The sequence below is a fragment of the Notolepis coatsorum genome, assembly GCF_963971535.1.
Source record: "Notolepis coatsorum genome assembly, chromosome: 3".
NCBI lineage: Eukaryota > Metazoa > Chordata > Actinopteri > Aulopiformes > Paralepididae > Notolepis > Notolepis coatsorum.
In genome coordinates this window covers 207,421,210-207,493,298 of record NC_140167.1, presented here as the reverse complement: position 1 = coordinate 207,493,298, position 72,089 = coordinate 207,421,210, and the positions used below count along the sequence as shown (strand labels likewise).

At 46.8% G+C, this 72,089-nt stretch overlaps 1 protein-coding gene across 3 annotated transcripts; it reads left to right on the top strand.

Annotated features, from left to right (window-relative positions):
- Positions 1-29,827: 29,827 nt before the first annotated feature.
- Positions 29,828-55,662, top strand: arrdc2 (arrestin domain containing 2). Of its 3 annotated transcripts, none has more exons than XM_084310488.1 (8): positions 29,828-29,918; positions 30,816-31,080; positions 53,182-53,399; positions 53,520-53,622; positions 53,722-53,978; positions 54,193-54,355; positions 55,229-55,380; positions 55,525-55,662. In XM_084310488.1, exons 2-8 carry the CDS (start codon positions 30,822-30,824, stop codon positions 55,579-55,581), a joined length of 1,209 nt encoding a protein of 402 aa, XP_084166614.1. In that variant the 5' UTR covers positions 29,828-29,918; positions 30,816-30,821; the 3' UTR covers positions 55,582-55,662. The 3 variants fall into 3 exon arrangements, with proteins under 3 accessions (XP_084166614.1, XP_084166615.1, XP_084166613.1); XM_084310489.1 differs by having other exon boundaries at positions 29,877-29,918; positions 30,820-31,080; XM_084310487.1 differs by lacking the exons at positions 29,828-29,918; positions 30,816-31,080 and adding an exon at positions 51,626-52,437.
- The last annotated feature ends 16,427 nt before the right edge of the window (positions 55,663-72,089 follow it).

The following is a 72,089-nucleotide window of genomic DNA, read 5'->3' as shown; positions in this document are numbered from 1 at the left end:
TCTGTGGCGTCTGCCGCCCAATCTGCATCACTATAGGCTTGAAGCCCTAAGCCCTCGCTGCTCTTTCTGAAACAAAGCTGTTTATCTGCTGTGCCTTTGAGATAACGAAAAACATGTTTTGCTGAAATTCTGTGGGATCAGCAAAATGCTGAGATAATTTACTCACTACAAAACATAGGTCAGAGCGAGTACATGTTGTCAAATAAATTAGGCTACCTACAGCTTCTCTGTAAATTTTTACATCTGTCAATTTCTGAGCATCCTCTTGGTAGTCTAGCTTTTGATCACATGGTGTTTCCCTGGTTCTACATTCTTGCATGTCAAAACGATTCAGGATCTTTTCCACATATCTCTTCTGGGATATTTTTACACAACTGGCAGACTGTTCGAAGTCCATGCCTAGAAAATGTTTTTACCTACCCAGGTCTTTCATTTTGAATCTGGTGGAGAGCATACCTTTCACCTGCTCTAGGTTTCTAGTGTTGTCTGCTGCGATGATTAAATCATCCACCCAAATCACAATTATCACTTTTCCTGACTCTTTTGACTCCTTTGTGTAAACACAGGGTCAGGGGCGGACCTAGCACATTTGGCGCCCTAGGCGAGGTTCACCACTGCGCCCCCCCCCCCCAAAATAATCAAAACATTGCCGCGCTACCAACCGGTTAACCCTTTTCACTGCGACAATACACAAAAGGTTAACCCTTTCACGACCGTCGGTTGTGTGATAGTAAAGGGTTAACCCTCCGTCGTGTGGCAGTGAAAGGGTTAACAGTTATACAGTAAAGTACTGCACCTTTATTTTTTACAAGCAAGAACAAGAGCTAAGAATAAATGTAAAGTGCACACTAAAGAATTAAAACAAACAACTTAGCTAACAATCAATAATAATAATAACAATAACAAACAATAAAATAAAGTGCAAATTTGCTTTAAAAGAAAATTATGTATTGTAAAATATGTTACACATATATAATCAAAATATAATATGCTAAATAAACAAACAAATAAATAAAAATTACCAATTCACTTTGTCTAAAGAACTATTTACATTCCACTCCCTATCATCACACTTCAAGGTTAGCCTGTAGCTCCTACTGGTTTCCATTTACAGTGCAATCCTTCTGGCCTTCCTCGCTGCAAAGTCATCAATCACATAAAATTGTCCAACTCCTGAGCCAGCTCCTTCCCATCCAAATCAGATTGCCCTCCATGGTTTAAGGTGTGTACAAGTGCCTCTGCTTGCTTCATCAGCTCTTGGTGTGGCAGGTCTTGGAAGTTGTACAAAATTGCATACTTTTCAGTTTTCACCTTGGCACGTTTCTCGTCTTCTTCTTTTCTTCTCTTTTTATACTGGATGGCCGGATGGCTTTTGCCTCTTCATAGTTCTCTAACGTTAGTCTTTCTTTCCTCAACGCTCAATTCTATAAACACTTGACCGATACCCATCAATGCACAGCGCTCTAGCATGTTCTGACTGTGAACACCTAAAGCTGAGGCTCAGACCGACCGACCGTTTTAGATTTTTGGCTCATTTTCCCTTATGTTAGAATTTTTTTAATGTAAAAATAATGGTTGCAGGGGAGCTCCAGTAGCTCACCGCGTACCTCGAACGCTATTTCGGCGTCGGGGACAACCGTGCGCGTCACGGATCTGGGGTAGCGAGTTCGACTCCCGGACAAGCCGTACTTTCTCAGAGTGTCTTTCCCCCCATCTATATCCCCATTTCAACCTGTTTCTGTCGGTCATACTTGACCAGAAAAAGCGATAAACGCGAAAAGAACCAGCTGACTGGTCAAAGTTTAAAAAAAATAATAATAATGGTTGCAGATATAGAGGAGGGCGCCAAAACTGCGCCGAGCAAAAAATTCAAAAAAATTAAATAAAAAAACGTTTTTATTTTTTTATTATTTTGGCGCCCCCCTCTGGGTGGCGCCCTAGGCAATCGCCTATATCGCCTGTAGGAAGCTCCGCCCCTGCACAGGGGTCTACTGGGTTCTAGCATAGCCAGCAGAGCTAACAGTGAAATCAACTGGAACGAGTCCTTTGTTGTACCAGCACGGCGCAGGACCCGACCCCCCCCCCCCCCCCCCCTTAAGCCCCCCCGCCCCACACAGAGGAACAGATCACAAATGAACAATACTTCGAACCGGACAACATCAATGAAATAACCAACTCTAATGGACTGAACATTTTCCACCTCAACATAAACAGTCTAAAAAACAAATGGGATGAAATCAAACAATTATTTATTTATTTTTTTTTATTATTGCAAAACAAAAATTATTAAAAGTCAGTACTCAACACACAATGCATAATGAAACTAACAATTAAGGTGGCTAAAATGACATGCAAGTACAGAAACAGAAAACAAAAAAAAGTCTATAATAATATTTTACCGTATACAGTGTATATCCAACGAAATTACCAATTATACCAATGCCTTATACAGGATATACCCCTAATACCTATTATCTAAAACCCTACACACATATGCTCCAGCTCGAACCCCCCCCTCCCGGACCCCTCCTTGGATAGTACCTCCATTATCCCTCACTCCTAACCAGACACTACCTTTATAAGCTAGCTTTTATTCTCTCCACCACTTTTTTTTTTTTTTTAACTTTATTTTTTAGCGTTTATCGCTTTCCTGGTCAAGCATGACCGACAGTTGCAGGGTGAAACGGGAGAGAGAGCAGGGGGAGACATTCGGCAAATGACGGCGGGTCCGGGAATCGAACTCGGAGTCAACCAGATCCGTGACGCAGCACGGAGTCCCGCGCGAGCGCGGTAACATGGTGTGCTACTGGAGCACCCCCTCTCCACCACTTCTAACCACATTGACATTTTGGATTCGTTGAGACCCATAATTCTTGCTGTAGATATTTCTTGATAAATCACATCGAGATATGTAAGAAACCAAACCTTCCGGCACATTTTTTCCGGTTGAAACCAGCGTGATGCGATCAGTTTTTTAGCTACTGTGATACCCGATAAAACCAATCTCTTTAGCTGTGGATTTACTGCAAACTCAAAAACATCATTCAATAGTAATACAGCGGGGTGTACTGGTATATTCCAAGATACGAGTTTTGATAATTGATGGGTCACATCTTTCCAGAATGCCTTAACTGGTGGGCAGTCCCAATACATGTGCATAAATGTCCCTTCGTCTCCATTTGTACATTGGGAGCATTTTGAGTCTTGTTTAAGACCCATTCTGTTCAGTCTTATAGGAGTCAAGTATGTCCTGTGAATATAGTTAAGATTGATTTGTTGATGGTCCGGGTTCCTTGATGTAAGACGGACATTTGCCCATGCTCCTTGCCAATCAAAGTCACTTTCCAGGTCTGGTATATCCCTCCTCCAGACAGAGTCTAGTTGGAGGGTTTCATACGAGGACGTTAGTAATTGATAATAAAAACCTGATACAAAACCTCTCGATGTCTCTCTTTCATAGAAGAATTTGTGGTATCTGTGGTGTTCAACTGGTATGTCTAATGGAACACCGTGAGACTTCAAACATAGCTGTAACTGTATGTAAAAAAGCCATGTGGACCCGGTGAGGTTAAACTTTGCGCATATTTCTCCATAACTACAAAAACCCTGGTTGTTAAAAATATCCCCTAATGAGTGTATGCCTTGCTCTTCCCATATAGGGAATCTTATAGGACGTTTTTCAATTAAGAGTGCATTGTTATTGAATAAGGGAGTGTGATTATGTCATTTTTGTGGGTTAGGATATTTCTTTTGTGTTTCACGCCATATCCGGATTGCATGGGTAATTATTATCAAACAATTATTCATAAATGGTAAGGCAAACATACTGTGCTTCTCAGAAACTAAGCTTGACGATTCTGTAAAAGATCCAGAGATAGAGATTGAGAACTACTCAATAATCAGGAATGATAGGAACAAACATGGAGGTGGTGTCTGTATGTACATACACAAAGACACCAAGTTCATCAACAGAACTGACCTGAATCATGAATCAATTTAAACTGTATGGGTGGAAATCCTATTCGAAAGGGCAAAATCCCTACTGGTTGGCTCAATCTACAGACCGCCAGATCATAGTGGCTTTTATGATACACTTGACGGGTGTTTAGCTGGAGTTGAGGATGTAGACAAAATTCTTATTGGAGACTGGAACACGGATATGCAACGAAAAGATGCACCCGTCTTCAAGTCATTCAGTAGGTTTTGTGATCTGCACGGCCTCAGCCAGCTAATCACCCAACCCACACGTGTATGTGAATCAACTCAGACTACCATTGACCTCATTCTGACCTCCGACAAGTCCAAGATCTCCAATAAAGGGGTTATAGCATGCGGGTTAAATGATCATTATATGATATTCTGTACCCGTAAAAAGCTAAAAACAAAAGGCTGGCTGTCACAAAACAGTCACATCTAGAGACCTCAAAACCTAGTTCAAGTTTCAAGTTTCTTTAATAGTTGTCATACAGAAGTACAGAATACTTTTGTACAAAATGCTTCTTACTGTTGCGCTCCAGAGACTGTGCATGACAAGATAAGTATGAAATAAAAACATAGTAAAAATTAGAAGTAAAAAAAGAGGTCACAGTGTTCAGTTTAGACATATGTACAATGTTCGTAGACGTAGTTACCATACAATATACAATACTGTGCAGTGTACTACTATACAATACTATATAGTGCAAGGCATAAATGGACGAGGTGCAGTTTAGGTACAATTCACAGTAGGTGTACGAGTTGTAGTGCAAATCCTTTATCAATAAATATAAAGTGTAAGTGTGTTTGTGTGATCTAAAGTGTGGAGAGTGGGTGCTGCAGTGTGTTGTTTGTTTGAGTGAGTGTGTGCGTGTGGGTGTGTGTGCTGTGTGCATTTGATGGTTGTTGCATAGTGATTATTGTTCGTTTAGCGATTATTGTTCGTTTAGCAGCCTGATGGCCTGGGGATAGAAGCTCCTTCTGAGTCTTTCTGTGCTCGCCATAAGACTCCGGTATCGCTTGCCTGACGGCAGCAGTTCAAAGAGGCAGTTGTTCGGGTGGCTCGAGTCCTTAATAATTCTCTTAGCCTTCCCCTTGCACCGCTTGTTGTAAATGTTCTGGAGGGTGGGAAGCCCCCCTCTAATTGTGCGTTCGGCTGAACGTGTCACTCTTTGTAGTCTGCTACGGTCTTGTGCAGTGCTATTCCCAAACCAGGAGGTGATGTTGCCGGTCAGGATGCTCTCTATTGTACATGAGTAGAAGTTCCTAAGGATCTTCTGACTGACTTGGAACTTCCTTAGGCGCCTGAGGAAGTAGAGGCGTTGTCGTGCCTTCTTCACAACACTGTCAATGTGTGTGGTCCATGTCAAGTCCTCGGATATGTGGGCTCCGAGGTACTTGAAACTGTTCACTCTCTCAACTGGTGCCCCGTCGATGCTGAGGGGGCTGTAGTCCTTGACCCCCGACCTCCTGAAGTCCACAATCATCTCTTTTGTTTTGCTGACGTTCAGGGAGAGGCAGTTCTCCTGACACCACTGTGACAGGTTCTCTACCTCTTCCAGGTAGGCCCTTTCGTCGTTGGCAGAGATCAGGCCCACCACTACTGTGTCATCAGCAAATTTGATGATGGTGTTGTTGTTCCGCTGTGCTACGCAGTCATGTGTGTACAGGGAGTAGAGGAGGGGGCTCAGAACACAGCCCTGGGGGGCCCCTATGTTGAGCGTGATGGATGAGGAGGTGCAGTTGCCGGCTCTTACCACCTGGGGTCTGCCCGTCAGGAAGTCCAGGACCCACTGGCACAGGTCATAGTTCAAGCCCAGGTCCCTGAGCTTGGCTATGAGTTTGGAGGGGACTATGGTATTGAATGCTGAGCTGTAGTCGATGAACAGCATTCTCACATAGTTCCCCTGCCTCTTGTCCAGATGTGATGCTGCTGTGTGCAGCACATGGGCTATGGCGTCCTCCGTGGACCTGTTGGGGCGATATGCAAATTGCAGAGGGTCCAGGTTGATGGGGAGGGAGGAACAGATGTAGCCCTTCACTAGCTTCTCAAAGCACTTCATGGCTATGGAGGTGAGGGCTACAGGGCGGTAGTCGTTGAGGCAAGCGGGCGTAGATTTTTTGGGTACAGGGATGATGGTGGACTTCTTCAGACAGGTGGGGATGACGGCCTGTTCCAAGGACAGGTTGAAGATGTCAGTGAATACCGGGGCCAGTTGGTCGGCACAGACTTTTAGGACGCGGCCGGGGATGCCGTCCGGTCCTGCTGCCTTCCTGATATCCACTTTTTTAAAGATCCGTCTCACCTCATGCTCTGTTACCCTGAACACTGAGTCTCCATCAGCAGACCCCCCCCCCCCCATTGCCGTGGTTTGTAGGCTGGTGTTGTTATTCACAGCCTCAAACCTCGCATAGAAGGAGTTGAGATCATTTGCTAAGGAGATGTCACTGTTCAGTTTGAGGGGGGTTCCTTTGTAGTCTGTCATTGTTCTGAGGCCCTGCCACATGCCTCTAGAGTCAGCCTGTTCAAACTGAAGTTCAACTTTATCCCTGTAACGCCGTTTTGCCTCTATTACTGCTCTCCTGACGTTGTATCTTGCCATCTTGTGTTCTTCCATGTTGCCTGTCACCAGCCCGGTGTTGTATGCTGATGTGCGCACTTTCAGAGCCTCACGGACGGATTTGTCTACCCAGGGCTTTTGATTTGGGTAGATATTAATTTTGGTGGAGGGGATTATTACTTCTACCTGAGTACAGACATAGTCAATCACCGTTTCGGTGTATTCGTTAATATTGGCTGTGTTATCACGGAATACACTCCATTCTGTGCTTCCCAGCACTGCTTGGAGTGACTCCACTGACGTCACGGCCCAACGCTTAACCTCTCGCGAGACCACCGGCGTTCGCTTGAGACTCTGTCTGTACTTTGGCAAAAGAAAGATGGCGGCGTGATCGCTTTTACCGAATGGACTAAGAGCCTGTGACTTGTACCCATTCTTAAATTGCGAGTATACATGGTCTAATATGTTCTCGCCTCTGGTGGGACAGGTCACATGCTGATAGAAATTCGGCAGCACCTTTTTAAGACGCGCGCTGTTGAAATCCCCCAAGACCAAAATGGCAGCGTCAACATTAGCTGCCTGGAGTTTGTTTACCTCGTCGTGAAGTTTTGAAAGTGCGACCCCAGTGTTCGCGTGTGGTGGAATGTACACTCCGATGAGGATGATGGACGTTAACTCTCTTGGGAGGAAGAAGGGTCGACATTTTATCGTGATAAACTCCAGGTCTGGGGAGCAGTGGTTAGACAGTTCCTTTGTGTTGCCTAAATCGCACCACTCCTTGTTTATCATGAAGGCAATGCCGCCTCCTCTCGTCTTTAGTGACTCTTCTGCCGTCCGGTCTTTGCGGAGAACGAAGAAGTGGTCTGCCGGTTCTATTGCGTGATTCGGGACATCTGGACTCAGCCAAGTTTCTGTGAAACAGAGGACGTTACAATCCCGAATGTCCCTCTGGAATTGGATCCTTGCTCTGATGTCGTCCAATTTGTTTCCTATCGATTGCACATTGGCCAACAATATGCTGGGCAATGTGGTTCTGTGTCGTTTGGACCTCAGTCTGTTCCGGACCCCGGCTCTCTTTCCTCGTCTTCGCGGCGGCTTCTTGGCGTCTTGGCCATGGCCGGCATAACAAAGGATCTCGGCGGGCCATTTCTGCTGTTCAGCGATCCGATCCAGAGAGCAATCCAAACGGTAAGTTTTTCTTAATCCAATGTCAATGATTGACTGACGGTCATACACATATAATGCACCAACAGTTGGTGCAAATAAAACTCCTAATACTATAAAAATTAACAAAATAAAGCACAGTCTCGTCGGAGCGATCAGAAAGGCAGCCATCAGAGCAGCGCCAGTGTAGCGAGGCCTCTAACCTTGAACTGGAGAGTCTGGACTGGTCAGATGAACTCAATGGTACACTGGTTGAAGAAACATGGCTTGGTTTCAAAACCAAATTTTTGAAAAAAATCGCGCTGAGCCGTGGATGCACTCCGAAATACTGGCCGCTATGAAAACCAGAGACAAAAAATGCTCTGAGTTTCGTAAAAGTCAGTCAAAGCTTACCAAAAGCACGAGCAGTGAACTCCAAGCCCAGGTGACTGAACTCAAACTGGAAAGAAACAGACTAAGAAATGACGTAAACTCCATGATCAAAACTGCAAAAAAGAATTTCGTCAATGACAAAACTGAGGATAACAAAAACAAACCACGTGAACTTTGGAAATTACTCAATAATCAACTAGGCTGCAGTACAAAACTTAAAACCAGATTCTCAAACATAAACATAAAGACGAACAACACGCTCATCACAGACAAGCTGGATGTAGCCAATTACTTAAACATTTTCTTCACAAACATAGCCACAACACTGGTAAATAAACTACCCTCTCACTCAGGGCATTATGGGGTAGAACACATAGTAGCTTACTACAAAAACCTAGGGGTCCGCAAGGACGACTTCAAGCTGGAAATGGTAACAACAGATGAGGTACTCAAAAAACTGAGCGCCCTCCAACCTAACAAGGCCACTGGCCATGACAACATCCCCTCCAAATTCCTCAGAGACTCAGCAGCCGCCATCACCCCAGTCATCACACACATAATAAACCTCTCCATAAAACAGGGACACATCCCCAAGGACTTCAAAATTGCGAGGGTGACCCCTCTGCACAAAAAGGGCAGCAAATTAGACCCAGGCAACTACCGCCCTGTTTCTATTCTTACCTCCATCTCGAAAGTCATGGAAAAAATAGTCTACGGTCTAAAACAGGTCAAAAAGTACCTAGTGGAAAAAAATCGAATCTACAAATTCCAATCTGGCTTCAGAACATCCCACTCCACTGACACATGCCTCCTCTATTTGAACGACCACATCAAACAAGAGGTGGACGCAGGCAAATACTGCGGCATGGTCATGCTGGACCTACAAAAGGCCTTCAACACTGTCAATCACTCCATTCTGATTGACAAGCTAAAAGCAATTGGTTTTGATAGTCTATCAGTGAGCTGGATGCAATCCTACCTTGAGGGGAGGGAACAGATGGTGGAGGTAAACGGTACCCTATCCCCCCCCCCCCCAGTGAGCTGTGGTGTTCCACAAGGAAGCATACTAGGACCGCTACTGTTCCTAATTTATGCAAATGACATGTCGTCAGCTTGTGACTGCAACTTGTTCCTGTTTGCGGACGACTCAGCCCTGCTGGTCTCTGACAAGAACAAGTTACAGGTTGAAAAAACCCTCAGCTCGGAACTAGGCAAAATCTGCATATGGCTTGCTGATAACAAACTATCATTACACATGGGCAAAACAGAGTCCATTCTCTTCGGTTCAAATAACAAACTCAGCAAGACCGACGGCTTCTCATTTACAGTGGGTGACAATATTGTCACAAGGAAAGATGAAATTACTTACCTGGGTTCCATCCTAGAGGCTAATCTTTCCTGTGACAAAATGGCATCCAATGTAATAAAAAAAGTCAACCAACGAACTCGATTCTTGTACCGGATCTCCTCTCTGGTAAACAAGAATACCCTGAAGACTCTGGCAGGAGCACTCATTCAAGGGTACTACGACTATGCTTGCACCTCATGGTACCAAAGCACCTCAAAGGCGCTAAAACAAAATTACAAACATCTCAAAACAAACTGGTCAGACTACTGCTTGACCTTACTCCTAGAACCCACCTCACCCCTGCCCACTTTGACAACCTAGGATGGCTTAGAGTAGACGACAGAGTACAGCAACTTGCAATGGGCCTGGTCTACAAGATACACTACACGACCAAGGTACCCATGTACATGTCAAAATACTTCCCAAAGGTCAGTGAATACCACAATCACAACACCAGAGGGAGCTCCACAAATCATGTTAAACCCAGATTCGGCTCAAACAAGGGACTAAACACGTTTAGCAATTATGCCACATCAATGTGGAACGCCCTACCAAAAGCTGTAAAGGAATGTGAATCACTACCCACTTTCAAAACCACTCTCAAAGAACACCTACGGGAGACTGCAATTCGAAACTGGACCCTGTAAATGTCCTAACCCAACCCCCTCCAATGTACAGTAAATTACCTAGTATAGTTTTGTCAATATTCCAATGCACAGTTTTGCTTGTACAGTTGTACAGTGTCCCCCCCCCCCAACCCCTCCTACCCAACCCACCCACCCAACCCCACCCAACCCCACCCAACCTCCTCCAATGTACAGTTTTTATGTCAAATGTATATACTCTCTTTTCTGGACTCTTTTTGTATCACAAACAGTACTGTATTTGCAAATCTGGTATGTCATAAATGTATAGATGTAGCAGTACTGTCTATCTGTATGTCATGTATGTCATATATGTCCTGATGAATTGAAAATGGGGGACCCTGATGAAAACAAGACAAAAGTCTTTCTCTGGTCTGCATCCCCTTAACAATTGTGTGTATTGAGATGTACTGTATTGTACCCATTCTGCAATCTGTTAATAAGGTTTTCAATCAATCAATAAATCTGTATGAAGTGATCTTCAATTAGACATGTATGAAGCATCTCGTTTTTTTATTAACCTTTATTTACCCAGGGTAGGTTCTCTGAGCACGGATGCTCTTTTTCAGGAACGCCCTGCTTCACATACACACAGTTCCATTCACACCTGGGAGCTGCCCAGTACAGCCACAGTCTGCCACCATTGGCCACTGGGCAACTCCACTGGAGCAGTTGGGGGTTAAGTGCCTTGCTCAAGGGCACTTCAGCGGTTGGTGTTAAGGGTATGGGAGAGAGTTATTAATTCACTTCCCCAGCCCAGATTTATTCCTGCCGGTCCAGGGGATCGAACCAGCGACCTTCCGGTCACAAACCCGCTTCTCTAACCATTAGGCCACCCGCTAGCTACTCTCCTTTCTTCTCGTAACCTTCAGGTTGTTCCATATATATCTCTCGATCAATGGGTGCGTGCAGGTAGGCTGTCTTCACATCCATCTGGTGTAAAATAAAACTGTCCTCAGCTGCCTTCTGCATCACTACCCGTACACTGGTCAGATTGGCTGTAGGGGAGAATGTCTCACCGTAGTCTATTCCCTCCCTCTGACTGTAGCCTTTAGCTACAAACCTGGCCTTGTACTTGTCGTGGCCTTCAATACCCTCCTTGATTGAGTACACCCATTTGCCTCCCACTGTCTGTCTACCCTCTGGTAACTTGGTTAGAGTAAAAGTATGATTGTCCTCTAGGGACCTCATCTCCTCATCCATTGCTCTCTCCCATTTTCTTGACTCAGGGGACACCATGGCCTCTTTAAAGGTCTGAGGTACCCCACTCACTACTCTGTAGCAGTAATCTATGCTGGTAAGTGTACTGTCATCCTCGTCACTTTCTCTCTGGGCATAGTCTTTTTGGGATACTTTGGGGGTTTGTGTTCCCGAGAGGGATATCTCCCACTGCTTGCGGCATGTGACGTCACCCTAGGGTGCTTCCCGTCATCATCCTCTGGGGGTTGTTGACTGTCTGTCTGCATGTCTGTGCTCAGTACACTAGGCTGTGGTGTCTCTTTTTCCTCACACCCTACTCTGGAGTCCAGTTCTGGCTCCTGTGTCTGTGTCTCGTTCTCACATGTTGTCTTTGTGACAAATTTTACTAGCCTGTGTTTTACCGGGATAGTAGACTAGAAAAGCGGGGCTGCCTTTGTCATGCCCTACAAAGAGTCCTTTTTCACACCTGGACTCGAGCTTTCCTCTGTCTTGCTGGTAAGCATAACACACTGACCCAAACTTGTGCATTCTGGCTAGATCACACCTTTTTCCTGTCAGTGCTGTATACGGGGTGGCGCCTGTGTGCTTGTTAAAACACCGATTTCTGGTGTAAGCGGCTTCTTGTACCGCATAATGCCATAGACTCTTAGGTAAGTTACCATCTATTAGCTTACACCTAGCCATTTAAAAAAAAAGAGTGCGTCCTTCCCTCTCTGCTATCCCGTTCTGGTGCGGGGAGTAAGGACAGGACGTCTCGTGTCTGATCTTGTTTGTTTGTTTGTTTGTTTGTTTGTTTGTTTGGAACTCTCTATTCGTGAACTCTGTTCCGTTATCGGACCGTAAGCATTTTATGCTACCGTAAGGTGCTACATCTGCAAGGAATTTTTCTGTGGCCTGGAATGTATCACTCTTTGCTTTGAGAAAGTAAACAAACACTGCCCCTGTACACACATCTGTGAAAGACTGTACATATTTAAAACCTCCTATGGACTCATTATTTACTGGACCGGCTAGATCTGTGTTAACTAGCTCAAGTGGTGTCTTTACTTTTTTCCATGGGACTTCTGTTCCTTGTTTGAGTCAACTTTCCCTTTATACACACATCACATTCTTTGTTAGGTCTATGCTTTTCACCGTTAATGTGCATGCCTACTGTCACCGCTTGCAGCTTCAGTATATCCTCGTAATTACAATGACCCATGATCTCATGCCATGTCTGAATATCATGACTGACATTACACATATCATTTTTGTTACATTCTGTTTGTAGATAATACATTCTCTTGTACACCTCAATGTTAAATCTCGTACCGTCAGGCTCTACAAGAACATCTTTACCTTCATTGAAGAGCACTGTCTGCAGTAGCAGATTTTACAGAGAATAGTTCTTGTGGGAACGAGGGTATGTAGAGGGCGTTCTTTAACATTACTGTACACCGGCGTCCCTCACTGTCTATGAGGCATACCTGTGCATCTCCTCTCCCTTGCGCCAACCCGAATGTGCGCTTCCCGTCTGCTCCATGCTGTGTCTCTCTGGCTCGAAGGTGCTGTCAAAGTTCTTGAATCGGTTCCTGTCGTTGATGATGTGGGACGACGCACCTGTGTCCACGATCAGTCCTTTCCTCAGCTTCTTCCCAGAGGCCATCAGAGCCTTGAACACTGAACTCTCCACACACAAGCACACATGAGCACACACACGACACACACACTGTACACGCTCACACACTAGCAGCCACTTTAACATGAGCAAGCACACACTCATGCTGCACACGCTCACACTTATGGCCACTTTACAAAAGAAAAGGTCACTTTAAGAATAGTATAGTATAACTTGAGATTGTATAATATAGCATGTACATAAAGACCCAGTGCCTCATCCGTAGCTAACAGTGTATTGCACTACCACAGGACCTAGCATGTCCTACCATGCTCTGTAAATAACTCATGTACATATACCGATATGCCCTACTCTGTTTACTTGTTTTATTGCACAATGTCGTTCTATTGGATTATATTATATATTACTATTGTATTATGCACAGCGTTGCAGGCAAGACCACCCGCATTTCATTGTATACTCGTATGCCGTGACAAATAAAACTCTTGACTTGACTTGACTTGACTTTCCTTTGGACCTGCTGCTGCTGCGTTGACTGGGTGACGTGTGCTGTCTGCGCCCCGAAGGTGAAGTCCTCTCTTCCCGCTGCTCTCCGGGCGTCGTCTCGGCTCGCCTCACGCCCACCGTTGCCGCCGTCTTGTCCACAGCCGCCATCTTGCACTCGCGCGTACCGAGCGCTCTGGTCGCGCTTCTTTCTGCACACTTTGTCCGCGTGTCCTGAAGTTCCACAGAAACTGCACCAGACTGTTTTTGTGCATTTGTCTTTTCGGTGGCCCTTTTCTCCACATCGCAAACACGCCATCTCCGTCAGGGGTCTGGTCTTTATCCTTGGCGCTGCTCGGGCCTTCATCACCCTTTCTCCCTCCTCTTCGGCGACCGGGTGTGTGTCTTCTGAGGCCTCGAAGTTCCGCAGCTTGGCCTTAAACTCCCCCAGCGCCATGTCCGCTGAACCGTGTGTCACCAACAGTGTGAATGGTTTATACATCTCCGGTAGTCCTCTCATAACCATCGCCATCATTAGTCCATCGCTCTGTGCTTCTCCTGCATTCTTGAGCACCGTGATGATCTGTTCAGCCCTGATGACGTATTCGGTCACAGTCTCTGTGTTTGCTTTCTTCAGAGCGGTCAGTGTTATATATAGGGATACAATCCGGGGCCTACCCCTGCCGATGTAGTGCTCTCTTAACACTTTTAGACTCTCTCGGCCTTTGTCCTTTGTGTCCCGGAATATCAGCCCCAAGCTCGTGTTGTCTAGGAGTGGTGCTAGTTCGCAGTATGCATTCATCCTGGCATCCAGGGCCTGCGCAGCCGCCGTTACCTCTCCCGTGGGGGCCGTCAAGATGGTTTCCTTCAGCCCCACTCCGTGCATACAGCACAACATTCGCTCTTCCCAGAGCTCGTATTCTTCTGCCCTTCCGTTAAACAAGGGCCACTTGCTCCTTCCTCTTGTTTCCATCTTTGATGGTAGCGTAGCTTAGCTGCCCGTTAGCTTAGCCTTTAGCCACGCGGTGCTCCCGCTGCTAATCTAGCCTATACTTCAGCTAACTAGCTACCCTTATTATTTTGCTCTTCCGTGATCTGGGCCTATAACCTGTTGACAGAGTCACCTGGGGAGCAACAATATTGTTCATGACGACAAGGTCCTCCTTTAGCCTTTAACCGGCGTGGTTTATTTTACATTGCACACATAAGTACACCGAGACCTTCTCTCTGTGAGAGGTAGATGAGGAAGAGACAGAGGGGGAGGGAACAATCCCTTTTATACCCTCTACCTGACGTCAACTACAATAGCTGCGTCTCCTTACGCCTATAGCGCCCTCTTGTGGAACAGTTAAGCAGTTACATACTATCATATGAACACATAACTTAACAACAGAAATAAGCTAATTCTGCAACAGAGGGGACAATCTCAAGCTTTAAGGACTATTGGAGTTCATTCCATGAGCTAGAGGGGCATCACAGCAAAATGTAGATTCACCCTGTTCAGAGTAAACTCAGGGGGACCAGCCAGTTATATATCAACTGGCTTCGCGTCTCACTCTGCCTTCTGAGATAACCCATTGTCTCCAGCACCTAGTGTGCTCCGGGGAACAAAACAAATGCACCCACTTGCACATGACCACGCCACTCCCATGCGTCCCCTATATTACACCGGAAGTGGTCACGCCTCACCCTTCCTCATTCGTTTCCAACACGGAAGCAGCTCAGATGCACTTTTGAACTGGAACAACTTTGTATCAGGGGATACGACAGAGTATGTAGGGGAAAATTACGCAATGTTGGGCTTCGCCAGAAGTACGCCAGCCCCCGGATCCTTCTTGGCACGTCCATAGCACGGCGGTCCTATCCTGTGTTTTTTCCTCGTCGCTTGACAGCGGACCGATGGACTTCAGTCGCAGTCGAGGACGCAGTCGAGCTACGTCACGCTCAGGTAGGGCCTGCGCTAGCAGGCATTGGTACTGGCATAGGTAATACTGCTTGTTGTCTCGTGAGACGACAGAGTGATGTATTGGCGCAGGGGGCGGGATATTTGGATAAACGTGGTCATCATGACTCACTTTTGAGATGTTTTTCCAAGTATCCTAGCGCGCAGCTAATGCTAATGCTACAATGTTGGGGCGCCGTTCCCATGTACCCCGCCGGGGCTGTCTTTACTCTTCCCTCCTCTTAACCATTCATGCTGACGGTCAATCGGTGTCTAATGTTGGGGGTTTAGCGGAGGCTTATTTAGCATTTACATGGGTGGATACATTATACATTACATTATACATTACATTATACACTTAGAAACCACGGCCGAGAGTGAGCTCTCCAGGAACAACCCCACATTGCCGGTATCGCTGGTGGGGAAGCATCAGAGTGGGCTCTGTGAGGGGTGTGAGGAGGAGGAGGAATCAGTGGGGCATGCACCGATGGAGCGCAGGGCCCACGCCGCGCAGAGGAGGGAGATGGAGGGAAGATCGAGGGAGATGGGGGTCAGGGGGCTGGGGATGACGGAAACACAGAGGTTTCTGAAAAGTGTGGGGGTGTATGATAGGGTGTGAGGGACAGGGTCAGAGCTGCAATTTAGATAGAAAGTTGAAATACACGTGATTCAGAGAGTGTGGGGTATATAGCATAGTGTAGGTGGAGGTAGGGAGCCTGGAGACTGGCCCGATCCCCGGGTCGGTAGTTGGCGGTAATGCCCCAATCAGATGGTGGCCGACCGCCGTAAAACCCCAATAAGAAGAAGAAGAAGAAGCTTCTCTGCCTTTTATAGGTAGGTAGTTGTAGAATGTAATACTCCTTTATCCGGTATTGCAGCCATTTTGTAAACATTTTAAAAATGTAAAAAAAAACGGAAAATACAGGAAAATATTTTAACGGGATGACGGCGGGAAGGAAGGTTGAAATACAGTACAATCCCGGGAAAAACGGGATGGTTGACAGGTATGCCTCTAGGCTTGGCTGCTGAAAGGGTGAATCTGGTGGGGATGCGTCTTAACTCTTCTGTGGTTAACGCCATCTGGAACGCGCACGCAGGGAAGTGGCGTATGGTTCGAGAGTGGAGGGCAGAACACTGTTCAGCCACCCTCTCGTGGGTCGTTCTTGCTTGGCGCACAGCGTCTCAAGCCTGTGGAACGTTCTCTGTCTCCGAGTCGGGACCTCCAACTGTTCTGGAAAGGCTGTTGGGGGCCCCGTTTGAGCCTCTTGAGCAGGCGCCATTGGATCGTCTGTCTACAACGCCTTCCTTTTTGGGCCATCACCTCCGCTAAGTGTGTGGGTGAGCCATGTGCTCTCTCGGTGTGGTCGGAGTGCCTGTATTCGGGCCGATAGCAGGCGACTCTGTGGCCTGATCCGGCCTTCGTGCCAAGGAATATCCGGAGCTCTTGTCGCTCCTAGTATATGGTGCTTCAGGCGTTTCGCCCTCCTCCTCACGCTAGTGGGTTGGAGGTGAGCCTTCACCTGTCGTGTCGTGTCCGTGCACTGAAGGTTTACCTTAGTCACACGCAGGATCTCAGGGCTTCCGATCAACTGTTTGTTTGTTACGGTGGTCCTCGCGCGGGTGAGGCTCTGTCCGAGCAGCGCCTGTCACATTGGTTGTGCGAGGGCATTGGCCTTTGCTACACGTTGGCTGGACAGGTTCCCCCCAGGGGTGTCAGGGCGCACTCCACTCGTGGTGTGGCGGCCTCTGCTGCCCTGTTAGGGGGGGCCTCGGTCGAGGACATCTGTGCTTCGGCCTCCCGGTCCTCCCTGAGTCCTTTCGTTAGGTTTTACCTAACGGACATGACTGGGGGTTCTGTCTCCCAGGCGGTCCTGAGGTCCAGGACCTCTCCTGCATCCCGCCATCAGGTGGGCTAGCAGGGGTGTGTGGGTGTGGACCGTGGGGTGCTGTGTCACACGTGGTCCCGCTTGCGCTGTGCGTTCGGGGGTGCCTGGTTCCCCTTTCTTCGCACTTTGGTGGAGTTGACTGCCTCCCCCCCTTCGTTAGGACGGGCGGGTGGACGGGACTCCCCTCCTCCCTGGCTGGGGCTTACGGGCCCTCAGGGGGTGCATCGCTCTGCCCTTTATCCCAGAAGGCAGAGCGAGACGCGAAGCCAGTTGATATATAACGTAAGGTTATCCTATAACCCTAGTTATATGATACTGGCTGAGCGTCTCGCTCTTTAGCGCCCTGAGGTCCCTTGGATGTTTTCCGATTATGGAAATCGAATTGGGAAGGGTGAGGCGTGAACACTTCCGGCGTAATATAGGGGACGCATGGGAGTGGCGTGGTCACGTGCAAGTGGGTGCATATGTTTTGTTCCCCGGTGCACACTAGGTGCTGGAGATAATGGGTTATCTCAGAAGGCAGAGCGAGACGGTCAGCCAGTATCATATAACTGGGGTTATAGGATAACCTTACGTTACTAGAACAGGTTCCATAGGTACCACATTTGCATTCCAATAATTATGTAGTATAAGGAGGTAGCTTACCAATAATGATGTAGTATAAGGAGGTATCTTACCAGTAATGATGTAGTATAAGGAGGTAGCTTACCAATAATGATGTAGTATAAGGAGGTATCTTACCAATAATGATGTAGTATAAGGAGGTAGCTTCCCAATAATGATGTAGTATAAGGAGGTATCTTACCAATAATTATGTAGTATAAGGAGGTAGCTTACCAATAATGATGTAGTATAAGGAGGTATCTTACCAGTAATGATGTAGTATAAGGAGGTAGCTTACCAATAATGATGTAGTATAAGGAGGTATCTTACCAATAATGATGTAGTATAAGGAGGTAGCTTACCAATAATGGTGTAGTATAAGGAGGTAACTTACCAATAATGATGTAGTATAAGGAGGTAGCTTACCAATAATGATGTAGTATAAGGAGGTAACTTACCAATAATGGTGTAGTATAAGGAGGTAACTTACCAATACTGGTGTAGTATAAGGAGGTAGCTTACCAATAATGATGTAGTATAAGGAAGTAACTTACCAATAATGGTGTAGTATAAGGAGGTAGCTTACCAATAATGATGTAGTATAAGGAGGTAGCTTACCAATAATGATGTAGTATAAGGAGGTAACTTGCCAATAATGGTGTAGTATAAGGAGGTAGCTTACCAATAATGATGTAGTATAAGGAGGTAGCTTACCAATAATGATGTAGTATAAGGAGGTAGCTTACCAATAATGATGTAGTATAAGGATGTAACTTACCAATAATGGTGTAGTATAAGGAGGTAGCTTACCAGTAATGATGTTGTATAAGGAGGTAGCTTACCAATAATGGTGTAGTATAAGGAGGTAGCTTACCAATAATGATGTAGTATAAGGAGGTAGCTTACCAGTAATGATGTTGTATAAGGAGGTAGCTTACCAATAATGGTGTAGTATAAGGAGGTAACTTACCAATAATGGTGTAGTATAAGGAGGTAGCTTACCAATAATTATGTAGTATAAGGAGGTAGCTTACCAATAATGATGTAGTATAAGGAGGTAGCTTACCAATAATGATGTAGTATAAGGAGGTAACTTACCAATAATTATGTAGTATAAGGAGGTAGCTTACCAATAATGATGTAGTATAAGGAGGTAACTTACCAATAATGATGTAGTATAAGGAGGTAGCTTACCAGTAATGATGTAGTATAAGGAGGTAGCTTACCAATAATGATGTAGTATAAGGAGGTAGCTTACCAATAATGATGTAGTATAAGGAGGTAACTTACCAATAATGGTGTAGTATAAGGAGGTAGCTTACCAATAATGATGTAGTATAAGGAGGTAACTTACCAATAATGGTGTAGTATAAGGAGGTAGCTTACCAATAATGATGTAGTATAAGGAGGTAACTTACCAATAATGATGTAGTATAAGGAGGTAGCTTACCAGTAATGATGTAGTATAAGGAGGTAGCTTACCAATAATGATGTAGTATAAGGAGGTAGCTTACCAATAATGATGTAGTATAAGGAGGTAGCTTACCAATAATGATGTAGTATAAGGAGGTAACTTACCAATAATGGTGTAGTATAAGGAGGTAGCTTACCAATAATGATGTAGTATAAGGAGGTAACTTACCAATAATGGTGTAGTATAAGGAGGTAGCTTACCAATAATGGTGTAGTATAAGGAGGTAACTTACCAATAATGATGTAGTATAAGGAGGTAGCTTACCAATAATGATGTAGTATAAGGAGGTAGCTTACCAATAATGATGTAGTATAAGGAGGTAGCTTACCAATAATGATGTAGTATAAGGAGGTAGCTTACCAGTAATGATGTTGTATAAGGAGGTAGCTTAACAATAATGATGTTGTATAAGGAGGTAGCTTAACAATAAGGGCCGTATTAAATAAGAATATATTCTCCACACTGGCCCCCTTTTCTGTCACGTCAGCCCGGGTCTTTTTCTTGCACGTTTTTTCAATGAACTGTAAGAAATGCTGATAATCTCACCGGGATGATAAGATAAAAAGAACTTGACCCAGATGTCAGCAGGAGCCGGGTCTTGAGTGTGAAATGTTGAAGCAGCATGTCACCTTAACAGTTAGGTGGCTTCAACACAAACCCAGGCCTCAGGGCAGAATGTAGGTCGAGGAAGTTATACCCACTGCCTGACCTGGTTACTGTGGGCACAATAACACTGAAGTTATACCCACCGCCTGACCTGGGTACTGTGGGCACAATAACACTGAAGTTATACCCACCTCCTGACCTGGGTACTGCGGGCACAATAACACTGAAGTTATACCCACCTCCTGACCTGGTTACTGCGGGCACAATAACACTGAAGTTATACCCACCGCCTGACCTGGGTACTGCGGGCACAATAACACTGAAGTTATACCCACCGCCTGACCTGGTTACTGCGGGCACAATAACACTGAAGTTATACCCACCGCCTGACCTGGGTACTGCGGGCACAATAACACTGAAGTTATACCCACCTCCTGACCTGGTTACTGCGGGCACAATAACACTGAAGTTATACCCACCTCCTGACCTGGGTACTGCGGGCACAATAACACTGAAGTTATACCCACCTCCTGACCTGGGTACTGCGGGCACAATAACACTGAAGTTATACCCACCTCCTGACCTGGTTACTGCGGGCACAATAACACTGAAGTTATACCCACCGCCTGACCTGGGTACTGCGGGCACAATAACACTGAAGTTATACCCACCTCCTGACCTGGGTACTGCGGGCACAATAACACTGAAGTTATACCCACCTCCTGACCTGGTTACTGCGGGCACAATAACACTGAAGTTATACCCACCGCCTGACCTGGGTACTGCGGGCACAATAACACTGAAGTTATACCCACCTCCTGACCTGGGTACTGCGGGTACAATAACACTGAAGTTATACCCACCTCCTGACCTGGGTACTGCGGGCACAATAACACTGAAGTTATACCCACCGCCTGACCTGGGTACTGCGGGCACAATAACACTGAAGTTATACCCACCGCCTGACCTGGTTACTGCGGGCACAATAACACTGAAGTTATACCCACCGCCTGACCTGGGTACTGCAGGCACAATAACACTGAAGTTATACCCACCGCCTGACCTGGGTACTGCGGGCACAATAACACTGTTTTCCTGTTTACATTGCAAATGATAACTACGGAAAATGAGGTTAGTCTCCGTTCAGTGAATGGACTGGGACTCTCGTCCCCTTCAGGCCTGATTAACTGTGTACTGTGTAAAAACAAACAGAATAATGTTGAAAATAAAAACATAGCCTTGACCCTGAGAAGCGGGCCGTGTTTTTGTCTGTGAAAAGGCGAAAGGGTCTGGCAGACGGCCAGGTGTAAATAGACCAAGTTCATCAACCTGAAGAAAAGTGAATAGTCCAGTTCTGAAATGAGATGTTACTCTCTCTGCCTAGTCAGGTTGATTGATTGATTAAAGTTTATTAACAGATTGCAGAATGGGTACAATACAGTACAGCTCAATACACACAATTGTTAAGGGGATGCAGACCAGAGAGAGACTTTCGTCTTGTTTACATCAGGGTCCCCCATTTTCAATTCATCATAACATACACGACATACAGATAGACAGTACTGCTACATCTATACATTTATGACATACCAGATTTACAAATACAGTACTGTTTGTGATACAAAAAGAGTCTAAAAAAGAGAGTATACACATTTGAGGGGGAAGAAACTGTACATTGGAGGAGGTTGGTAGGTGGGGTGGGGGACTGGGTAGGTGGGGTGGGGGGGGGGTACTGTACATTGGAGGTGGTTGGGTGGGTGGGTAAGGAGGGGTAAGGTTGAGACAAAACAACATTATCAATGTACGTTTGTTCAACAAATCTGCCTAATATCTGTGTATCTTGCACACTGATGTAGCATAATATTGTCTGCAACTAGATAAGATTAGATTCAAATGTATTGTCATTATACAGCACAAGTACAGTACAACAAAAACAAGTTTGGCATCCAACCAGTGTGCAAATGTAACAGTAAGATAGGTAGATAGATAGATAGATAGATAGATAGATAGACAGACAGACAACCAGACAGACAGACAGACAGACAGACAGACAGACAGACAGACAGACAGACAGACAGACAGACAGACAGACAGAGAGAGAGAGAGACAGACAGACAGACAGACAGACAGACAGACAGACAGACAGACAGACAGACAGACAGACAGACAGACAGACAGACAGACAGACAGACAGACAGACAGACAGACAGACAGGCAGGCAGACAGACAGACAGACAGACAGACAGACAGACAGACAGACAGACAGACAGACAGACAGACAGACAGACAGACAGACAGACAGACAGACAGATAGATAGATAGATAGATAGATAGATAGATAGATAGATAGATACATAGATAGATAGATAGATAGATAGATAGATAGATAGATAGATAGATAGATAGATAGATAGATAGATAGATAGATAGATAGATAGATAGATAGATAGATAGATAGACCATTCAATATCTTAGTCCCTTATTGTAGGTCGAACAGGAGTAATAAAATACAATGTGCTCAACTTGCACAGTTGCACTGCTGAATCCTCAACAGTAAATCCTGAAGGAGAGACCAGGACAGCACTCTGACTGAGACCAGGACAGCACTGTGACTGAGACCAGGACAGCACTGTGACTGAGACCAGGACAGCACTCTGACTGAGACCAGGACAGCACTCTGACTGAGACCAGGACAGCACTGTGACTGAGACCAGGACAGCACTCTGACTGAGACCAGGACAGCACTCTGACTGAGACCAGGACAGCACTGTGACTGAGACCAGGACAGCACTCTGACTGAGACCAGGACAGCACTCTGACTGAGACCAGGACAGCACTGTGACTGAGACCAGGACAGCACTGTGACTGAGACCAGGACAGCACTCTGACTGAGACCAGGACAGCACTGTGACTGAGACCAGGACAGCACTCTGACTGAGACCAGGACAGCACTGTGACTGAGACCAGGACAGCACTCTGACTGAGACCAGGACAGCACTGTGACTGAGACCAGGACAGCACTGTGACTGAGACCAGGACAGCACTGTGACTGAGACCAGGACAGCACTCTGACTGAGACCAGGACAGCACTGTGACTGAGACCAGGACAGCACTCTGACTGAGACCAGGACAGCACTGTGACTGAGACCAGGACAGCACTCTGACTGAGACCAGGACAGCACTCTGACTGAGACCAGGACAGCACTGTGACTGAGACCAGGACAGCACTCTGACTGAGACCAGGACAGCACTGTGACTGAGACCAGGACAGCACTCTGACTGAGACCAGGACAGCACTGTGACTGAGACCAGGACAGCACTCTGACTGAGACCAGGACAGCACTCTGACTGAGACCAGGACAGCACTGTGACTGAGACCAGGACAGCACTCTGACTGAGACCAGGACAGCACTGTGACTGAGACCAGGACAGCACTGTGACTGAGACCAGGACAGCACTGTGACTGAGACCAGGACAGCACTGTGACTGAGACCAGGACAGCACTGTGACTGAGACCAGGACAGCACTCTGACTGAGACCAGGACAGCACTGTGACTGAGACCAGGACAGCACTCTGACTGAGACCAGGACAGCACTCTGACTGAGACCAGGACAGCACTCTGAGACCAGGACAGCACTCTGACTGAGACCAGGACAGCACTGTGACTGAGACCAGGACAGCACTCTGACTGAGACCAGGACAGCACTCTGACTGAGACCAGGACAGCACTGTGACTGAGACCAGGACAGCACTCTGACTGAGACCAGGACAGCACTGTGACTGAGACCAGGACAGCACTGTGACTGAGACCAGGACAGCACTCTGACTGAGACCAGGACAGCACTCTGACTGAGACCAGGACAGCACTCTGACTGAGACCAGGACAGCACTGTGACTGAGACCAGGACAGCACTCTGACTGAGACCAGGACAGCACTCTGAGACCAGGACAGCACTCTGACTGAGACCAGGACAGCACTCTGAGACCAGGACAGCACTCTGACTGAGACCAGGACAGCACTGTGACTGAGACCAGGACAGCACTGTGACTGAGACCAGGACAGCACTCTGACTGAGACCAGGACAGCACTCTGACTGAGACCAGGACAGCACTCTGACTGAGACCAGGACAGCACTGTGACTGAGACCAGGACAGCACTCTGAGACCAGGACAGCACTGTGACTGAGACCAGGACAGCACTCTGACTGAGACCAGGACAGCACTGTGACTGAGACCAGGACAGCACTCTGACTGAGACCAGGACAGCACTCTGAGACCAGGACAGCACTGTGACTGAGACCAGGACAGCACTCTGACTGAGACCAGGACAGCACTGTGACTGAGACCAGGACAGCACTGTGACTGAGACCAGGACAGCACTGTGACTGAGACCAGGACAGCACTCTGACTGAGACCAGGACAGCACTCTGACTGAGACCAGGACAGCACTCTGAGACCAGGACAGCACTCTGACTGAGACCAGGACAGCACTCTGACTGAGACCAGGACAGCACTCTGACTGAGACCAGGACAGCACTCTGACTGAGACCAGGACAGCACTCTGACTGAGACCAGGACAGCACTCTGAGACCAGGACAGCACTGTGACTGAGACCAGGACAGCACTCTGAGACCAGGACAGCACTGTGACTGAGACCAGGACAGCACTGTGACTGAGACCAGGACAGCACTCTGACTGAGACCAGGACAGCACTCTGACTGAGACCAGGACAGCACTGTGACTGAGACCAGGACAGCACTGTGACTGAGACCAGGACAGCACTGTGACTGAGACCAGGAGAGCACTGTGACTGAGACCAGGACAGCACTGTGACTGAGACCAGGACAGCACTCTGACTGAGACCAGGACAGCACTCTGACTGAGACCAGGACAGCACTCTGACTGAGACCAGGACAGCACTGTGACTGAGACCAGGACAGCACTGTGACTGAGACCAGGACAGCACTGTGACTGAGACCAGGACAGCACTCTGACTGAGACCAGGACAGCACTGTGACTGAGACCAGGACAGCACTCTGACTGAGACCAGGACAGCACTCTGACTGAGACCAGGACAGCACTGTGACTGAGACCAGGACAGCACTCTGACTGAGACCAGGACAGCACTCTGACTGAGACCAGGACAGCACTCTGACTGAGACCAGGACAGCACTCTGAGACCAGGACAGCACTCTGACTGAGACCAGGACAGCACTCTGAGACCAGGACAGCACTCTGACTGAGACCAGGACAGCACTCTGACTGAGACCAGGACAGCACTCTGACTGAGACCAGGACAGCACTCTGACTGAGACCAGGACAGCACTCTGACTGAGACCAGGACAGCACTCTGACTGAGACCAGGACAGCACTCTGACTGAGACCAGGACAGCACTCTGACTGAGACCAGGACAGCACTGTGACTGAGACCAGGACAGCACTCTGACTGAGACCAGGACAGCACTCTGACTGAGACCAGGACAGCACTGTGACTGAGACCAGGACAGCACTCTGACTGAGACCAGGACAGCACTGTGACTGAGACCAGGACAGCACTCTGACTGAGACAAGGACAGCACTGTGACTGAGACCAGGACAGCACTGTGACTGAGACCAGGACAGCACTCTGACTGAGACCAGGACAGCACTGTGACTGAGACCAGGACAGCACTGTGACTGAGACCAGGACAGCACTCTGACTGAGACCAGGACAGCACTCTGACTGAGACCAGGACAGCACTCTGACTGAGACCAGGACAGCACTCTGACTGAGACCAGGACAGCACTGTGACTGAGACCAGGACAGCACTGTGACTGAGACCAGGACAGCACTGTGACTGAGACCAGGACAGCACTCTGACTGAGACCAGGAGAGAGGTCTCTTCTTCAGGTCAAAGAGGGAGGTCTGTACGACTATCAACAGTTATAGCAGCGTCAGGTATTGTAGAAAGTAGAAAATGTACTTCAACACCACTGCTTATTTGGTCATAATATAAATGCAATCGACTACTCAGATTGTTGGCCTGACTTTAGTCTATACTTACTAACTCTTCAAGACACATTTTGTAAAGCTATTAAAAGCACGCTGTGCTTTAAAAAAATAAAAATCAAAAAAATAAATAAAAGAAGAAAGGTGATACAGAAAATGTATTTTGTTTTTGTAAAAGTGGTCGCTTTCTGTCTGCAGAGTCCACAGACCACCGCAACACTTCCTGTCTGCAGAGTCCACAGACCACCGCAGCACTTCCTGTCTGCAGAGTCCACAGACCACCACAACACTTCCTGTCTGCAGAGTCCACAGACCACCGCAACACTTCCTGTCTGCAGAGTCCACAGACCACCGCAACACTTCCTGTCTGCAGAGTCCACAGACCACCGCAACACTTCCTGTCTGCAGAGTCCACAGACCACCGCAACACTTCCTGTCTGCAGAGTCCACAGACCACCACAACACTTCTGTCTGCAGAGTCCACAGACCACCGCAACACTTCTGTCTGCAGAGTCCACAGACCACCACAACACTTCCTGTCTGCAGAGTCCACAGACCACCGCAACACTTCCTGTCTGCAGAGTCCACAGACCACCACAACACTTCCTGTCTGCAGAGTCCACAGACCACCACAACACTTCCTGTCTGCAGAGTCCACAGACCACCACAACACTTCCTGTCTGCAGAGTCCACAGACCACCACAACACTTCCTGTCTGCAGAGTCCACAGACCACCACAACACTTCCTGTCTGCAGAGTCCACAGACCACCACAACACTTCCTGTCTGCAGAGTCCACAGACCACCACAACACTTCCTGTCTGCAGAGTCCACAGACCACCACAACACTTCCTGTCTGCAGAGTCCACAGACCACCGCAACACTTCCTGTCTGCAGAGTCCACAGACCACCACAACACTTCCTGTCTGCAGAGTCCACAGACCACCACAACACTTCCTGTCTGCAGAGTCCACAGACCACCGCAACACTTCCTGTCTGCAGAGTCCACAGACCACCGCAACACTTCCGGGATTCTGAAATCGGGGAGGAGATAGCGGGGGGAGCATATGAATGAATGTGGATGAGAGCCGTGATGTAAGTGGTTGCAGCTACGGCTGTGGGGGTGCTGGAGACATGATCCAATAGACGTTTATGCGCCTGAATCTCCTGAACACGGCGCGACCCATTCCTAATCGATCAGAACTAAATCGGCAGAGAAAAAGCCCATTTTTAAGCACCTATTCCCCATGCACATGCGCAGATTGCCCACGGATTGTGACGCCACGCACAACCGCCCTGGACGCGTCTATTCTTATCCTAACGGATTTCCGCTTCCGCGCGGCCTGATTGGCCACTGACGTTTCTGGTCATGTGACATGTGCGCCCAATCGCGTGACATGCCCATTTCCGCCTCGAACAGCAGCAAACTACCTAACGCCTAGTTTATCACTGGTTAAGCTTAGGCGACTCTTTCGAAGTTGGTTAAGGTTAGAGTTTGGAATCAGGGCTGGCGTTCTATCGCCCTGCTCTAAGACAAACTCTAACCTTAACCAACTTCGAAAGAGTGCCTAAGCTTAACCGGCGAAAGAACTTGCACGATTGGCGCGACCAGAAACGTCAGTGGCCAATCAGAGCGCAGAACGCCAACGCGGAAGCGTAAATCCGTTAGGATAAGAATAGACGCGCCCTGGACTGTTCCATCAGAGGGGGGAGCTTCGGTGGTAGTGTGAGTGGCTACAGACCACTGCACTTAAATATAAACATTAGTCTACCTGGAGACTCAATGAGGTAATTGTAGATGTCGCCATAAGACGCGTCTGGCCATTTAGTGGGATCATTGTTTCATTATCCTGTTCAGCTGAAAGGACACTGGCCACCCAAGCTCCCCCCTCTGATGGAACAGTCCAGGGCGCTTGAAGCCTTTTTACAGCGCATCCACGTTTCCGGGTTCCCGTTTTGCGCTCTGATTGGCCAGGTCATGTGACATGAGCGCCAATCGTGGGACGGCAAGTTTCTACACTGGTTAAGCTTAGGCACTCTTCAAAGTTGGTTACGGTTAGAGTTTGTCTTAGAGCGTGACGGCAAGTTCTTTCGCCGGTTAAGCTTAGGCACTCTTTCGAAGTTGGTTAAGGTTAGAGTTTGTCTTAGAGCATGGCGATAGAACGCCAGGTAGTTTGCAGGCTGTTCGATGCGGAAATGGGCAAACACGCTATTGGGCGCACATGTCACATGACCTGGCCAATCAGAGTGCCGGAAAGGCGGATGGGTTGTAAAAAGGCTACGCGCATCCAGGGCGGGTGTGCGTGGCGTCACAATCCGTGGGCAATCTGCGCATGTGCATGGGGAATAGGTGCTTAAACATTTAGTTCTGATCGATTAGGAATGGGTCGCGCCGTGTTCAGGAGATTTAGACGCATAAACGTCTATTCGATCATGTCTCTAGCACCCCCACAGCCGTATCTGCAACCACTTACATCACGGCTCTCATCCACATTCATTCATTTGCCCCCCGTGTGTACTTTCGACAACAAATGTTTGTTTTCCGCGTTCGAGTTTTGCGCTCTGATTGGCCAGGTCATGTGACATGTGCGCCAATCGTGGGACAGCAAGTTCTGCGCCTATTTTCGGGTCTAACAGCCTGCAAACTACCTGGCGTTCTATCGCCACGCTCTAAGACAAACTCTAACCTTAACCAACTTCGAAAGAGTGCCTAAGCTTAACCGTCGAAAGACCTTGAGAATCAGGGCAGGCGTTCTATCGCCATGCTCTAAGACAAACTAACCTTAACCAACTTCGAAAGAGCGCCTAAGCTTAACCAGTGTAGAAACTTGCGGTCCCACGATTGGCGCACATGTCACATGACCAGAAACGCGCGTGGCCAATCAGAGATGCGGAAACAAACATTTGTTGTCGAAAGTATTCCGGCATGCCTGTACGTTAATGCCAAGCAAGCAGTGCAAAAATGCTTCCGCATTCGTCACCGCACGCTAGTGCGGTAAAGCGCCCTTCTTTTCAGACAAATGCTACCGTGCGTGCACCGGCGGCGGCGTGCTCGCTCAGGTGCGTGCGTGCGCCGGCGTGCTCGCGCGAGGTGCCCGCGCATGCGCATGAGATCCCGCCTTGAGCGGAGCTCAATATATATAAGTCACCGCCCCTTATTCAGTATCTACCAATAGCTCAATTGGCAAGGACACATGGCTGTGGATCCTATGGCTTGTTTGCTGGCGAGTTCGAATCCCATCGAAAATATTTTTTAACGTGATTTTTTTTTAACGTGTATTATTTCGCCGGTTAAGGTTATTTCGCCGGTTAAGGTTAGGCATGGTTAAGGTTAAGGTTAGGCATTGTTTCGGAGTTGGTTAAGGTTAGAACGGTTAAGTTTAGGCGCTGTTAAGGAGCTGGTTAAGGTTAGAGTTTGTCAAAGAGAATGGCAATATAATTTCTATGGTTAAGGTTAGGCATGGTTTCGGAGTTGGTTAAGGTTAGAACGGTTAAGTTTAGGCGTTGTTAAGGAGCTGGTTAAGGTTAGAGTTTGTCAAAGAGAATGGCAATAGACAGCCTATTTCCGCGCGACCTGGGCGCTGGGCGGCGGAAAATGAAAGGCGCATTACTGCATGCCACTACAGTAAATTTTTGCACTGCTTGCTTGGCATAAAGCTACACGCTTCCGGCATGGCGATAGAACGCCAGTTAGTTTGCAGGCTGTTCGACGCGGAAATGGGCAAAGACACAGCTCGTCACGGATTGGGCAAACATGTCAGTGGCCAATCAGAGAGCGTCAGTCAGTGGCCAATCAGAGCGTCCTGCAGAAATGCGGCTACGGAAAGTATAGACGCCTCCCCTCCCCGATTTCAATGTAACGCGGAAGTGTAGTGGTAAAGTGGGCGGGCGTGACTTCTCATGTGCTTTTCTAATTGGTGTAAAACAGACAGTCGCCGTAACTAGGCGTGGTGACGTCGCAGCATTAAATGTAGCAGTGATTGTCCAGCGAGCGGCGAGCGAACAGGAACACCGTTCATCTGGCATCTTCATCTGAAGTGAGCCGAGCCGCCGGTGAGTGTGAAGGACGCGACTATTATTTAATCTATTTATTACAAAAGGATTTGCACGACATCCCTACCTCAGTACTGTATTTGCAAATCTGGTATGTCATAAATGTATAGATGTAGCAGTACTGACTATCTGTATGTCATGTATGTCATAAATGTCTATATGAATTGAAAATGGGGGACCCTGATGTAAACAAGACAAACGTCTTTCTCTGGTCTGCATCCCCTTAACAATTGTATGTATTGAGCCGTACTGTATTGTACCCATTCTGCAATCTGTTAAATAAAGTTTTCATTCATTCATTCATTCATCCTTGCGTTTTTGCATTTAAAAAAGCTTGCATTTTGTACTTTGTTGTTTGTAATGTACCTTATAGTGTGTGACTGACAAGTAAAACAAAACTTGAGTGGTCGCTGTGTGTGTGTGCGTGCGTGTGTGCGCGCGTGTGTGTGCGTGCGTGTGTTGAACTGTAACGCACAAGCTTTAAAAATAATAATTCACATTAATAATAAATAATACAAAAAAAAATGTATATAGCGCCTTACATACATGGCATTATAGCACACAGACAAACACAGTAGCCTACATGGACAAACACAGTACATGGACAAACACAGTACATGGACAAACACAGTACATGGACAAACACAGTACATGGACAAACACAGTACATGGACAAACACAGTACATGGACAAACACAGTACATGGACAAACACAGTACATGGACAAACACAGTACATGGACAAACACAGTACATGGACAAACACAGTACATGGACTTTCACAATGACGACATAGTGGGGATAATACAGAGAGAGAGACAAGACAGAGATAACATTTTTTTTAATAAATAATAATACTAAAATATAGGTGTTTGTCCTTATTGTCTGATCCCGTCAGAAAGGAATGGCTAGTTTCAGCGCCATACGGAGTTTCCAGTTGGAGCTGGACGGGCCGGCGGACGCCGTCTACCGCAGCGGGCAGCTGGTGTGTGGGCAGGCGGTGCTGGTGCTGGGCAGGGAGACCCAGGTGCGCTCCCTGAAGGCCCTCGGGAGAGGGGTGGCCACGGCACACTGGCTGGAGAACCGCAGCGTGGGCATGACCACCTACAACGACTACACGTCAAAGATCACCTATTTTCGGAAAAGGCAGCATCTCATTCGAGGTTAGTAACTCATTACGTGAAAGAAAGGCGCCGTGCTCGTCCTATCCGCTGTTTGCTTTGTATTGTCAATATGCTGTTTTTAAAGATTGTATATAAATACACACGACCGTTGGTTGTGTGATAGTAAAGGGTTAACCTTCTGTGTATTGTCGCAGTGAAAGGGTTAACCGTTTTGGTAGTGCGGCGGTGAAGATTGTATTTAAATACCTGCTTTTTTTATTCTGTTAATCGTTGCTTTTTATTCGTGTAGCTGTGGAGCAGACATTCATGAGAATTTGATGATCCGTCCAAATAATACTATGAGTTATTTGACCCTGTGATACTGTATGTGATACTGTATGTGATACTGTATACTGATGCTGTGATACTGTATGTGATACTGTATACTGATGCTGTGATACTGTATGTGATACTGTATACTGATGCTGTGATACTGTATGTGATACTGTATACTGATGCTGTGATACTGTATGTGATACTGTATACTGATGCTGTGATACTGTATGTGATACTGTATACTGATGCTGTGATACTGTATGTGATACTGTATACTGATGCTGTGATACTGTATACTGATGCTGTGATACTGTATACTGATGCTGTGATACTGTATACTGATGCTGTGATACTGTATGTGATACTGTATACTGATGCTGTGATACTGTATGTGATACTGTATACATTACTGACCCTGTGATACTGTATACTGATGCTGTGATACTGTATGCTGACCCTGTGATACTGTATACTGATGCTGTGATACTGTATGCTGATGCGAGAGCGATGTTGGCCACCAGAGACGTGAATGTAAATAAATAGAATAGGGCGGTTAATGTTTCATCTGGAAACTTTGTGCTTTGACTCTCAAAACCAGCCCAGGGCACGTTGGAATATGGTTCGAGACGTGCCATGGATTGGACACGCCAGCCGAGCAAGGTCATGATCTGCCAGATCCTAAAACTCAAAAGTCTCCCAAGAGAAGCAGACGTATCAGCCCGTGTGTGTGACTGAGCGAAACGCAGCTGGAACGAGCAGACCTGACCCACACGGTAGTAGTCGTGGGTCTACAACGTGCTGTAACTTGAGACGGGGTCCACCTGGTCTTCAGCACTGGTCACCGTATCTCTCCAACAGTTGTCTTGCGTGTCGTTGCTCTCTAGTTCCACAGTAACCCCACGGGGCTCCACGTGACGGCTACAGTGCTGCATGTGTGATCTGAAAATATACCTAGTCAAGACGAGTTACAGTTCAACTTTTAACAACAAAAAAACAATTGCATAATAATTGAGTGAGCTTTGCCCCTTTTACGTGGTCAAAGGGACATGCTTGTTTTCTCGTCTCTTTGTTTTTATTGGAACATGTCATGACTCATGGCAGACCAGTGTGGCAAGGGAAGCCCAACTCCAGACAGCTGCAGCTGTATAGCCCTGAGGGGGGGGGGGCTGTCTCTCAGGCAACAGGAAAACCAACACGTGGCTCTGCACCCCCCCCCCCCCCCCCCCCCACCCCCCTGCTCCCTCTGTTTGCACATGCATCAACTGTGTGTGTATATAATACTTTCACTTTGGCTGTTCAGGGAATTTAAACACACTTCATCATGTCGCCCACGTTGTAACTATTTGGACTCATGGGACATTTTTATTTTAATGGTGGTGGCATGAATTAAGTTGAGCCTTTTAGTAAAACTTTACAAGCAAGCACATTTCCTTTAACTCATTCACGGCCAACCGTTCAGTGGCAAAAAAGGTTTTTGGATCGTTTTTCCTTTTTTTTTTATATTCTATTCAATGTCACGGACCTCTATGTTGCCAGTTAAAAGGCATACTGTCTGGGACCCAGAGGGTGCAGTACCGGCCAGATCCTGCTAGGTGGCAGTATCGAGAGTGCAGTAAACCCTGTTCCAGACCGTGTGTTACATTTAAACCCCTCCGGGCGCAGTTTTCTAGTCCAGGGAAGCCTAGGGGTTCACTCGATCACATTGAAACGTGTCTAGGACACTCGATGCATGTGTTGTGTTGGATTATGTCGTGGACCAGAAGGACATCAATACTGGAAATCGTGATCAAACAATTGGAATATTATTTTTGGAATACCCCCGATCAAAGGTAAGGACTATCTGACGTCAATTCCACCTTGATCCTGCAATGATTTCATATCGATCCGGCTGATCAGAGTGTGTGGTGTTCAAAACGAATGCCGTTACTGGCTATCAAAGCATCAGAACCCCCCCCCCCCTTTCATGCATTCATGATGAAACATAATACCTATTATATACATTTGATTTGGAAATAGTAGCGTGTCCAGGGATGAAACGCCAACGCTTATAGCAGAATTCACGTTGCGCCCTATAACTCAGCTTTTCAGGAATTAGCCCGGATCATTTTGAAATGATACAATATTCACCACGGGATAACGTGCGAACGTATACATGACCTTTTTTTCCATTTTTGCATGTTCGACGGAAGCTACTGACTGTCAAATTACCATAGTATTGTCAACATAGCTATAATATAGAATATAGATATAGCTCTGCAAACATTGTGACGCACAGTGAACATGCCAGCGTGGCCCATTGACTACAGGATGAGGAGAATAGCTGGCGCTGAATGAGTTAAGGTTTGAGGAAGCGTGTATCCCCAGACCGGACCAGCAGGACAAACCTGGTGTGTTTGTGTTTGAAAGAGCAACGCTTTGCCCTCCCTCAACACCAACTGTTGTGAAGTGCCCCCCCCTCAAAACCAGCTGTTGTGAAGTGCCCTTGAGCAAGGCACTTTAATCCCCAACCAGCATTGCCCAGGTGTGAATGTGTATAATAAGATAAGATGGATCTTTATTAATGGCTCAATCTACAGGCCGCCAGATCATAGTGGCTTTTATGATACACTTGACGGGTGTTTAGCTGGAGTTGAGGATGTAGACAAAATTCTTATTGGAGACTGGAACACGGATATGCAACGAAAAGATGCACCCGTCTTCAAGTCATTCAGTAGGCTTTGTGATCTGCACGGCCTCAGCCAGCTAATCACCCAACCCACACGTGTATGTGAATCAACTCAGACTACCATTGACCTCATTCTGACCTCCGACAAGTCCAGGATCTCCAATAAAGGGGTTATAGCATGCGGGTTAAGTGATCATTATATGATATTCTGTACCCGCAAAAAGCTAAAACAAAAGGCTGGCTGCCACAAAACAGTCACATCTAGAGACCTCAAAACCTACTCTAGCGAGGCCTTTAACCTTGAACTGGAGAGTCTGGACTGGTCAGATGAACTCAATGGTACACTGGTTGAAGAAACATGGCTTGGTTTCAAAACCAAATTTTCAACAATACTAAACGACATGGCCCCCCTAAGAACCACCAGGGTAAAAAATCTCGCTGAGCCATGGATGCACACTGAAATACTGACCGCTATGAAAACCAGAGACAAAAAATGCTCTGAGTTTCGTAAAAGTCAGTCAAAGCTTACCAAAAGCACGAGCAGTGAACTCCAAGCCCACGTGACTGAACTCAAACTAGAAAGAAACAGACTAAGAAACGACGTAAACTCCATGATCAAAACTGCAAAAAAGAATTTCATCAATGACAAAACTGAGGATAACAAAAACAAACCACGTGAACTTTGGAAATTACTCAATAATCAACTAGGCTGCAGTACAAAACTTAAAACCAGATTCTCAAACATAAACATAAAGACGGACAACACGCTCATCACAGACAAGCTGGATGTAGCCAATTACTTAAACATTTTCTTCACAAACATAGCCACAACACTGGTAAACAAACTACCCTCCCACTCAGGGCTTTATGGGGTAGAACACATAGTAGCTTACTACAAAAACCTAGGGGTCCGCAAGGACAACTTCAAGCTGGAAATGGTAACAACAGATGAGGTACTCAATAAACTGAGCGCCCTCCAACCTAACAAGGCCACTGGCCATGACAACATCCCCTCCAAATTCCTCAGAGACTCAGCAGCCGCCATCACCCCAGTCATCACACACATAATAAACCTCTCCATAAAACAGGGACACGTCCCCAAGGACTTCAAAATTGCGAGGGTGACCCCTCTGCACAAAAAGGGCAGCAAATTAGACCCAGGCAACTACCGCCCTGTTTCTATTCTCACCTCCATCTCGAAAGTCATGGAAAAAATAGTCTACGAACAGGTCGAAAAGTACCTAGCGGAAAAAAATCTAATCTACGAATTCCAATCTGGCTTCAGAACATCCCACTCCACTGACACATGCCTTCTCTATTTGAATGACCACATCAAACAAGAGGTGGACGCGGGCAAATACTGCGGCATGGTCATGCTGGACCTACAAAAGGCCTTCGACACTGTCAATCACTCCATTCTGATTGACAAGCTAAAAGCAATTGGTTTTGATAGCTTATCAGTGAGCTGGATGCAATCCTACCTTGAGGGGAGGGAACAGATGGTGGAGGTAAACGGTACCCTATCCCCCCCCCTCACAGTGAGCTGTGGTGTTCCACAAGGAAGCATACTAGGACCGCTACTGTTCCCAATTTATGCAAATGACATGTCGTCAGCTTGTGACTGCAACTTGTTCCTGTTTGCGGACGACTCAGCCCTGCTGGTCTCTGACAAGAACAAGTTACAGGTTGAAAAAACCCTCAGCTCGGAACTAGACAAAATCTGCATATGGCTCGCTGATAACAAACTATCATTACACTGGGTAAAACAGAGTCCATTCTCTTCGGTTCAAATAACAAACTCAGCAAGACCGACGGCTTCTCAGTTACAGTGGGTGACAATATTGTCACAAGGAAAGATGAAATTACCTACCTGGGTTCCATCCTAGAGGCTAATCTCTCCTGTGACAAAATGGCATCCAATGTAATAAAAAAAAGTCAACCAACAAACTCGATTCTTGTACCGGATCTCCTCTCTGGTAAACAAGAATACCCTGAAGACTCTGGCAGGAGCACTCATTCAAGGGTACTACGACTATGCTTGCACCTCATGGTACCAAAGCACCTCAAAGGCGCTAAAAACTAAATTACAAACATCTCAAAACAAACTGGTCAGACTACTGCTTGACCTTACTCCTAGAACTCACCTCACCCCTGCCCACTTTGACAACCTAGGATGGCTTAGAGTAGACGACAGAGTACAGCAACTTGCAATGGGCCTGGTCTACAAGATACACTACACGACCAAGGTACCCATGTACATGTCAAAATACTTCCCAAAGGTCAGTGAATACCACGATCACAACACCAGAGGGAGCTCCACAAATCATGTTAAACCCAGATTTGGCTCAAATAAGGGACTAAACACGTTTCGCAATTATGCCACATCAATGTGGAACGCCCTACCCAAAGCTGTAAAGGATTGTGGATCACTACCCACCTTCAAAACCACTCTCAAGGGACACCTACGGGAGACTGCAATTCAAAACTGGCCCCTGTAAATGTCCTAACCCAACCCCCTCCAATGTACAGTCATTTACCTAGTATGGTTGTCAATAGTCCAATGTACAATGTTGCTTGTTTGTACAGTGTCTCCGCCCCCCCCCCCCCTCAATGTACAGTTTTGCTTGTTTATACAGTGTTCCCCCCCCCCCAACCACCTCCAATGTAAATTACCCAGTATGGTCGTCAATATCCCAATGTACCCAACCCCCCCCACACAACCCCACCCAACCTCCTCCAATGTACAGTTTCTACGTCAAATGTATATACTCCCTTTTCTTGACTCCTTCTGTATCACAAACAGTACTGTATTTGTAAATCTGGTATGTCATAAATGTATAGATGTAGCAGTACTGACTATCTGTATGTCGTGTATGTCATATATGTCCTGATTAATTGAAAAGGGGGGACCCTGATGTAAACAAGACTAAAGTCTTTCTCTGGTCTGCATCCCCTTAACAATTGTGTGTATTGAGCTGTACTGTATTGTACCCATTCTGCAATCTGTTAATAAAGTTTTCAATCAATCAATCAATCAATCAATCAATCAATCAATCAATCCCCTTGGGGACATTCTGGGGTCATAGCAGCACAAGGGGGGGGGGGGGGGGTACAGGCAGGGTAATAGAAATAAGGATAGAAGAATAAATGGTATAGTAGATTAAATTTAAATAAAGATAACGGTTTATTTGATTTGCAATTGCTGGACAGGTGAGACATATGTATAATCTATTAATAATATCACAATGTGTGTATATACAGCCCCCCCTGGTATAATAACATCACAATGCCTGTATATACAGCCCCCCCCCTGGTATAATAATATCACAATGCCTGTATATACAGCCCCCCCTGTATTAATAATATCACAATGCCTGTATATACAGCCCCCCCTGTATTAATAATATCACAATGCCTGTATATACAGCCCCCCCTGTATAATAATATCACAATGCCTGTATATACAGCCCCCCCTGGTATAATAATATCACAATGCCTGTATATACAGCCCCCCCTGTATTAATAATATCACAATGCCTGTATATACAGCCCCCCCTGTATAATAATATCACAATGCCTGTATATACAGCCCCCCCTGTATTAATAATATCACAATGCCTGTATATACAGCCCCCCCTGTATTAATAATATCACAATGCCTGTATATACAGCCCCCCCTGTATTAATAATATCACAATGCCTGTATATACAGCCCCCCCTGTATAATAATATCACAATGCCTGTATATACAGCCCCCCCTGTATAATAATATCACAATGCCTGTATATACAGCCCCCCCTGTATTAATAATATCACAATGCCTGTATATACAGCCCCCCCTGTATAATAATATCACAATGCCTGTATATACAGCCCCCCCTGTATTAATAATATCACAATGCCTGTATATACAGCCCCCCCTGGTATAATAATATCACAATGCCTGTATATACAGCCCCCCCTGTATTAATAATATCACAATGCCTGTATATACAGCCCCCCCTGTATTAATAATATCACAATGCCTGTATATACAGCCCCCCCTGTATTAATAATATCACAATGCCTGTATATACAGCCCCCCCTGTATTAATAATATCACAATGCCTGTATATACAGCCCCCCCTGTATTAATAATATCACAATGCCTGTATATACAGCCCCCCCTGGTATAATAATATCACAATGCCTGTATATACAGCCCCCCCTGTATAATAATATCACAATGCCTGTATATACAGCCCCCCCTGGTATTAATAATATCACAATGCCTGTATATACAGCCCCCCCTGTATTAATAATATCACAATGCCTGTATATACAGCCCCCCTGTATAAATAATATCACAATGCCTGTATATACAGCCCCCCCTGTATTAATAATATCACAATGCCTGTATATACAGCCCCCCCTGTATTAATAATATCACAATGCCTGTATATACAGCCCCCCCTGTATTAATAATATCACAATGCCTGTATATACAGCCCCCCCTGTATTAATAATATCACAATGCCTGTATATACAGCCCCCCCTGTATTAATAATATCACAATGCCTGTATATACAGCCCCCCCTGTATTAATAATATCACAATGCCTGTATATACAGCCCCCCCTGTATTAATAATATCACAATGCCTGTATATACAGCCCCCCCTGTATTAATAATATCACAATGCCTGTATATACAGCCCCCCCTGTATTAATAATATCACAATGCCTGTATATACAGCCCCCCCTGTATTAATAATATCACAATGCCTGTATATACAGCCCCCCCTGGTATAATAATATCACAATGCCTGTATATACAGCCCCCCCTGTATTAATAATATCACAATGCCTGTATATACAGCCCCCCCTGTATAATAATATCACAATGCCTGTATATACAGCCCCCCCTGGTATAATAATATCACAATGCCTGTATATACAGCCCCCCCTGGTATAATAATATCACAATGCCTGTATATACAGCCCCCCCCTGTATTAATAATATCACAATGCCTGTATATACAGCCCCCCCTGTATTAATAATATCACAATGCCTGTATATACAGCCCCCCCTGGTATAATAATATCACAATGCCTGTATATACAGCCCCCCCTGTATTAATAATATCACAATGCCTGTATATACAGCCCCCCCTGTATTAATAATATCACAATGCGTGTATATACAGCCCCCCCTGTATTAATAATATCACAATGCCTGTATATACAGCCCCCCCTGGTATAATAATATCACAATGCCTGTATATACAGCCCCCCCTGTATTAATAATATCACAATGCCTGTATATACAGCCCCCCCTGTATTAATAATATCACAATGCCTGTATATACAGCCCCCCCTGGTATAATAATATCACAATGCCTGTATATACAGCCCCCCCTGTATTAATAATATCACAATGCCTGTATATACAGCCCCCCCTGTATTAATAATATCACAATGCCTGTATATACAGCCCCCCCTGTATAATAATATCACAATGCCTGTATATACAGCCCCCCCTGTATTAATAATATCACAATGCCTGTATATACAGCCCCCCTGTATTAATAATATCACAATGCCTGTATATACAGCCCCCCCCTGTATTAATAATATCACAATGCCTGTATATACAGCCCCCCCTGTATTAATAATATCACAATGCCTGTATATACAGCCCCCCCTGTATTAATAATATCACAATGCCTGTATATACAGCCCCCCCTGTATTAATAATATCACAATGCCTGTATATACAGCCCCCCCTGTATTAATAATATCACAATGCCTGTATATACAGCCCCCCCTGTATTAATAATATCACAATGCCTGTATATACAGCCCCCCCCTGGTATAATAATATCACAATGCCTGTATATACAGCCCCCCCTGTATTAATAATATCACAATGCCTGTATATACAGCCCCCCCTGTATTAATAATATCACAATGCCTGTATATACAGCCCCCCCTGTATTAATAATATCACAATGCCTGTATATACAGCCCCCCCTGTATTAATAATATCACAATGCCTGTATATACAGCCCCCCCTGTATTAATAATATCACAATGCCTGTATATACAGCCCCCCCTGTATTAATAATATCACAATGCCTGTATATACAGCCCCCCCTGTATAATAATATCACAATGCCTGTATATACAGCCCCCCCTGTATTAATAATATCACAATGCCTGTATATACAGCCCCCCCTGGTATAATAATATCACAATGCCTGTATATACAGCCCCCCCTGTATTAATAATATCACAATGCCTGTATATACAGCCCCCCCTGTATAATAATATCACAATGCCTGTATATACAGCCCCCCCTGGTATAATAATATCACAATGCCTGTATATACAGCCCCCCCTGTATTAATAATATCACAATGCCTGTATATACAGCCCCCCTGTATTAATAATATCACAATGCCTGTATATACAGCCCCCCCTGTATTAATAATATCACAATGCCTGTATATACAGCCCCCCCTGGTATAATAATATCACAATGCCTGTATATACAGCCCCCCTGTATTAATAATATCACAATGCCTGTATATACAGCCCCCCCTGTATTAATAATATCACAATGCCTGTATATACAGCCCCCCCTGTATTAATAACGCCTCACTGCTGACATCGACACATATCACAACCTCTTGTTAACATTCTCCAAAACCATCACTAATGCCAAAGCTTCTTTCTTCCACCATAGGATCGAGGCCTCTGCCAAGAATCTTCGCAAACTGCATGCTACCATGTCCTCCCTCCTCACTCCCCCCCCACCCCCCCCTCCCTCATCTTTCTCTGCCGAAGACTTTGCGATCTTCTTTGAGGAAAAAGTGGAGAACATCCGCAGCTCCTTCTCCCAACCCCCACCCATTCCAAATGCTGAATCGAGAACCTCATCCTTCACTCTGTCATCTTTCTCTCCCATTACAGAAGCAGAGACCCTGACACTGGTAACGTCAAACCGTCCGACTACTTGCCAGCTGGACCAGCTACCCTCCCCACTCCTCCAGACCATAGCACCAGACATCCTCCCATTCCTAACTGCAACCATCAACTCCTCACTCAACTCGGGGGTGGTCCCCACCTCCCTAAAACAAGCCAGAGTCACGCCGCTCATAAAAAAACCAACCCTGAACCCTACTGTCATAGGCAACTACCGTCCTGTCTCTCTTCTCTCCTTCCTTTCTAAAACACTTGAACGTGCTGTATCCAACCAACTTACTACTTATCTCTTACAGAATGACCTCCTAGACCCTAATCAGTCAGGCTTCAGGACTGGTCACTCCACAGAGACAGCCCTCATTGCGGTCACAGAGGCACTTCACTTAGCAAAAGCGAAAGGCCTCTCCTCTGTCCTGATTCTCCTAGATCTATCTGCAGCCTTCGACACAGTCAACCACCAGATCCTCCTTGCGGCCCTCGCAGGAATGGGAGTGGCTGGCTCTGCGCTGACATGGCTGTCATCATACCTCAATGACCGCTCCTACCAAGTGTCATGGAGAGGGACCCTGTCGGCCACCCGCCCCCTGCGGACGGGTGTCCCCCAGGGCTCGGTTTTAGGACCCCTTCTCTTCTCCCTCTACACTAAATCACTGGGTAACATTATCACGTCTCATGGCTTCTCCTACCATTGTTATGCCGACGATACTCAACTCTTCCTCTCCTTCCCTCCCTCAGATATCCACGTCTCTATGCGGATCTCGGCCTGTCTGTCCGACATCTCAGCCTGGATGACGTCCAACCACCTCAAACTGAACCTAAGCAAAACAGAATTGCTCCACCTGCCGGCCAAATCCTCCCCCCTAACCGACCTTTCAATCACAGTCGAGAATGCAGCTGTGACTGCGTCCCCGACCGCCAAGAACCTTGGTGTTGTCCTCGACGACCAGTTGAACTTCTCTGCTCACATCGCAGCGACGACCAGAACCTGCCGATTCCTCCTGAGCAACGTCAGAAGGATACGCCCCTTCCTGACAAAAGAAGCCACCCAACTCCTCGTCCAATCAACAGTCATCTCCCGCCTCGACTACTGCAATGCACTGCTCGCTGGCCTCCCGGCCACTGCCACTAAGCCTCTTCAACTCATTCAGAACGCAGCGGCCCGCCTGATCTCAAACCTACCGAAGTCGGCCCATGTCACCCCACTTCTTAGGGACCTGCACTGGCTCCCCATTGCTGCACGAATCCGCTTCAAGGCCCTCGACCTAGCATACCGTGCGGCAAAGGGAACCGCTCCCGCCTACCTCCGGTCAATGGTCTCTAACTACACACCCTCAAGACCCCTACGCTCTGCATCTTCTGGCCGCCTCAGACCTACTCCTATCCAAGCTCCGGGAGGGTCATCAAAGAGAAGTCGCCTATTCTCAGTCCTTGCCCCACAATGGTGGAATGAACTACCCACCCCAGTTAGGACAGCCGAATCACGTCCAATCTTTCGCCGTCGACTAAAGACGCACTTCTTCAACCATTATCTGAATTAAAAAAAAAAAAAAGAAAAAAAAAAAAATCTAACCCTAACTAACCGTACTGTCATGCACTTGTCCTAATAAACTAACCTACACTGTAGCACTCAACACTTTGATGAACATTGTTGCTCAGCTGATAGAGTTGTGCCCTTCCTGATGGCTTGTCGTACAGAACTTGTAAGTCGCTTTGGATAAAAGCGTCAGCTAAATGACTAAATGTAAATGTAAATGTAATAATATCACAATGCCTGTATATACAGCCCCCCCTGTATAATAATATCACAATGCCTGTATATACAGCCCCCCCATGTATTAATAATATCACAATGCCTGTATATACAGCCCCCCTGTATTAATAATATCACAATGCCTGTATATACAGCCCCCCCTGTATAATAATATCACAATGCCTGTATATACAGCCCCCCCTGTATAATAATATCACAATGCCTGTATATACAGCCCCCCTGTATTAATAATATCACAATGCCTGTATATACAGCCCCCCCTGTATAATAATATCACAATGCCTGTATATACAGCCCCCCCATGTATTAATAATATCACAATGCCTGTATATACAGCCCCCCTGTATTAATAATATCACAATTGCTGTATATACAGCCCCCCCTGGTATAATAATATCACAATGCCTGTATATACAGCCCCCCCTGTATTAATAATATCACAATGCCTGTATATACAGCCCCCCCTGTATAATAATATCACAATGCCTGTATATACAGCCCCCCCTGTATAATAATATCACAATGCCTGTATATACAGCCCCCCCTGTATTAATAATATCACAATGCCTGTATATACAGCCCCCCCTGTATTAATAATATCACAATGCCTGTATATACAGCCCCCCCTGTATAATAATATCACAATGCCTGTATATACAGCCCCCCCTGTATTAATAATATCACAATGCCTGTATATACAGCCCCCCCTGTATTAATAATATCACAATGCCTGTATATACAGCCCCCCCTGGTATAATAATATCACAATGCCTGTATATACAGCCCCCCCTGGTATAATAATATCACAATGCCTGTATATACAGCCCCCCCTGGTATAATAATATCACAATGCCTGTATATACAGCCCCCCCTGTATTAATAATATCACAATGCCTGTATATACAGCCCCCCTGTATTAATAATATCACAATGCGTGTATATACAGCCCCCCCTGTATAATAATATCACAATGCCTGTATATACAGCCCCCCCTGTATTAATAATATCACAATGCCTGTATATACAGCCCCCCCTGTATAATAATATCACAATGCCTGTATATACAGCCCCCCCTGTATTAATAATATCACAATGCCTGTATATACAGCCCCCCCTGTATTAATAATATCACAATGCCTGTATATACAGCCCCCCCTGTATTAATAATATCACAATGCCTGTATATACAGCCCCCCCTGTATTAATAATATCACAATGCCTGTATATACAGCCCCCCCCTGGTATAATAATATCACAATGCCTGTATATACAGCCCCCCCTGTATTAATAATATCACAATGCCTGTATATACAGCCCCCCCTGTATTAATAATATCACAATGCCTGTATATACAGCCCCCCCTGTATTAATAATATCACAATGCCTGTATATACAGCCCCCCCCTGTATTAATAATATCACAATGCCTGTATATACAGCCCCCCCTGGTATAATAATATCACAATGCCTGTATATACAGCCCCCCCTGTATAATAATATCACAATGCCTGTATATACAGCCCCCCCTGGTATAATAATATCACAATGCCTGTATATACAGCCCCCCCTGGTATAATAATATCACAATGCCTGTATATACAGCCCCCCCTGTATTAATAATATCACAATGCCTGTATATACAGCCCCCCCTGGTATAATAATATCACAATGCCTGTATATACAGCCCCCCCTGTATAATAATATCACAATGCCTGTATATACAGCCCCCCCTGGTATAATAATATCACAATGCCTGTATATACAGCCCCCCCTGGTATAATAATATCACAATGCCTGTATATACAGCCCCCCCTGTATTAATAATATCACAATGCCTGTATATACAGCCCCCCCTGTATTAATAATATCACAATGCCTGTATATACAGCCCCCCCTGTATTAATAATATCACAATGCCTGTATATACAGCCCCCCCTGGTATAATAATATCACAATGCCTGTATATACAGCCCCCCCCTGGTATAATAATATCACAATGCCTGTATATACAGCCCCCCCTGTATTAATAATATCACAATGCCTGTATATACAGCCCCCCCTGTATAATAATATCACAATGCCTGTATATACAGCCCCCCCTGTATTAATAATATCACAATGCGTGTATATACAGCCCCCCCTGTATTAATAATATCACAATGCCTGTATATACAGCCCCCCCTGTATTAATAATATCACAATGCCTGTATATACAGCCCCCCCTGTATTAATAATATCACAATGCCTGTATATACAGCCCCCCCCTGTATTAATAATATCACAATGCCTGTATATACAGCCCCCCCTGTATTAATAATATCACAATGCCTGTATATACAGCCCCCCCTGGTATAATAATATCACAATGCCTGTATATACAGCCCCCCCTGTATTAATAATATCACAATGCCTGTATATACAGCCCCCCCTGTATTAATAATATCACAATGCCTGTATATACAGCCCCCCCTGTATTAATAATATCACAATGCCTGTATATACAGCCCCCCCCTGTATTAATAATATCACAATGCCTGTATATACAGCCCCCCCTGTATTAATAATATCACAATGCCTGTATATACAGCCCCCCCTGGTATAATAATATCACAATGCCTGTATATACAGCCCCCCCTGTATTAATAATATCACAATGCCTGTATATACAGCCCCCCCTGTATAATAATATCACAATGCCTGTATATACAGCCCCCCCTGTATTAATAATATCACAATGCCTGTATATACAGCCCCCCCCTGTATTAATAATATCACAATGCCTGTATATACAGCCCCCCCTGTATTAATAATATCACAATGCCTGTATATACAGCCCCCCCTGGTATAATAATATCACAATGCCTGTATATACAGCCCCCCCTGTATTAATAATATCACAATGCCTGTATATACAGCCCCCCCCTGGTATAATAATATCACAATGCCTGTATATACAGCCCCCCCTGTATTAATAATATCACAATGCCTGTATATACAGCCCCCCCTGTATTAATAATATCACAATGCCTGTATATACAGCCCCCCCTGTATTAATAATATCACAATGCCTGTATATACAGCCCCCCCTGTATTAATAATATCACAATGCCTGTATATACAGCCCCCCCTGTATTAATAATATCACAATGCCTGTATATACAGCCCCCCCTGGTATAATAATATCACAATGCCTGTATATACAGCCCCCCCTGTATTAATAATATCACAATGCCTGTATATACAGCCCCCCCTGTATAATAATATCACAATGCCTGTATATACAGCCCCCCCTGTATTAATAATATCACAATGCCTGTATATACAGCCCCCCCTGTATAATAATATCACAATGCCTGTATATACAGCCCCCCCTGTATAATAATATCACAATGCCTGTATATACAGCCCCCCCTGTATTAATAATATCACAATGCCTGTATATACAGCCCCCCCTGTATTAATAATATCACAATGCCTGTATATACAGCCCCCCCTGTATTAATAATATCACAATGCCTGTATATACAGCCCCTCCTGTATTAATAATATCACAATGCCTGTATATACAGCCCCCCCTGGTATAATAGACAGATTCTGTCCCAAGTCAACTCCATGTACAAATATATATAACTAAGTCTACCCTGTACAATGTGCAATACTCCATACCGAGTACCCTGGTATAAATAAGATGACGCTTTATTTATTTTTTAAGTGACTTTTTTCAAGTTCTGTCCAACAGGTCAGCAGGAAGGGTACAACTCTTTCAGCTGAGTAACAATGTTCACCAAACAAACTTGGGTGCTGCGGTGTTGAGTGCAGAGCAGTAGAGACATGTTAGTACAGTTGGTAGTAATATAGACAGAGCAGTGGAGACATGTTAGTACAGTAGGTAGTAATATAGACAGAGCAGTAGAGACATGTTAGTACAGTAGGTAGTAATATAGACAGAGCAGTAGAGACATGTTAGTACAGTAGGTAGTAATATAGACAGAGCAGTAGAGACATGTTAGTACAGTAGGTAGTAATATAGACAGAGCAGTAGAGACATGTTAGTACAGTAGGTAGTAATATAGACAGAGCAGTAGAGACATGTTAGTACAGTAGGTAGTAATATAGACAGAGCAGTAGAGACATGTTAGTACAGTAGGTAGTAATATAGACAGATCAGTAGAGACATGTTAGTACAGTAGGTAGTAATATAGACAGAGCAGTAGAGACATGTTAGTACAGTAGGTAGTAATATAGACAGAGTAGTAGAGACATGTTAGTACAGTAGGTAGTAATATAGACAGAGCAGTAGAGACATGTTAGTACAGTAGGTAGTAATATAGACAGAGCAGTAGAGACATGTTAGTACAGTAGGTAGTAATATAGACAGAGCAGTAGAGACATGTTAGTACAGTAGGTAGTAATATAGACAGAGCAGTAGAGACATGTTAGTACAGTAGGTAGTAATATAGACAGAGCAGTAGAGACATGTTAGTACAGTAGGTAGTAATATAGACAGAGCAGTAGAGACATGTTAGTACAGTAGGTAGTAATATAGACAGAGCAGTAGAGACATGTTAGTACAGTAGGTAGTAATATAGACAGAGCAGTAGAGACATGTTAGTACAGTAGGTAGTAATATAGACAGAGTAGTAGAGACATGTTAGTACAGTAGGTAGTAATATAGACAGAGCAGTAGAGACATGTTAGTACAGTAGGTAGTAATATAGACAGAGCAGTAGAGACATGTTAGTACAGTAGGTAGTAATATAGACAGAGCAGTAGAGACATGTTAGTACAGTAGGTAGTAATATAGACAGAGCAGTAGAGACATGTTAGTACAGTAGGTAGTAATATAGACAGAGCAGTAGAGACATGTTAGTACAGTAGGTAGTAATATAGACAGAGCAGTAGAGACATGTTGGTACAGTAGGTAGTAATATAGACAGAGCAGTAGAGACATGTTAGTACAGTAGGTAGTAATATAGACAGAGCAGTAGAGACATGTTAGTACAGTAGGTAGTAATATAGACAGAGCAGTAGAGACATGTTAGTACAGTAGGTAGTAATATAGACAGAGCAGTAGAGACATGTTAGTACAGTAGGTAGTAATATAGACAGAGCAGTAGAGACATGTTAGTACAGTAGGTAGTAATATAGACAGAGCAGTAGAGACATGTTAGTACAGTAGGTAGTAATATAGACAGAGCAGTAGAGACATGTTAGTACAGTAGGTAGTAATATAGACAGAGCAGTAGAGACATGTTAGTACAGTAGGTAGTAATATAGACAGAGCAGTAGAGACATGTTAGTACAGTAGGTAGTAATATAGACAGAGCAGTGGAGACATGTTAGTACAGTAGGTAGTAATATAGACAGAGCAGTAGAGACATGTTAGTACAGTAGGTAGTAATATAGACAGAGCAGTAGAGACATGTTAGTACAGTAGGTAGTAATATAGACAGAGCAGTAGAGACATGTTAGTACAGTAGGTAGTAATATAGACAGAGCAGTAGAGACATGTTAGTACAGTAGGTAGTAATATAGACAGAGCAGTAGAGACATGTTAGTACAGTAGGTAGTAATATAGACAGAGCAGTAGAGACATGTTAGTACAGTAGGTAGTAATATAGACAGAGCAGTAGAGACATGTTAGTACAGTAGGTAGTAATATAGACAGAGCAGTAGAGACATGTTAGTACAGTAGGTAGTAATATAGACAGAGCAGTAGAGACATGTTAGTACAGTTGGTAGTAATATAGGCAGGGAAGATTATCTAGTGGAAAAGTGCTTGATAGTAGAAGACAGTACGAAGGTTAGTTTTTTTTACAGATTTAAGTGGATTATCAATAATATATACAAATAAGGTTTAAGATGCTAAAAAGAAATGTGTGAGTGATGTGTGAAACCTTGTGCAAAGTGTGGGAGGGGTTCTTCTTCCTCGTCCGTCTCCGTCCAGTTGTCCAGTTCTACTCCCACTATTAGCCTTCCTTGCCAGCTTGTTCAGTGAGTCTCTCTTATGCACCACGATGAACAAGAGGACGCTGGCCACTACAGACTACACACCACGATGAACAAGAGGACGCTGGCCACTACAGACTACACACCACGATGAACAAGAGGACGCTGGCCACTACAGACTACACACCACGATGAACAAGAGGACGCTGGCCACTACAGACTGGTAGAATGACTGCAGCAGCCTATTGCACACATTACAGGATCCAAGCCTCCTCAGGAAGAACAGCCTGCTCTGTCTCGTCCTGTAGAGGGCCTCCGTGTTGTCCAGTCCGGTTTATTCATGTGTATCCCAGGAACGTGTCGGTGTCCACCACGGATAGTGATGGGAGTTGGGGGCCTCTTGCTCCACCAGTAGTCCACCACCAGCTCCTTGGTCTTGTTGGTGTTGAGTTGGTGGTGGTGATTATTGTCACACCACCCTACGAAGCCACCACCCTCTCCACCAGGGCTCTGTACTTCTCCTCGTTGTTGTCCGTGATGTAACTGACAATGGAGGAGTCATCTGAGAACTTCTGTAGGTGGCACGTACCTGAGTGGAAGCAGAAGTGTGAGGTGTGCCGGGTGAAAAGGCAGTGTGTTACTGGGAGTAGGAAGCAGGATGTGGGATAAATGAATACCCTGGGTAAATAGATTTTTTATTTGTTTTTGCAGAAAATACACTGTTTGAATGAAGGGTTACTAATACCAGGAATACTTTCACAGAGATTTTAAATGTAAGGATACTTTGTGTATTTTCTCAAATAAACCAAAATGCTGCTAGTAAATTCTGCATTACTTTTAGTATGTCAGGCCTGTAGAGCAAGCCTGTGTTATGTAAACACGAGGCATTTAGCATTGCTATTAAAGACTTTTCACATTTTTGAGAAGCTTTATTATTTTTGGCTACAACCTACAAGCTATACATTTTTGGTGGATGAGGAGGATGAGAAAGACTCATCCCACATGTTAGAACTGTTTGACTCCTAATTAAACTAAACCCTGCACATACTCGTGCACAGTGTGTTATTATTATCGATAGAGTATGCATGTCTCATCTGTCCGATTGGCACCTTATCTTTTTTTTATCTTGTTCTTTACCTCTACTAAATATATATTAAAAAATATATTTAAAGATTTAAAAGTTGTATTATTATCTATATGTATTGTCATTTCTATTTCTGTCCTGCCTGTACCTCCCCTGCTCTGCCACCTGCATGTCCCCGCGGGGTTAATGAAGGAGCAACTTATCTTACTTGGAGATGTTATGGATCTCTCTCTCTTTCTGCAACTACTTTTTAAATAGTATAATAATAATAATAATAATAATAATAATAATAATAATAATAATAATAATAATAATAATAATAATAGCATGTATTCTGTTTATTTAAGAGAATGCACTAAAACTGAAAAGTCTTTAATAACGATGCTACATGACCTAGTGTTTACATCACAACACAGGCTTGGTCTACAGCTACTTTACTAGCAGCATAATGTTTCCTAAATTTAAATAAACAGTGTTTTAATTCATAATTAGACTGAAGTTATTATCCCACTCTGATTGATTGATTGAAAACTTCTGGTTAAATAAAGGTTAAAAAAACTGCTAAGATGATGCAGACCAAAGACTTTCGTCTTGTTTACATCAGGGTCCCCCATTTTCAATTCATCATGACATTTATGACTATATACAGATAAATATACAGAACTATGTAGTAAAAAGAGATCATAAAAATATATACATCCGAAGGGGAAGAAACTGTACATTGGTGGGGGTGGGTGGGGGGTTTGGACATTTACAGGGGCCAGTTTCTAATTGCAGCCAATCCGTAGGTGCTATTTGAGAGCGGTTTTGATATAATGAGTTGGTACGATCCACCCCAAAGCATAATGTTTATCAGAAGAATCATTCTGTACACAGGACCACCACGTGCTTATCAGGCCCACCAGTCTGGCAGCCTCGTGTCGCCGCTCATCGCCACCAGGCGGCGCCGGAGATCATGATTTACTTGAGGCTAGACTGGACTGCTGTTCTCGACCCGTGCAGCTGTTGCTGTGCCACTGTGCCACAGCACGTCTCCACTGTGCCACAGCACGTCTCCACTGTGCCACAGCATGTCTCCACTGTGCCACAGCACGTCTCCACTGTGCCACAGCATGTCTCCACTGTGCCACAGCACGTCTCCACTGTGCCACAGCATGTCTCCACTGTGCCACAGCACGTCTCCACTGTGCCACAGCATGTCTCCACTGTGCCACAGCATGTCTCCACTGTGCCACAGCATGTCTCCACTGTGCCACAGCACGTCTCCACTGTGCCACAGCACGTCTCCACTGTGCCACAGCACGTCTCCACTGTGCCACAGCACGTCTCCACTGTGCCACAGCACGTCTCCACGTCTCCACTGGGGAACAAAGGAGTAAACAACTTTGTTTTTGAGGCAAGATGTAGCTGATTTGGCAGCTAATGGAATTTTAAACCGAATATTTCTAGAAAGAAAGCGATGTATCTATAAAGCTTGACTGATGGGCCCACTGTTATAGTTTAGTCATATTGTTGATTTGAACGAACTTCAGGAAGCGAAATAAATTGTGTTTAGAAGCTGCCTTTTTTTTGCATTTTCAGAAAATGAATTGGGATTTTATAACGCCGAAATCCTGTTAGCTCAAAACGATGCTTATCCAAGCGACCTAATTTGTTGCCGTTTTTGTTTGTTCATTCAGTGGCAGATGGGCTTTGACACAAAGCATACTCTGTGTTCAGAAATCTGACCGTGCAGAAGATGAGATCAATTGCATCATTGCAGCAATTTCTCAACTTTCTTCTCAACTGTACAGTACAGTGAGAAACTATGTTGTTGTTGCTCTGCACTCAAAATGGGAGGATCTCAGCCCCGTTCCGGGGGCATGCTCAGTGAGCCTGTTTTCGTCTTCTAAGAACCTGTAACCATCAATCACCAGGCAGGCAGCACTGTGTCCCTGCTCGCTGTTCAGTGTTCTCCACACACACCCAGGGAAGATGTGTATCAGCCCAGCGCGCCTGATCCCTCTGGGGCCCTGGGGCCTCGCCTGGGGCCTCTAGAGCCCGCCCCCTTTCTCAACGTGCAAAAAGGGCTGCAGCCCAGCGCGCCGGAGCACTTTAGTTTCGCAAGTGTCGTCTGCAGGATCCAACTGACCCCGCTGAACACACACACCAGCCCCGCGGAGAGAGAGCACCCTGAGCCCGCTGAACACACACCAGCCCCGCGGAGAGAGAGCACCCTGAGCCCGCTGAACACACACCAGCCCCGCGGAGAGAGAGCACCCTGAGCCCGCTGAACACACACCAGCCCCGCGGAGAGAGAGCACCCTGAGCAGCGCGGAGCACCGAGAGGACTATCATCACTTTGGAAATAAATACCAGTCGCCTCAAGTCAAAAAATGATTTTCGACAAATTGAAAAAGTTTTACATCGTCTTCGACTCCCCGGAGCTCGACGCGCCGCCCGTGTTCAGCAGCGGGGACGTGGTGTCCGGCCGGGTGGTGCTGGAGCTGGCCGCGCAGGGCCGGCTGGACTCCCTGAAGCTGCACGCCGAGGGCTTCGCCCGGGTGCACTGGACCGAGTCCCGCTCCGCCGGCTCCAGCACCGCCTACACGCAGAACTACAGCGACGAGGTGGAGTACCTGGACCGCAGGGAGGTGCTGCTGCAGGCAGGTCAGTCAGTCAGGAGGGAGGGAGGGAGCTGGAGACGGTGTTCTGGAATCAGGACATCTTGTTGTGATGTGTGTTTCTCCGCTGCATTACGCGCGGGGGGGGGGGGGGGACGGGGACTATTTTAATGGCCTTCCTCGTCGTTACTATGAAAATGCTTTGCGAAGAAGAAGTCGAATGTGTGTTATTATATAACAATAAACCACTTGACTCATTCAAAGGATTTGACAGTAGACTATTGCTATGCAAATTAAGTACAGGTTTAACTAACACAAAAGGCACAACAGCCATCAAATCTTATATACCCACTAGACACATTAGTTAGTAGAGATGGAAGTATGAAAAAGTAACTCGATATTGGCTACAACAACAACAACACATTTCTGCCAGCTCTTTCAGTTTGAGAAAAACATGTCCTCAGCACAATGGAGAGAGGGAAGCAGCCCTCCTGTGTGGGCAGAGCGGGCACAATGGAGAGAGGGAAGCAGCCCTAGTGTGAGGCAGAGCTGGCAGAGCGGGCACAATGGAGAGAGGGAAGCAGCCCTCCTGTGTGGGCAGAGCGGGCACAATGGAGAGAGGGAAGCAGCCCTCCTGTGTGGGCAGAGCGGGCACAATGGAGAGAGGGAAGCAGCCCTCCGTGTGATTGTTCTGCACGTATGCAGGACTGAAAGGAACGGCACTCGAGGGTTGAAGGTAACTCTCGAAACGTATTTAAAAAAAAATATATCCCTTTTTTCTCTCCCTCAGATAACGGAGAGATGACGCTCCTCCCTGCGGGCAGACACGAGTTCCCGTTCAGTTTCCAGCTGCCCGAGGAGACGCTGGTCACCTCCTTCGAGGGCAAGCATGGCAGCATCCGCTACTGGGTGAAGGTGAAGCTGCACCGACCCTGGGCCACCGTGAGGAAGATCAAGAAGGAGTTCACGGTGATCGAGCCCATCGACATCAACACGCCGACTCTACTGGTGAGGAGCTCAGCCCATAACCTCACTTCACACGGAGATGTCATTCCTCCGGTGAAACACTAAGGATGGATTCCCCCCCCCCCAACCCAACTCACATCCACTTTGTTAACTTAATTCCAGGCACCGCAGGCCGGCACCAAGGACAAGATGGCACGGGTCTGGTACCGGAACTTCGGACAGGTGTCCATAACCGCCAAGATCGACCGCAAAGGATACACGCCAGGTGAGAGACCCGCCCCCTCATCTGACCACAGCCACGGCTCCACTGCTAGACGGCGTAGCCGCAGATTGTTAAAACACACCTGTCTCATTAACCCACCAGGCGAGGTCATCCCCGTGTTCGCCGAGTTCGACAACTCCACCTCGCGCTCGGTGGTGCCCAGGGCCTACATCACGCAGACCCAGACCTTCATCGCGCGGGGCACCATGAAGCAGAAGCGCTCAGTGGTGGCCACGCTGTCCGGAGACGTGGTGGGAGCCCGGCGCAGGGAGGCGTGGCACGGCCGCGCCATCAAGATCCCCCCGGTGGGGCCGTCCATCCTGCAGTGCCGCGTCATCAAGGTGGAATACACGCTGCGGGTGAGTCCAGCCTCTCTGTGGGCGTGGAGCGCCAGGACACACTGATAGCTCTGTTTCTTAACCCTTTCACTGCCACACGACAGCATCACCGTCGGTTGTGTGATAGTAAAGGGCTAACCTTCTGTCGTGTGGCAGTGAAAGGGTTAAAGATATTTGAACGTGTAAAATAAAACTATTTGAATGTTGTTATAACGACTCTCCTTCCGCCCTTCAGGTGTGCGTGGATGTTCCTGGAACCTCCAAGCTGTGTCTGGAGCTCCCCCTGGTCATGGGCACCATCCCCCTGCACCCGTTCGGCAGCCGCTCCTCCAGCGTCAGCAGCCAGTACAGCTGCAACCTGGAGTGGCTGCGCATGTCCATCCCCGAGCAGCCGGAGCGTGAGTGTCTTCATAACCCTAACCCTAACCTTGGTGATCAGAGCAGGCTAACCGTGGTGATCAGAGCAGGCTAACCGTGGTGATCAGAGCAGGATGGACTAACCTTGGTGATCAGAGCAGGCTAACCGTGGTGATCAGAGCAGGATGGACTAACCTTGGTGATCAGAGCAGGATGGGCTAACCTTGGTGATCAGAGCAGGATGGGCTAACCTTGGTGATCAGAGCAGGATGGGCTAACCTTGGTGATCAGAGCAGGATGGACTAACCTTGGTGATCAGAGCAGGCTAACCTTGGTGATCAGAGCAGGCTAACCGTGGTGATCAGAGCAGGATGGGCTAACCTTGGTGATCAGAGCAGGATGGGCTAACCTTGGTGATCAGAGCAGGCTAACCTTGGTGATCAGAGCAGGATGGGCTAACCTTGGTGATCAGAGCAGGCTAACCTTGGTGATCAGAGCAGGATGGGCTAACCTTGGTGATCAGAGCAGGATGGGCTAACCTTGGTGATCAGAGCAGGATGGGCTAACCTTGGTGATCAGAGCAGGCTAACCTTGGTGATCAGAGCAGGATGGGCTAACCGTGGTGATCAGAGCAGGATGGGCTAACCTTGGTGATCAGAGCAGGCTAACCGTGGTGATCAGAGCAGGATGGGCTAACCTTGGTGATCAGAGCAGGCTAACCTTGGTGATCAGAGCAGGCTAACCGTGGTGATCAGAGCAGGATGGGCTAACCTTGGTGATCAGAGCAGGATGGGCTAACCTTGGTGATCAGAGCAGGATGGTCTAACCTTGGTGATCAGAGCAGGATGGGCTAACCTTGGTGATCAGAGCAGGATGGTCTAACCGGCTCTCTCTCTCTCTCTCTCTCCACACAGCCCCTCCAGACTACAGCTCCGTGGTGACGGAGGAGGAGGCTGAGCAGCGTATCTCCAGGAGGACTGAGGAGGACCTGAGCGGGATCCTGGAACACCCCCTGCTGGCCTTCGTCCAGGAGTTCCGCTTCAGACCCCCTCCGGTGTACTGTGAGGTGAGTCTCCACGCAGCAGAACCCCATTCAGCCCTCATTGGGTCGCAGGCCGACTCTAAACCCACCAAAAATGCATTTGTTTTCCGTCAACTTTAGTCTTCATGTTGGAATTGGAAACTCATATATTGTTTTTCACTCCTACAGGTGGATCCCAACCCTCAGCTCATCATCAACATGAGACCGCGCTGCATGACGTGTTGAAACGTGAATCCCACTTGAGCGTCAAAGTGACGACCCGACGAAAATACAAACGAATCAAAGAGATCTGTCTTCTCCCGGATTACTCTCTCCGAAAATATGGCTCCCGGTCCCAAGACGTGACTGCGAGGAGAGTGGGGGGACTATGGTGCCACTCGAGAGGGTGGCAGAGGAGAAGCAGCTGACTATGGTGCCACTCGAGAGGTTGGCAGAGGAGAAGGAGCTGACTATGGTGCCACTCGAGAGGGTGGCAGAGGAGAAGCAGCTGACTATGGTGCCACTCGAGAGGGTGGCAGAGGAGAAGGAGCTGACTATGGTGCCACTCGAGAGGGTGGCAGAGGAGAAGGAGCTGACTATGGTGCCACTCGAGAGGGTGGCAGAGGAGAAGGAGCTGACTATGGTGCCACTCGAGAGGGTGGCAGAGGAGAAGGAGCTGACTATGGTGCCACTCGAGAGGGTGGCAGAGGAGAAGGAGCTCACAGGAACATAGCTTGGCGGAGGAGCCCTTCCACTGAAGAAGGAAAGAGGGACATGTTGTTACTCGTGTCAAAAACCACAAGGAAATAACTTCTGCCAGCGGTTCCTGTCCTCCCCAAGTGATTCTGGCTCAGGATGAAGAAAGCCTCAAATACCCCCCCGATCAATGATTCCCTCACTAGAAGCGTTGCGTTTTTAAGGTGTTTGGGACATTTGGGGGGTGGGGGGGCAGAGATCACTTGATGTTGCTAATGGGAAAGAGTTGGAGTTGCAGATGGTTTCAGACTTAAAAAAAAAAAAAATGCTTTGCTTTGACCAGCAAATTCTCTTATCTCTGGAATGATGTAAAGAGAGAGAACTGAAACTGCCGCTCGCCTGCCAACATAATAAGATGTCGAAACCTACATTGTTATATGTTGTGACTCAACGCGCCGTGGTGGTGGCGTGGCCCCAAGACTGCTTCCACTGTTGACTCGAATGAAGGATAAGAGACGTAATCTGCAATCGTTCATGGTGGAGCAGAGGAAGGTCGAGTCAGCAGGTAGAGAGTTATTTTTAGCGAATGCACGCCGCTAACGGCGATATGCAAAGGGAAATAAAAACCTATGCCTTTTTTAGTAGCTGCAGATTAACAGGAGACTATTGCATGAGAGTTTGTGGTGGAGTTCTTGCTACAGAGGAGCTGTTTTTAATGCCGGCCGAAAGCCTGTGGACAGATAAGAAGCCAAACGAAAGTGGTTGAATTATTTGCGTGTGAACGAGAGGCGGAAAGAGGTTTTGCGTTGTGTACACAGTAGGCTTACGGCACATGCAGTACACGATTATTAATGGGCATAAGTCTCGTCTCGGAGAAGTGACTGACGGTGTACTGGTTGTTGACTTTAGAACAATGATAGAACAAGGAGTTTGTGTTTTGAAGCTGCACCAGGCTCAAATGAATAGCTTTTTGAACTCTTAAATAGAGAGGACTAGGAGGAAATATCTGAGCCATGTGGTTTGAGCATTTGATCTAAGCCAGATGCCCTGCGCCTCTCTGTGCTCTAGACAGAGCCCCGTGCAGCACTCACCCGGCCGGAACATGGTGCTCGGTGTTACACTACATTAAAGCCTTGAAGCTGGAGATACCACTTTGATTGTGTGATAAAAGAACATTCCAAAAGAGACTTGAGGATCTCTGTTTATCCTGCGTTTCCAAAATTAGTAAAGGAGTATGAATGTCAAACTTCAGGGTCAGCCTTGAAACTTTGGTGCTGTGCACACAGCACGTGTATAAAAAAATAAAATAAAAAATGAATGTATTTTATACAAATACCATTGTTGATTCACCAAACTTGCCAATGTTTTTTTTTAATTGTTTTTGTAATAAAAAAAAAGAAAATACACTTGATATTCAGCTTTTGTGTTTATTTTTAAATAGTGACTTCATGCTATGCAATATAGGAATACAAGAGACTTATGCATTTTGGAAAGAGTATACGAATACAAGAGACCTAATGCATTTTGGCAAGAGTATAGGAACACAAGTTGTGGAGTGCTTCATAACATCACTAGAGTTGCATGCTTATTTTTAGGCTGGCGGCTGCATGTTGTGGTATGGAACATCATGTCCAATAGAGAATATGCAGGCAAATGATATTATTGCCAAGGGCAGCGTTCAAATGGAGGAATGATTGACAACAATCAGTCTGTGAAGGGGTTGTTAGTCTTGTATTGGAACAGTTTTCACAAACCTCTTTCAGTCAACAGATTCAGTCAACTATTTTAAAACTATAGGCCAGAGCGACATGCTCTCAAAACTGAATGCTGTGTCATATTCATTATTTCTTTTATAGTTGAAATCTAAAATTAACGTGTGTCCAAATGTAGTCTCTTTCAACCAATTACTTTGCTACCAGCAAACAAAAACACAGGAATGGATCAATTGTACAAATACATGCAGCAATATACAAAAATATACAAATGTGTAAAAGTAACATTAGACGGAGCTGAGGAGAGTCTCTGGGTTTATTTAAGCTGTTAAACTCTTGCTTAATTTAATTCCCCCTTAAGCAGATCCAGAGCTGATGAGAAAACCATGACGGGTCAATTCTACGCACATTAGCCTTTTCTGCTGATATGAAGCTTCACATGAGATAATGTCTCATGTCTGTAACGACCAACATATTCATACCTTAGCAAGTGTCATTAGATTAAAGCTAGCACGTCCCTTATTGTCCACATTTCCCTGCTTACCTAGGATAGATGACTGGAACCAGGCTATACTACAGTCATCAGAACCACTGTTGGGTCTGACCTGGAGAGTTTAAAGGGTTAATGGCACAGAGTGAGAAAGTTTCCCCCAAAACATTGAGCAGACGGAACAGGATAAGGCTGTCACTGGAAACATGTGTTAATTGCCTGGAAGTATCGTAGAGGGTGATTAGTGATTAATGATGATGCGTCTTCCATGTCTCTGATGCTCTGTCTAGCCTTCTCAATGACCTGCTTTATTCCAACCTTTATACTGTATATATATAAGGAACACAGGGACTTGTGTGAAGAAGCTTCATGTAGTTCCATGGCATGTACTTATTATTAGTTTCAGTGGTATACTGAGTGATATTATATATATTATTTATATATTCTATTTATTTTTGGGCTTTTCTGTATTTTTCACCCATCCCAATTTAGTTGTTATGCCAATTCCCTTCCTGATCGTTGCGCACATTGCCCCACTGTCGGCCTGGGGAGGGTGTAGAACTACCACATGCCTCCTCTGATACATGTGGAGTCGCCAGCCGCTTCTTTTCACCTGACAGCGAGGAGTTTCACTGGGAGAACGTAACGCGTGAGGAGGTTCACGCTATCTCCCTCAGATACCCTCCCTGCTGAACAGGCCAGTAGGAGTAGCAGTTTACAACCAGGACACATACCCCACCGGCTTCCCACCCGCTAACACTGCCAATTGTGTTAGTAGGGACGACTGACCAAGCCGGAGGTACCGCTGACAGCTGGACTCGATCCCAGAGTCTCTGCGGTGGTAGGCGAGCTCTTAGTCCACTGCGCTACCCAGCTGTGCCACTGGTATTGAGTGATATTTTATGGATGTTTCACATCTGTGGTATTGTTAGAGGTGGCTATTGTTAAATGTTGACATTGAGTAGATTCTACAGAACACGTTCTTCACTACTGCCTGCAGGCTTTTTGTGGCCTGGGATTTACAACGGCAATGCAATTGAGAGACTTGTTGTTGACCAGATTTCTTCAATGAATTCAATGTTCAAGGTCAGGCTACAAAGAAGAAGTTGCTGAGAAAAACAGCCACCCCTACTCGTACTGATAAGTGTCTGGAAAACTTGTCTGGCAACGTTTGGTTGCTAATTAGATTGGGAAATCTATAAGACATTAGTGTTTGCCCTCCTTCCTGAGAGAGAGAGAGAGAAAGAAAGAAAGAGAGGTAGTTGTGGTCTATTCTGCCTTTTTTGACCGCCAATGATGCTTTCGTCTGGTGTTTTTGCACAGGGCTAAATTTAGTTACCATTATCACATGAACTGCAACAGAGTTAAGTAACATTTTGTGCGAGTCATAACCGGTTATTTGGCATGGCGTGCTGCAGCTGCAAACCTCACTTACAAGAAGCAACCAATGATAAGGTGGCTAAATCGCATGCAAGGCAAATAAACAGGCCATTGAGTCACCATCTGTGTTTGTGTCAAGAAGCGGGTCTTCTCTTCTGAATGCCGTCTGCCACAGGGCACGTTTCTGCCACAGGGCACGTTTCTGCCACAGGGCACGTTTCCTCTCACGCACAATGACATCCAGGTTTAGAGTTGTTGATTGGCAAACAAGACTTGTGTATGTTTTCATGTTGCCATTATAGTGTATAATATACCCAACACAATAACGTGACGTGCTCAGCATGTTTGACGCAACAAAGACAAAACACAACAACATCATTGATTGATTGATTGATTGATTGATTGAAAATTTTATTAACAGATTGCAGAATGGGTACAGTACAGTACAGCTCAATACATACAATTGTTAAGGGGATGCAGACCAGTTTACATCGTCTTGTTTACATCAAGGTCCCCCATTTTCAATTCATCATATATTATCAACTAGTAATGAGTGACTGTTGTCACAGAACAGTTGTCTTCTCCCTCCTGGGTTTCGTTGTATGTTTTGGTACCGCAGGCGCTGACTGTCTGATTGGTAGCGTCTTTGGCAGTTCGATTGCATTGATGGTGGTGCGAGTCTATTCTAATCGAAGATCAAATCATGTATTCCTTCATTGATCCCTTGGGGGAAATTCAGGCATCATAGCAGCATGGCGGAGGGGAGGTACAGGTATAGGCGTGGTAATAATACAAGGCATAAATATAGGCAATAAAATTGTTTCTAGTACAGTAGAAAAGTAAAAATAAGCAGTGTAAACTATATAATTAACTGAATATAACCACATGAGCAAGTAGGCAGTGTAACTGCCCTATCAGTTACATTATATATTACAATAAATATAGTCAATAACACTTAGAATCTGAATATATACTATGAGTAAGTAAAGTATACAGTACACACAGGTGCAGTATACATAAGGTACCCTAACTGAAATGATATATGTCATAAGTTATACGTTGTAGTCCGTGCAGATTTGATTCGATTTTATTAGACATTTAAAAAAAAATACAAGATTCCAGAACATTTTCAAGGATGCTACACAAAAAAGTCAAGACTTATTTCCATTGTGATCCTTGGTCTCAGACAGACAAGCGATACAAAACATGACCATAAATAACAATTTGACAAACTACATAGACATGAACATTTTAAAAGCAGTACAAACGTAGCCACAGACAACAATGTATCAGACACCATTTGAGCAGTTTAGGTGGTAAGAGTCAGACACACTCAGTGATCAGACATTCATAGTAGTTCTCTATGATAACAAACTTGGGTGAAGCTGCCCTTTAAAATCTAGTGTTAATTAAATCAGTCAGTTTTCAGTTTACCCACTTAATGCTGGTATGTGTGGGTTATCAGGAGGCTGATCACAGACCAGCCCAGGGGGGAACTGAGCATAGATCAGTTCTAAAATGTGTTTTTTTTGCAGGAATCTGTTTGAAGGAATGTTTTGTTGTCAAGCCTGTTGAACATAAGCTATGATGCCTATAGTATTGAATATATTGTGCAGTGTGTGTGTGTGTTTACGTGCAAGCAGCATGCTCCCGTGTGTGTGTGTTTATGTGCAAGCAGCATGCTCCCGTGTGTGTGTGTGTGTGTGTTTATGTGCAAGCAGCATGCTCCCGTGTGTGTGTGTTTATGTGCAAGCAGCATGCTCCCGTGTGTGTGTGTTTATGTGCAAGCAGCATGCTCCCGTGTGTGTGTGTTTGTGTGCAAGCAGCATGCTCCCGTGTGTGTGTGTTTATGTGCAAGCAGCATGCTCCCGTGTGTGTGTGTTTATGTGCAAGCAGCATGCTCCTGTGTGTGTTTGTTTATGTGCAAGCAGCATGCTCCCGTGTGTGTGTGTTTATGTGCAAGCAGCATGCTCCCGTGTGTGTGTGTGTGCAAGCAGCATGCTCCCGTGTGTGTGTGTTTATGTGCAAGCAGCATGCTCCCGTGTGTGTTTGTGTGCAAGCAGCATGCTCCCGTGTGTGTGTGTTTATGTGCAAGCAGCATGCTCCCGTGTGTGTGTGTGTGTGTGTGTGTGTGTGTGTGTGTGTGGTCACTGGTCACAAAGGCGTTCTGAGCCTCCAGCGTGGTTCAGACGGTAGTTTCCGGCACAATGCTCGGGGCTGATAACGCCACCAGACAGACGACGCCTGGGAATCTCTCGGTCAAACGCCATCCAATCACAGCTCAACAGACTCGATACCGCTCACCCATCACACCGCTCACCCATCACACCGCTCACCCATCACACCGCTCACCCATCACACCGCTCACCCATCACACCGCTCACCCATCACACCGCTCATCCATCACACCGCTCACCCATCACACCGCTCACCCATCACACCGCTCATCACATCTCACTGACCTACCTGCACGTGGGCTGAACAACAAGTCGCTAAAGACCGTTTTTTAGACTGTGAACAGACATTAAACAATAAAATACACATTAAAGCAAGTTTTCAGAAGTAGCAGTATAGTAAAAGGCCATCTTATGCCTTGGAGATGAGTCATATGCACACGGCATGTGTGACGTCAACCTTAACCTCAACCAAAGTTGAAAGTGATGATTCTGCAAGGAAGTTATGGTGCTACTGTGGGAATGAGGACATTTCTAGAACAGGATGGATTCATGACGAGTGGCTGCTTGGGGCGATAATTGGTTGGAAAAGAGTTCATTTGGAGTACACTGTGTGGCCATACAGCCAGATACACAGTCCAAAGTCTATTCGCTCTTCACTTTTTTTTTTAAACTTTTATTTATAGCATTTTCAGCTTTTTCTGGCCACGCAGGACCGATAGAGGGAGAGAGGGAGAACGGGAGGAGAGGTAGGGAAGACATGCGGCAAATGGTCACCGGGACTGCATGGGAAACGAACCCGGGACGAGCGCTTGGCGACTCAGCGTTCTATGTGGTGTGCTACTGGAGCGCCCCTATTCGCGCTTCACTTGATCAGCTAAGTGCCGTGGTGCATAATTCAACTGTGTTGTAAGCAACACCAGCGCTCCTTATCAAGCATACACTGTAAAAAAATATAAACGTTTTTTCACGGGAAATTCACTGTATTATTTTACAGATTGCTTTTGTTTTTCTACTTTAAGTATAAATGCCACAAAAATACAGTAAATTACCCCCGAAAGGCTCCAGCGAGTCATCGGGAGGCACTTTTGGAGTCGTCACAACAAGTCTCTGTTATGTCGAAAGGGGAATGCGGGGAGTTGATCTGGAGTTGGTCCGTAGACGCGTCCCTGGTCCAGACCGTGCGTTCTCTCGTGCTCGGGGGCGTCCCTGGTCCAGACCGTGCGTTCTCTCGTGCTCGGGGGCATCCCTGGTCCAGACCGTGCGTTCTCTCGGGGGCATCCCTGGTCCAGACCGTGCGTTCTCTCGTGCTCGGGGGCATCCCTGGTCCAGACCGTGCGTTCTCTCGTGCTCGGGGGCATCCCTGGTCCAGACCGTGCGTTCTCTCGGGGGCATCCCTGGTCCAGACCGTGCGTTCTCTCGTGCTCGGGGGCATCCCTGGTCCAGACCGTGCGTTCTCTCGGGGGGCATCCCTGGTCCAGACCGTGCGTTCTCTCGTGCTCGGGGGCATCCCTGGTCCAGACCGTGCGTTCTCTCGGGGGCATCCCTGGTCCAGACCGTGCCTTCTCTCGGGGGCATCCCTGGTCCAGACCGTGCGTTCTCTCGTGCTCGGGGGCATCCCTGGTCCAGACCGTGCGTTCTCTCGTGCTCGGGGGGCATCCCTGGTCCAGACCGTGCGTTCTCTTGTGCTCGGGGGCATCCCTGGTCCAGACCGTGCGTTCTCTCGTGCTCGGGGGGCATCCCTGGTCCAGACCGTGCGTTCTCTCGGGGGCATCCCTGGTCCAGACCGTGCGTTCTCTCGTGCTCGGGGGCATCCCTGGTCCAGACCGTGCGTACTCTCGGGGGGCATCCCTGGTCCAGACCGTGCGTTCTCTCGTGCTCGGGGGCATCCCTGGTCCAGACCGTGCGTTCTCTCGTGCTCGGGGGCATCCCTGGTCCAGACCGTGCGTTCTCTCGGGGGGCATCCCTGGTCCAGACCGTGCGTTCTCTCGTGCTCGGGGGCATCCCTGGTCCAGACCGTGCGTACTCTCGGGGGGCATCCCTGGTCCAGACCGTGCGTTCTCTCGTGCTCGGGGGCATCCCTGGTCCAGACCGTGCGTTCTCTCGGGGGCATCCCTGGTCCAGACCGTGCCTTCTCTCGTGCTCGGGGGCATCCCTGGTCCAGACCGTGCGTTCTCTCGTGCTCGGGGGCATCCCTGGTCCAGACCGTGCGTTCTCTCGTGCTCGGGGGCATCCCTGGTCCAGACCGTGCGTTCTCTCGGGGGCATCCCTGGTCCAGACCGTGCGTTCTCTCGGGGGCATCCCTGGTCCAGACCGTGCCTTCTCTCGGGGGCATCCCTGGTCCAGACCGTGCGTTCTCTCGTGCTCGGGGGCATCCCTGGTCCAGACCGTGCGTTCTCTCGTGCTCGGGGGCATCCCTGGTCCAGACCGTGCGTTCTCTCGGGGGCATCCCTGGTCCAGACCGTGCCTTCTCTCGGGGGCATCCCTGGTCCAGACCGTGCGTTCTCTCGTGCTCGGGGGCATCCCTGGTCCAGACCGTGCGTTCTCTCGTGCTCGGGGGGCATCCCTGGTACAGACCGTGCGTTCTCTTGTGCTCGGGGGGCATCCCTGGTCCAGACCGTGCGTTCTCTCGTGCTCGGGGGCATCCCTGGTCCAGACCGTGCGTTCTCTCGTGCTCGGGGGGCATCCCTGGTACAGACCGTGCGTTCTCTTGTGCTCGGGGGCATCCCTGGTCCAGACCGTGCGTTCTCTCGGGGGGCATCCCTGGTCCAGACCGTGCGTTCTCTCGGGGGGCATCCCTGGTACAGACCGTGCGTTCTCTTGTGCTCGGGGGCATCCCTGGTCCAGACCGTGCGTTCTCTCGTGCTCGGGGGGCATCCCTGGTCCAGACCGTGCGTTCTCTCGGGGGCATCCCTGGTCCAGACCGTGCGTTCTCTCGTGCTCGGGGGCATCCCTGGTCCAGACCGTGCGTACTCTCGGGGGGCATCCCTGGTCCAGACCGTGCGTTCTCTCGTGCTCGGGGGCATCCCTGGTCCAGACCGTGCGTTCTCTCGGGGGGCATCCCTGGTCCAGACCGTGCGTTCTCTCGGGGGGCATCCCTGGTCCAGACCGTGCGTTCTCTCGTGCTCGGGGGCATCCCTGGTCCAGACCGTGCGTTCTCTCGTGCTCGGGGGGCATCCCTGGTCCAGACCGTGCGTTCTCTCGGGGGGCATCCCTGGTCCAGACCGTGCGTTCTCTCGTGCTCGGGGGCATCCCTGGTCCAGACCGTGCGTTCTCTCGTGCTCGGGGGGCATCCCTGGTCCAGACCGTGCGTTCTCTCGTGCTCGGGGGGCATCCCTGGTCCAGACCGTGCTTGTTCTCTCGGGGGCCGGAGAGCTGAACCCGCGTGTCTTGTTGTTGCAGCATGTATCAGATTGGCCCGGCGTGCAACCGAACGTTTTACACAGAGGATACAATGCAGCATTGTGCCTTTAAACCCTTTCACTACCACACTACCAAATGGTTAACCCTTTCACTGTGACAATACAGAAGGTTAACCCTTTACTATCACACTACAGACCCTTTAACAGAAAGGGTTAAAAGTCAGCCTGCTTTCTTACTTTCTACTGGCGACAAGCAGTTGGAACATTATGGTGGTTTTATGATTATGTACATGGCTGTTTAAAAAGACTGTTTAAAAAGGCTGTGAAACAGTGAAGATGCTGATAATATTAAAGGGGACATATTATGCCACTAACCCATCCATTCTACATTCATTTCACACACATCCACATGCACACACTTACTTTAAACATTCACCTTAACATTCACTTTAGACACTTTAAACACTTTTTAACTTTTTACTCAAATATTTGCACTACATCTCTACCTCATTGTTGCATTTTGTACTTTAGTTTTGTATATTGTATATTTTGTAGTGTTAGGTCTTTATTCTTTTTACTTTGTTTCACTGTAAGAAGCACAATCTCAGGAGGCTCATACAGAACCAAGCATTTCACTGTAATGTACCTTATATGTGACAAATCAAACAAAACTTGAAACTTATGGCAAATGTGCTTTGCCTAGTCATCTGAAATGACACTACCTGTGTCCATGAGGCTATGGTTTGAAGTCTTATTATTTCTTATATATTTTTATTTAACCTTTATTTACCCAGGCAAGCAATTAACACATTCATTTACATTTACATTTAGTCATTTAGCTGACGCTTTTATCCAAAGCGCCTTACAAGTTCTGTACGACAAGTCATCAGGAAGGGTACATCTCTATCAGCTGAGTAACAATGTTCATCAAAGTGTTGCATGTTACAGTGTAGGTTAGTTTATTAGGACAAGTGCATGACAGTAAGGTTAGTTAGGGTTCGATTTTTTTTATAAATAATTTTTTCTTCTTTTTAGATAATGGTTGAAGAAGTCCGTCTTTAGACGACGGCGATAGATTGGACGGGTTTCAGCTGTTTGCATTCTCGACTGTGACGGAAAGGTCGGTCAGGGGGGAGGATTTGGCCGGCAGGTGTAGCAATTCTGTTTTGCTTAAGTTCAGTTTGAGGTGGTTGGTCGTGATCCAGGCGGAGATGTTGGATAGACAGGCCGAGATCCGCTCAGAGACGTATCTGAGGGAGGGAAGGAGAGGAAGAGTTGAGTATCATCGGCATAACAATGATACGAGAAGGCATGAGACGTGATAATGTTACCCAGTGATTTAGTGTAGAGGGAGAAGAGAAGGGGTCCTAGGACCGAGCCCTGGGGGACACCCGTCTGCAGGGGGCGGGTGGCCGACAGGGTCCCTCTCATTCGGCACCAGACCCGAGATATCCCGGGTTAACTCGCCATGTGTTGGGCGCCAAGACCCGAGATTTCTCGGGTTTTGGTCGTTTATTCCTTTATTCTATATTTGTATTCATTATTCATCCATGGACCTCTGTGTTGCCATAGGGAATGAGTCTGAGGTCGCCAACCTGCAATACCGGCCGCATCCCGCTAGACGGCGGTATCGAGCACCCTTTGTACCCTTGTATCTTGGCCTGTGTAACGGCCAAACGTCTCATGTTTCCTTGTCGGGCGAGGGCAGCCGTTCTGCCGGTTCCATTGAAGCGTGTCGAATATCCCTGATCCATATGTTGTGGTGGATTATGCCATTTGCCAAATGGACATCGGATGTACCAGATGGCGATCAAACAATTGGAATATTCTTTTTGGAATACTCCCGATCACAGGTAAGGACTATCTGACGTACATTTTAGCTTGATCCTGCAATGCTTTTGTACCGATCGGGCTGATAAGCGTTTTTAGTGTTGAATACGAATGCCGTTACTGACAGACAATCAAATAATCAGAAACTACCCCCCCCCCCCCCCCTCTCATGCATTCATGATGGAACATAATACCTATGATACAGATTGGATTTCGGGATAATAGCGTATACAGGCTATAGTGGAATTGACGTATAGGGCTCTAACTCAGCATTTCATGAATTACCCTAGACCAGTGGTTCTCAAACTTTTTACACCAAGTACCACCTGAGAACGTAGCTGGCTCTCCAAGTACCACCATATGACCGGCGTTAAAATACAGTCTATTCAGCTATGCACAGTTCACGCAGGAGGCAAATGTATTCCTAATACCATTATTTATTGTTAACTTTTGTCAGACACAGCCACAATGTACAAAGGGATAGCACTTTAACTAGCAAACGCTTCCACACAACTCATACAATGCAAGGGGCATTGAGAACATAATAACTAACATTCTCACATAGCAAGTGAGAAAATTAAGAACAACTGTATTTCAGCAAATGTACTTAATTCTCTCTCTATCTCTATCTCTCTCTCTCTCACACAGCAAGCAATTGTCCGTCATTCTCACACACACACGCACACACACACACAATTATTTTGTTACAAAAACTTAATTTCCTGCATTCTGGTGCAGGAATTTTTTAATTTTTACCCTTTAAATGCCAGTGTTTGTGATGGGCATCACAAATTATTGTAAAAAAGAAAAGAAAACACATATTCAATACATTTTTGAATGTTTACCCTTTAAATGCCAGTTTGTGTGATGGCATCACAAATTATTGTTAAAAAAAAACACAAAAAAGTAAAATATTTTCAATATATCAAATGCAAAGTACATTTTTCTGGGGGGGATTATTACAGGCTAGGCATGTGTCAATGATTAGCAGCAACACAGATTTTGATGGATTTTTTGTAATGTCAGATTTAACACCAATTCTTTTCAGAAAAGTGGGAGTACTTCATTTTGTATCTGACATTACAAAAAAATCAAAAAATAAATGGTTATGATCAGGGCTGAAGTTGAATTAAAGATTTATGACTGTTTAGACTGCATTACTCTGTCACAGTGATCTCCTGGTTGTTCCCCACTTAGATTATCTAACTATCGCGCCGCCGCAACCAGAAACACTGGCCTGGCCTGCTTCTAAGTTCAGTGGCCTGACATATTTTTTTTGCTTTTTTGTAAATGTTTTCAAGTACCACCAGCAGTACCACCAAGTACCACTAGTGGTACGCGTACCACAGTTTGAGAACCACTACCCTAGACCGCTCTAAAACCATACTTATATTCACCACGGTATAACACAGGAACGTATGGATGGAAACATTTATTCTTTTTCACATATTGAACGATAGATAGGTGATGTCAAATGGGCCATAGTATTGTATCCATAGCTATAATATAGAATATAGTTATAGCTCTACAAACAAGGTGACCCCCCGCTCTTAAGCCATACCGAGATATACCTCATCTCATGTACCTATTGTACTCCATCAACGAATAAAACCAAAATACACCCCTCACCTGCCAGGCCCCGCCCCCAGTGGCGTGCTACATAGGACTGGGCATGGCCACCACTCACTCTTCCTCTATTTTCGTTTCCATCATAGCGGATGCAAGACGCCCTATGCAACTAGTTGATTTGAAAAGTTTAGATAATATTGGGTACTTACGGAGATTTGCTTACCCCTGGAATCTTCGGGGTATGTTCCAACGACACGTTGGGTCTATTCCCTCGTCTTGTGGCAGCAGATCGAGGAACAGCGTGCAAGGTTGGCTATCGAGCCGGCTCGCACACAGGTGAGCCCTGTGTCATCAGGCATTGATGCTAGTGTTAGTAATGCTGGTTTGTTTTGTTATGTTGTGTGTCGGCGTCAGGGGCGGGATGGTTTGGTGAACGTTCGACTGAAGTGGACGGGTTCCAAGCGATCCTGGAGCGTGCTGCTAAACACTAATGCTAACGCTAAATGCTAATGCTAAATGCTAACACTACTGCTGAAATGCTGGGCACTGTTCTAATGTTCCCCGCCGTGGGATGTTGCCGCTTTTCCCTCCTCTTAAACCGGTTCATTGATGAAGGTCAGTCGGTAGCTAATGTGGGGGGTTTTGCTGAGTCCTATTTTTCCCTTTTACGGGTAAATGGGTTGACAACAGGGTGCAGGGCGGGTGTGCCGTGGCTAGGTAGCCTAGCCAGGTAGCATCGATCCTGTGCCTCGGCGGGGCTGGACGGTGTCCTACCCGGAAGCCGATGCTTGAGAGCGAGTCGGCCCGGCGGGTGGCAGTAGAGCTATACTGCTGCAGGATGGAATTTAGCGGCGGCCAGTGTTGTGGCTCAGCTGACTGTTTTCTGTCCACATTAGCGTCGAACGCTGTGCTATAGTGGGGCTACTGTTTTTGTTCTGTCTCTCTGCTACGGGAATGTCTGTCTATGCTACAATCTTCCCTCCTCTCAACCGTTCATGCTGACGGTCAATCGGTGTCTACTGGGGGAGTAGTGCGGGGGGGGCTTTGTTTACCTTCATGGGTAAATGGGCTGAGGTCTAGGGCTGGTGTGCTGTTGTGAATATTATGAATGAATGCGGGACTGGTTCTCTCTGGTCCGCCTCCCCTTAACGTTGTGTACATGGGCTTGCCCATTCTACAGTATGTTTGTGGTGTTAGTTCATTTATTCATTAACCCCTTCATGGTGCACACCACAGTGGAGGTTGCTGTTTACAACCACCACTGGTGCTCCGTGTTAGCATCAGTCCTTTGCTTTTGACATGTTGAAACAGTGCCCAGCCCGGCCGACGCCATGAGGTGGGTCGGCCCGGCGAGTGGCTGGTGGGCTGCTAAAGCCTGTACCGCCACGGTATGGAATTGGCAGCGATTAGAACTGTGTTCGAATTGCTGTTTTTTCTGTCAAAAAATGGTGTCTGGTGGCGGGGCCTTGAGGGCCAGCCGACGTCGACACATCGCGCGAGGTTGTTGACGTTATTAGCTTTGACCTAGCCGCAAGCTATAACCGCTCAGGGCTCCCCTCTCCGCAGAGGATTTTGGTCTTCCGCTGGAGCGCGGGGGGTATTTGTCCTAGGCCCCTCACCGCCTCACACCGCGCAGCCAGAAGAAGAGAGAGCACGGCCTCGTCAGCGGCGATGACGAGGCCCTCGACAGGCGGCCATGTTTTCCCCCGCCAGAGGTATCCTGGGCGTTGAATCGACAGGTGTCCACAAGGCCGACAGCCTTGGCGGCCGAGGGATCGGCCATGTTGGATGGGCTCGGCTTGGAATTTACAAACCGTCGCCGTCCTGCCGCAAGCAGCCCGCTCTCCGATCACTCCCTCCCCCAACACCAGCGGAAAAAGGGGCTCTGATTGTTTCCTTTGGCTGCGGGCCGCGTGCCTTCGTTGAAGCGCGGGCGGCCCCACTTTTCGCTTCTCATGAGGACAGGGGCTGACACCCAGTTGATGGCTGAGCCTGGGTCTGTCCGTGAGAATGTTGTGCTGTCAAGCGGCTCCCACACCATAAGCTGTGTTGGTTGAGCCTGGTGTTACGTCTGTCAACTTAAGTGTTGTCAGCAGGGGGGCTCGAAACCTTTTGAGGCACACAGTGCGGGCTTCCCCGGCCTCGCCTTCGCCAGGCCAGGTATCATGTTGGTGCCTCCCACTCCCGTGAGATCGGCAGTGGTCTGAAAAGAAGAGGTGCACGTGATTTAGGTGGTAGTAATATCACTGCAGGGCTACGGTGTGTAGGAACCCATGGGGTCCTCACGCCTTGCATGTCCGGCTGCAGAACAACTCCTCAGCATGTTCTGGAGGGGTGTTCACTGGGGGGGCTTTTGTCACCTAGATTGATGTCAGCTTCCCCCGTATCAAACCGGCCCTTTCTGTCGGGGTCCCCCCTTGGGTGCGATTGCCTCGTGGGTAGTGTCAGTTTCCGACCCGACTCCACGGAACGCTCTGCTCGCACGGGTCCAGGGTTGGCTACGCACAGCGGGTGGGACCGGGCCGCCTATCTACAGTTCCTTGCGGACCTGCGCCACATGGCGGCGGGTGCGTTGGGAGTGTCATCACATATGTCAAGGTGGATGGAGAGAACGCTGAGGCGGGGACTTGTATTTACACAACCCCACCCGTTTTCGGGTTTGGTACAGACCCTATTGTCAGGGTCACCAGCAGTGACAGCTCTGGTCGACGAGATCTGGTCTCTGTGGACGAAGCAAGCCATCGTCGTGGTGTTTTCCTCCCGGTGTTCTCTGGTGCCTGAGAAATCAGGAGGGGGGGGTGTCAGACCCATGTTGGACCTGTCCCATGGGAAGGTTCGGTATTTTTTGGATCGTCTCCTACCTGTTGAACACTGTCAGGTGGGGGTCTGGTTCTCCTCCATAGACCTGTAGGATGCGTGTTCGCATTCCCGATCTTCCGTCCTAGGGCTTACCTGCGCTTCCTTACAGGGTTAGCGTATGGGTACCAGGGGCTGCCGTTCGGCTTTTCTCTGGCTCCCCGCATCTTCACCAAGTGCGTGGAGGCCGCACTGGGGCCTCTGCGTCGTCAGGGGTTACGAAGTGTATTCTGCCCTGCCGACGTTCTGGTCCTTGGCGGTCAAGGTGGATCGTCAGGTCTCATGCCAGGCAGGGTTCCTACCAGCCTGGGGTTGCTGTAGACTGGAAGTAGAGTACTCCTCTTCCCAGTCAACGGGTGGAGTGCTATGGGCATCCCTCTCAGAGCGTGTTGCGACACGCTCGATACGATGTCAGTGTCGTATATCGACAGACAGGGAGGAGTACGCTCCCCCCGTCTGCACCGGGCGGCGGGCGGCTGGCTATGGGTGTCCTCCATCTGCGCGGCCTGAGGGCTCCCCACATCCCCGGCAGGGTGAATATGGGTACAGGTTAGGGATGGGAATCGAAAACCGGTTCCGGTTGGGAACCGGTTCCTAATTGGCCGATGCCTGGAACCGTGTGGCTCCCGTGACTTTCGATTCCCTTATCGCTGCCAGGTTTTTCCTAGTTGCGCAATAATGTTAG

Excerpts from the sequence above, each read along its gene's own strand:
- arrdc2 (XM_084310487.1), top strand. The coding sequence starts at position 52,164 with ATGATTTTCGACAAATTGAAAAAGTTTTACATCGTCTTCGACTCCCCG. Across the intron at positions 53,400-53,519 it reads TCAACACGCCGACTCTACTG|GCACCGCAGGCCGGCACCAA; the intron begins GTGAGGAGCTCA and ends ACTTAATTCCAG. Across the intron at positions 55,381-55,524 it reads CCCCTCCGGTGTACTGTGAG|GTGGATCCCAACCCTCAGCT; the intron begins GTGAGTCTCCAC and ends TCACTCCTACAG.